The sequence below is a fragment of the Triturus cristatus genome, chromosome 2_1 (genome assembly GCF_964204655.1).
Source record: "Triturus cristatus chromosome 2_1, aTriCri1.1, whole genome shotgun sequence".
NCBI classification, from domain to species: Eukaryota; Metazoa; Chordata; class Amphibia; order Caudata; family Salamandridae; genus Triturus; species Triturus cristatus.
The window spans coordinates 1,146,381,200-1,146,453,288 of record NC_140581.1 but is presented as its reverse complement, the minus strand read 5'-3'; positions in this window follow the sequence as shown (position 1 = coordinate 1,146,453,288).

The following is a 72,089-nucleotide window of genomic DNA, read 5'->3' as shown; positions in this document are numbered from 1 at the left end:
CATTGAGGACATTTGGCTTTTTTCTGTATCGGCTTTCCCTTTTACTGACACTTTCCCAAACACTTTTTTCTTGTTTGTTATCTCCTTATCGAATAGGATTCTAAAACAATTTCACCCTTGATTACTTTATTGTATAAGATCCTATACTCTGAAAAGTGAAGTATTACAAAAAAGTGGTGAATTCAATGTTCCAGTCATTGTTAATTTATGGAATAGTGCAGGCTTAATAATATTTGCTAAATATGATTCTTATTCTCCTTTGAATATACAATTACAAAAATTCATGTTTTTCTCATTGTATATGGTAGGCTATGCCACTATGCAAGCATTTCTTACGGTTTAAATCGACAACAAGCCCTTCTATGGCTCTGAATCTGGCCAAAAACTTAGTGATTCTGCATCTCCCTCTCAAATTTATTATAGCCGCAATTCATGAGATTGAAGGTCACCCTACCTCCACTGTCACATATCACTGGGATTATCCTAGAGGTCCTGGAATATGACCCATGGGGCGTGCACCCCTGTGGTCGATCTTGGAGACGACAATGTTCTGACGAGCTTGATTTGCTTGTTTTTAGGCAGATATGGTGTGGTGACTGTCAGCAATGGAAATTCATAATGGCTTTATTACATATCCTGTATAACAGGAAGCCAAGGGAAATTGAGGCCCATAGCATCACTCCCAGCATTTTGAAGCAGGAGCTGGTGGGGCATAACACCCAAGGTGAAAACCCTAGTAAAGAGATCCTCCGGACATACAAAGCAGGACTACACCACCAGCTTCTCTCTTGTAGACCTTTTGAATTACATACATTTTTTTTTATTCAATCCTGGATTAAAATTCGAAAGTCATACTCATTCAGTAATTTAAATAGTTATGAAAGAGTGTTGACCCCAGAGACACATGACAAAGCTATTTATTATTGAAGCCATCGATTGGAATGGACAATACCGCCCATAAGGGGCAATTCCTGATGATGCTGGTGGCGGAGTCGCTTTTGTGTTCAGAGTTTCCGATTTATTGTTGAGGAACAATTAAAGAAAGCGCCTCACTTGGATGTGCCTGAAGACTTGGAGCTTGACTACCATCAGTTGCATCTGCAACTAGCTAATGAGACTTGTTTGGAGGTTCTTGAAGGGAGCGCAGCAATTATAATACCCTGGAGACAGACTGGAGCAAATACTTCTTTTCTAGAGAGCCACCCAAAAGATCAAGAACACAGCTTGATTAAGGGTGCACATGGAGCAATTACGGACAAAGAAGGCTTAAATGTGTTAAGCTTTATATCCAAAGGAATGATTTAACCCAATAGGGTGATATATGTTGCAGGTATATCACCTGCACGGCTATTCCAACTTCCATTGCTGACATACATCATGCCATTTCTATCTAATCTATGAGCTGCTGTCATGTTGAAAATTGAGTATTACATCGTTCTGTGCATCAGACTCTCACTTTTAGATTAATAAATTTCAAGGAGATAAAAACAGTGGAGGAAGGGAGAGCTCCAACCCCATTGTCACACTAACGTCAAAGAAGCACTGCAAAGTCTTAGTTAAACTGAGTACATATACCAATTAGGTTTCAGTGGTTTATACGCAGTATGCCACCTCAAAGGAATGAATGTCATATGTAATGAATAAGTCGTAGATTCTGTGATAAATGCAATATTTGAAAACACTTTATTAAAACAAGACCATTTCTCAATTTAAAATAAGCCACAGATGAACTCAACAGTTGACTATAGGACACTAATATGACAAAAGAACTAATTCAGCAGCAAAATCGGAAAGAATGGTTTTCTCATCAATATTCTGATTTACTTAATTATCATGCAGTGATAAAAGATATGAAAATCACATTCTACTTGAGATAAAAAAAAATAACACCCAATGCACTTATGATATAATTCTGCATGCATACCAGAGATCTATTAAAGTTATTAATGCTTTTAGGTGTATGTTATTATGAAATCTATTTAGGAAGCAATAACACGTGTGAGTAATGTTGGATATTTCAGAATACATGCAAGCAACATTCAAAGTATAAATGACACTTAATTATGACTTTCAAACCAAGTATCAGTGCCTAGTGCGCTACCAGTAGATCTAAATATTGATATTTCCCATATCAATCAGGTGGTCAAAAAGCCTTGTTTAATATCCCAATCTGGAAAACTGTTTCCTGAACGCATTCTCCTTACACAATATGCCTTTATTCACTGATACCCTCATCCCTTTACATTTGAAATAAACCAAAGATCTGCTTCTTTAAAATTCTGGAAAGCACTTTAGAAAAGAATGCAGGCCCACACAAACCCTCACCTTCTTATTTCACTACTATATTTTCCTATGCTCAGTGTACTTCATTGCTTGATTTAGTGGTATCTATGCACTGTGGCCAAACAGTTATAAAGGTAGGCAAAACCCATTGAGGACATTTGGCTTTTTTCTGTATCGGCTTTCCCTTTTACTGACACTTTCCCAAACACTTTTTTCTTGTTTGTTATCTCCTTATCGAATAGGATTCTAAAACAATTTCACCCTTGATTACTTTATTGTAAAAGATCCTATACTCTGAAAAGTGAAGTATTACAAAAAAGTGGTGAATTCAATGTTCCAGTCATTGTTAATTTATGGAATAGTGCAGGCTTAATAATATTTGCTAAATATGATTATTATTCTCCTTTGAATATACAATTACAAAAATTTATGTTTTTCTCATTGTATATGGTAGGCTATGCCACTATGCAAGCATTTCTTATGGTTGAAATCGACAACAAGCCCTTCTATGGCTCTGAATCTGGCCAAAAACTTAGTGATTCTGCATCTCCCCCTCAAATTTATTATAGCCGCAATTCATGAGATTGAAGGTCACCCTACCTCCACTGTCACATATCACTGGGATTATCCTAAAGGTCCTGGAAGATGACCCATGGGGCGTGTACCGCTGTGGTCGATCTTGGAGACGACACTGTTCTGACGAGCTTGATTTGCTTGTTTTTAGGCAGATATGGTGTGGTGACTGTCAGCAATGGAAATTCATAATGGCTTTATTACATATCCTGTTTAACAGGAAGCCAAGGGAAATTGAGGCCCAAAGCATCACTCTCAGCATTTTGAAGCAGGAGCTGGTGGGGCATAACACGCAAGGTGAAAACCCAAGTAAAGAGATCCTCCGGACATACAAAGCAGGACTACACCACCAGCTTCTCTCTTGTAGACCATTTGAAATACATAATTTTTTTTTTATTCAATCCTGGATTAAAATTCGAAAGTCATGCTCATTCAGTAATTTAAATAGTTATGAAAGAGTGTTGACCCCAGAGACACATGACAAAACTATTTATTATTGAAGCCATCGATTGGAATGGACAATACCGCCCATAAGGGGCAATTCCTGATGATGCTGGTGGCGGAGTCGCTTTTGTGTTCAGAGTTTCCGATTTATTGTTGAGGAACAATTAAAGAAAGCGTCTCACTTGGATGTGCCTGAAGACTTGGAGCTTGACTACCATCAGTTGCATCTGCAACTAGCTAATGAGACTTGTTTGGAGGTTCTTGAAGGGAGCGCAGCAATTATAATACCCTGGAGACAGACTGGAGCAAATACTTCTTTTCTAGAAGAGCCACCCAAAAGATCAAGAACACAGCTTGATTAAGGGTGCGCATGGAGCAATTACGGACAAAGAAGGCTTAAATGTGTTAAGCTTTATATCCAAAGGAATGATTTAACCCAATAGGGTGATATATGTTGCAGGTATATCACCTGCACGGCTATTCCAACTTCCATTGCTGACATACATCATGCCATTTCTATCTAATCTATGAGCTGCTGTCATGTTGAAAATTGAGTATTACATCGTTCTGTGCATCAGACTCTCACTTTTAGATTAATAAATTTCAAGGAGATAAAAACAGTGGAGGAAGGGAGAGCTCCAACCCCATTGTCACACTAACGTCACAGAAGCACTGCAAAGTCGTAGTTAAACTGAGTACATATACCAATTAGGTTTCAGTGGTTTATACGCAGTATGCCACCTCAAAGGAATGAATGTCATATGTAATGAATAAGTCGTAGATTCTGTGATATATGCAATATTTGAAAACACTTTATTAAAACAAGACCATTTCTCAATTTAAAATAAGCCGCAGATGAACTCAACAGTTGACTATAGGACACTAATATGACAAAAGAACTAATTCAGCAGCAAAATCGGAAAGAATGGTATTCTCATCAATATTCTGATTTACTTAATTATCATGCAGTGATAAAAGATATGAAAATCACATTCTACTTGAGATAAAAAAAAATAACACCCAATGCACTTATGATATAATTCTGCATGCATACCAGAGATCTATTAAAGTTATTAATGCTTTTAGGTGTATGTTATTATGAAATATATTTAGGAAGCAATAAAATGTGTGAGTAATGTTGGATATTTCAGAATACATGCAAGCAACATTCAAAGTATAAATGACACTTAATTATGACTTTCAAACCAAGTATCAGTGCCTAGTGTGCTACCAGTAGATCTAAATATTTATATTTCCCATATCAATCAGGTGGTCAAAAAGCCTTGTTTAATATCCCAATCTGGAAAACTGTTTCTTGAACGCATTCTCCTTACACAATATGCCTTTATTCACTGATACCCTCATCCCTTTACATTTGAAATGAACCAAAGATCTGCTTCTTTAAAATTCTGGAAAGCGCTTTAGAAAAGAATGCAGGCCCACACAAACCCTCACCTTCTTATTTCACTACTATATTTTCCTATGCTCAGTGTACTTCATTGCTTGATTTAGTGGTATCTATGCACTGTGGCCAAACAGTTATAAAGGTAGGCAAAACACATTGAGGACATTTGGCTTTTTTCTGTATCGGCTTTCCCTTTTACTGACACTTTCCCAAACACTTTTTTCTTGTTTGTTATCTCCTTATCGAATAGGATTCTAAAACAATTTCACCCTTGATTACTTTATTGTATAAGATCCTATACTCTGAAAAGTGAAGTATTACAAAAAAGTGGTGAATTCAATGTTCCAGTCATTGTTAATTTATGGAATAGTGCAGGCTTAATAATATTTGCTAAATATGATTCTTATTCTCCTTTGAATATACAATTACAAAAATTCATGTTTTTCTCATTGTATATGGTAGGCTATGCCACTATGCAAGCATTTCTTACGGTTTAAATCGACAACAAGCCCTTCTATGGCTCTGAATCTGGCCAAAAACTTAGTGATTCTGCATCTCCCTCTCAAATTTATTATAGCCGCAATTCATGAGATTGAAGGTCACCCTACCTCCACTGTCACATATCACTGGGATTATCCTAGAGGTCCTGGAATATGACCCATGGGGCGTGCACCCCTGTGGTCGATCTTGGAGACGACAATGTTCTGACGAGCTTGATTTGCTTGTTTTTAGGCAGATATGGTGTGGTGACTGTCAGCAATGGAAATTCATAATGGCTTTATTACATATCCTGTATAACAGGAAGCCAAGGGAAATTGAGGCCCATAGCATCACTCCCAGCATTTTGAAGCAGGAGCTGGTGGGGCATAACACCCAAGGTGAAAACCCTAGTAAAGAGATCCTCCGGACATACAAAGCAGGACTACACCACCAGCTTCTCTCTTGTAGACCTTTTGAATTACATACATTTTTTTTTATTCAATCCTGGATTAAAATTCGAAAGTCATACTCATTCAGTAATTTAAATAGTTATGAAAGAGTGTTGACCCCAGAGACACATGACAAAGCTATTTATTATTGAAGCCATCGATTGGAATGGACAATACCGCCCATAAGGGGCAATTCCTGATGATGCTGGTGGCGGAGTCGCTTTTGTGTTCAGAGTTTCCGATTTATTGTTGAGGAACAATTAAAGAAAGCGCCTCACTTGGATGTGCCTGCAGACTTGGAGCTTGACTACCATCAGTTGCATCTGCAACTAGCTAATGAGACTTGTTTGGAGGTTCTTGAAGGGAGCGCAGCAATTATAATACCCTGGAGACAGACTGGAGCAAATACTTCTTTTCTAGAGAGCCACCCAAAAGATCAAGAACACAGCTTGATTAAGGGTGCACATGGAGCAATTACGGACAAAGAAGGCTTAAATGTGTTAAGCTTTATATCCAAAGGAATGATTTAACCCAATAGGGTGATATATGTTGCAGGTATATCACCTGCACGGCTATTCCAACTTCCATTGCTGACATACATCATGCCATTTCTATCTAATCTATGAGCTGCTGTCATGTTGAAAATTGAGTATTACATCGTTCTGTGCATCAGACTCTCACTTTTAGATTAATAAATTTCAAGGAGATAAAAACAGTGGAGGAAGGGAGAGCTCCAACCCCATTGTCACACTAACGTCAAAGAAGCACTGCAAAGTCTTAGTTAAACTGAGTACATATACCAATTAGGTTTCAGTGGTTTATACGCAGTATGCCACCTCAAAGGAATGAATGTCATATGTAATGAATAAGTCGTAGATTCTGTGATAAATGTAATATTTGAAAACACTTTATTAAAACAAGACCATTTCTCAATTTAAAATAAGCCACAGATGAACTCAACAGTTGACTATAGGACACTAATATGACAAAAGAACTAATTCAGCAGCAAAATCGGAAAGAATGGTTTTCTCATCAATATTCTGATTTACTTAATTATCATGCAGTGATAAAAGATATGAAAATCACATTCTACTTGAGATTAAAAAAAATAACACCCAATGCACTTATGATATAATTCTGCATGCATACCAGAGATCTATTAAAGTTATTAATGCTTTTAGGTGTATGTTATTATGAAATCTATTTAGGAAGCAATAACACGTGTGAGTAATGTTGGATATTTCAGAATACATGCAAGCAACATTCAAAGTATAAATGACACTTAATTATGACTTTCAAACCAAGTATCAGTGCCTAGTGCGCTACCAGTAGATCTAAATATTGATATTTCCCATATCAATCAGGTGGTCAAAAAGCCTTGTTTAATATCCCAATCTGGAAAACTGTTTCTTGAACGCATTCTCCTTACACAATATGCCTTTATTCACTGATACCCTCATCCCTTTACATTTGAAATAAACCAAAGATCTGCTTCTTTAAAATTCTGGAAAGCACTTTAGAAAAGAATGCAGGCCCACACAAACCCTCACCTTCTTATTTCACTACTATATTTTCCTATGCTCAGTGTACTTCGTTGCTTGATTTAGTGGTATCTATGCACTGTGGCCACACAGTTATAAAGGTAGGCAAAACACATTGAGGACATTTGGCTTTTTTCTGTATCGGCTTTCCCTTTTACTGACACTTTCCCAAACACTTTTTTCTTGTTTGTTATCTCCTTATCGAATAGGATTCTAAAACAATTTCACCCTTGATTACTTTATTGTATAAGATCCTATACTCTGAAAAGTGAAGTATTACAAAAAAGTGGTGAATTCAATGTTCCAGTCATTGTTAATTTATGGAATAGTGCAGGCTTAATAATATTTGCTAAATATGATTCTTATTCTCCTTTGAATATACAATTACAAAAATTCATGTTTTTCTCATTGTATATGGTAGGCTATGCCACTATGCAAGCATTTCTTACGGTTTAAATCGACAACAAGCCCTTCTATGGCTCTGAATCTGGCCAAAAACTTAGTGATTCTGCATCTCCCTCTCAAATTTATTATAGCCGCAATTCATGAGATTGAAGGTCACCCTACCTCCACTGTCACATATCACTGGGATTATCCTAGAGGTCCTGGAATATGACCCATGGGGCGTGCACCCCTGTGGTCGATCTTGGAGACGACAATGTTCTGACGAGCTTGATTTGCTTGTTTTTAGGCAGATATGGTGTGGTGACTGTCAGCAATGGAAATTCATAATGGCTTTATTACATATCCTGTATAACAGGAAGCCAAGGGAAATTGAGGCCCATAGCATCACTCCCAGCATTTTGAAGCAGGAGCTGGTGGGGCATAACACCCAAGGTGAAAACCCTAGTAAAGAGATCCTCCGGACATACAAAGCAGGACTACACCACCAGCTTCTCTCTTGTAGACCTTTTGAATTACATACATTTTTTTTTATTCAATCCTGGATTAAAATTCGAAAGTCATACTCATTCAGTAATTTAAATAGTTATGAAAGAGTGTTGACCCCAGAGACACATGACAAAGCTATTTATTATTGAAGCCATCGATTGGAATGGACAATACCGCCCATAAGGGGCAATTCCTGATGATGCTGGTGGCGGAGTCGCTTTTGTGTTCAGAGTTTCCGATTTATTGTTGAGGAACAATTAAAGAAAGCGCCTCACTTGGATGTGCCTGAAGACTTGGAGCTTGACTACCATCAGTTGCATCTGCAACTAGCTAATGAGACTTGTTTGGAGGTTCTTGAAGGGAGCGCAGCAATTATAATACCCTGGAGACAGACTGGAGCAAATACTTCTTTTCTAGAGAGCCACCCAAAAGATCAAGAACACAGCTTGATTAAGGGTGCACATGGAGCAATTACGGACAAAGAAGGCTTAAATGTGTTAAGCTTTATATCCAAAGGAATGATTTAACCCAATAGGGTGATATATGTTGCAGGTATATCACCTGCACGGCTATTCCAACTTCCATTGCTGACATACATCATGCCATTTCTATCTAATCTATGAGCTGCTGTCATGTTGAAAATTGAGTATTACATCGTTCTGTGCATCAGACTCTCACTTTTAGATTAATAAATTTCAAGGAGATAAAAACAGTGGAGGAAGGGAGAGCTCCAACCCCATTGTCACACTAACGTCAAAGAAGCACTGCAAAGTCTTAGTTAAACTGAGTACATATACCAATTAGGTTTCAGTGGTTTATACGCAGTATGCCACCTCAAAGGAATGAATGTCATATGTAATGAATAAGTCGTAGATTCTGTGATAAATGCAATATTTGAAAACACTTTATTAAAACAAGACCATTTCTCAATTTAAAATAAGCCACAGATGAACTCAACAGTTGACTATAGGACACTAATATGACAAAAGAACTAATTCAGCAGCAAAATCGGAAAGAATGGTTTTCTCATCAATATTCTGATTTACTTAATTATCATGCAGTGATAAAAGATATGAAAATCACATTCTACTTGAGATAAAAAAAAATAACACCCAATGCACTTATGATATAATTCTGCATGCATACCAGAGATCTATTAAAGTTATTAATGCTTTTAGGTGTATGTTATTATGAAATCTATTTAGGAAGCAATAACACGTGTGAGTAATGTTGGATATTTCAGAATACATGCAAGCAACATTCAAAGTATAAATGACACTTAATTATGACTTTCAAACCAAGTATCAGTGCCTAGTGCGCTACCAGTAGATCTAAATATTGATATTTCCCATATCAATCAGGTGGTCAAAAAGCCTTGTTTAATATCCCAATCTGGAAAACTGTTTCCTGAACGCATTCTCCTTACACAATATGCCTTTATTCACTGATACCCTCATCCCTTTACATTTGAAATAAACCAAAGATCTGCTTCTTTAAAATTCTGGAAAGCACTTTAGAAAAGAATGCAGGCCCACACAAACCCTCACCTTCTTATTTCACTACTATATTTTCCTATGCTCAGTGTACTTCATTGCTTGATTTAGTGGTATCTATGCACTGTGGCCAAACAGTTATAAAGGTAGGCAAAACCCATTGAGGACATTTGGCTTTTTTCTGTATCGGCTTTCCCTTTTACTGACACTTTCCCAAACACTTTTTTCTTGTTTGTTATCTCCTTATCGAATAGGATTCTAAAACAATTTCACCCTTGATTACTTTATTGTAAAAGATCCTATACTCTGAAAAGTGAAGTATTACAAAAAAGTGGTGAATTCAATGTTCCAGTCATTGTTAATTTATGGAATAGTGCAGGCTTAATAATATTTGCTAAATATGATTATTATTCTCCTTTGAATATACAATTACAAAAATTTATGTTTTTCTCATTGTATATGGTAGGCTATGCCACTATGCAAGCATTTCTTATGGTTGAAATCGACAACAAGCCCTTCTATGGCTCTGAATCTGGCCAAAAACTTAGTGATTCTGCATCTCCCCCTCAAATTTATTATAGCCGCAATTCATGAGATTGAAGGTCACCCTACCTCCACTGTCACATATCACTGGGATTATCCTAAAGGTCCTGGAAGATGACCCATGGGGCGTGTACCGCTGTGGTCGATCTTGGAGACGACACTGTTCTGACGAGCTTGATTTGCTTGTTTTTAGGCAGATATGGTGTGGTGACTGTCAGCAATGGAAATTCATAATGGCTTTATTACATATCCTGTTTAACAGGAAGCCAAGGGAAATTGAGGCCCAAAGCATCACTCTCAGCATTTTGAAGCAGGAGCTGGTGGGGCATAACACGCAAGGTGAAAACCCAAGTAAAGAGATCCTCCGGACATACAAAGCAGGACTACACCACCAGCTTCTCTCTTGTAGACCATTTGAAATACATAATTTTTTTTTTATTCAATCCTGGATTAAAATTCGAAAGTCATGCTCATTCAGTAATTTAAATAGTTATGAAAGAGTGTTGACCCCAGAGACACATGACAAAACTATTTATTATTGAAGCCATCGATTGGAATGGACAATACCGCCCATAAGGGGCAATTCCTGATGATGCTGGTGGCGGAGTCGCTTTTGTGTTCAGAGTTTCCGATTTATTGTTGAGGAACAATTAAAGAAAGCGTCTCACTTGGATGTGCCTGAAGACTTGGAGCTTGACTACCATCAGTTGCATCTGCAACTAGCTAATGAGACTTGTTTGGAGGTTCTTGAAGGGAGCGCAGCAATTATAATACCCTGGAGACAGACTGGAGCAAATACTTCTTTTCTAGAAGAGCCACCCAAAAGATCAAGAACACAGCTTGATTAAGGGTGCGCATGGAGCAATTACGGACAAAGAAGGCTTAAATGTGTTAAGCTTTATATCCAAAGGAATGATTTAACCCAATAGGGTGATATATGTTGCAGGTATATCACCTGCACGGCTATTCCAACTTCCATTGCTGACATACATCATGCCATTTCTATCTAATCTATGAGCTGCTGTCATGTTGAAAATTGAGTATTACATCGTTCTGTGCATCAGACTCTCACTTTTAGATTAATAAATTTCAAGGAGATAAAAACAGTGGAGGAAGGGAGAGCTCCAACCCCATTGTCACACTAACGTCACAGAAGCACTGCAAAGTCGTAGTTAAACTGAGTACATATACCAATTAGGTTTCAGTGGTTTATACGCAGTATGCCACCTCAAAGGAATGAATGTCATATGTAATGAATAAGTCGTAGATTCTGTGATATATGCAATATTTGAAAACACTTTATTAAAACAAGACCATTTCTCAATTTAAAATAAGCCGCAGATGAACTCAACAGTTGACTATAGGACACTAATATGACAAAAGAACTAATTCAGCAGCAAAATCGGAAAGAATGGTATTCTCATCAATATTCTGATTTACTTAATTATCATGCAGTGATAAAAGATATGAAAATCACATTCTACTTGAGATAAAAAAAAATAACACCCAATGCACTTATGATATAATTCTGCATGCATACCAGAGATCTATTAAAGTTATTAATGCTTTTAGGTGTATGTTATTATGAAATATATTTAGGAAGCAATAAAATGTGTGAGTAATGTTGGATATTTCAGAATACATGCAAGCAACATTCAAAGTATAAATGACACTTAATTATGACTTTCAAACCAAGTATCAGTGCCTAGTGTGCTACCAGTAGATCTAAATATTTATATTTCCCATATCAATCAGGTGGTCAAAAAGCCTTGTTTAATATCCCAATCTGGAAAACTGTTTCTTGAACGCATTCTCCTTACACAATATGCCTTTATTCACTGATACCCTCATCCCTTTACATTTGAAATGAACCAAAGATCTGCTTCTTTAAAATTCTGGAAAGCGCTTTAGAAAAGAATGCAGGCCCACACAAACCCTCACCTTCTTATTTCACTACTATATTTTCCTATGCTCAGTGTACTTCATTGCTTGATTTAGTGGTATCTATGCACTGTGGCCAAACAGTTATAAAGGTAGGCAAAACACATTGAGGACATTTGGCTTTTTTCTGTATCGGCTTTCCCTTTTACTGACACTTTCCCAAACACTTTTTTCTTGTTTGTTATCTCCTTATCGAATAGGATTCTAAAACAATTTCACCCTTGATTACTTTATTGTATAAGATCCTATACTCTGAAAAGTGAAGTATTACAAAAAAGTGGTGAATTCAATGTTCCAGTCATTGTTAATTTATGGAATAGTGCAGGCTTAATAATATTTGCTAAATATGATTCTTATTCTCCTTTGAATATACAATTACAAAAATTCATGTTTTTCTCATTGTATATGGTAGGCTATGCCACTATGCAAGCATTTCTTACGGTTTAAATCGACAACAAGCCCTTCTATGGCTCTGAATCTGGCCAAAAACTTAGTGATTCTGCATCTCCCTCTCAAATTTATTATAGCCGCAATTCATGAGATTGAAGGTCACCCTACCTCCACTGTCACATATCACTGGGATTATCCTAGAGGTCCTGGAATATGACCCATGGGGCGTGCACCCCTGTGGTCGATCTTGGAGACGACAATGTTCTGACGAGCTTGATTTGCTTGTTTTTAGGCAGATATGGTGTGGTGACTGTCAGCAATGGAAATTCATAATGGCTTTATTACATATCCTGTATAACAGGAAGCCAAGGGAAATTGAGGCCCATAGCATCACTCCCAGCATTTTGAAGCAGGAGCTGGTGGGGCATAACACCCAAGGTGAAAACCCTAGTAAAGAGATCCTCCGGACATACAAAGCAGGACTACACCACCAGCTTCTCTCTTGTAGACCTTTTGAATTACATACATTTTTTTTTATTCAATCCTGGATTAAAATTCGAAAGTCATACTCATTCAGTAATTTAAATAGTTATGAAAGAGTGTTGACCCCAGAGACACATGACAAAGCTATTTATTATTGAAGCCATCGATTGGAATGGACAATACCGCCCATAAGGGGCAATTCCTGATGATGCTGGTGGCGGAGTCGCTTTTGTGTTCAGAGTTTCCGATTTATTGTTGAGGAACAATTAAAGAAAGCGCCTCACTTGGATGTGCCTGCAGACTTGGAGCTTGACTACCATCAGTTGCATCTGCAACTAGCTAATGAGACTTGTTTGGAGGTTCTTGAAGGGAGCGCAGCAATTATAATACCCTGGAGACAGACTGGAGCAAATACTTCTTTTCTAGAGAGCCACCCAAAAGATCAAGAACACAGCTTGATTAAGGGTGCACATGGAGCAATTACGGACAAAGAAGGCTTAAATGTGTTAAGCTTTATATCCAAAGGAATGATTTAACCCAATAGGGTGATATATGTTGCAGGTATATCACCTGCACGGCTATTCCAACTTCCATTGCTGACATACATCATGCCATTTCTATCTAATCTATGAGCTGCTGTCATGTTGAAAATTGAGTATTACATCGTTCTGTGCATCAGACTCTCACTTTTAGATTAATAAATTTCAAGGAGATAAAAACAGTGGAGGAAGGGAGAGCTCCAACCCCATTGTCACACTAACGTCAAAGAAGCACTGCAAAGTCTTAGTTAAACTGAGTACATATACCAATTAGGTTTCAGTGGTTTATACGCAGTATGCCACCTCAAAGGAATGAATGTCATATGTAATGAATAAGTCGTAGATTCTGTGATAAATGTAATATTTGAAAACACTTTATTAAAACAAGACCATTTCTCAATTTAAAATAAGCCACAGATGAACTCAACAGTTGACTATAGGACACTAATATGACAAAAGAACTAATTCAGCAGCAAAATCGGAAAGAATGGTTTTCTCATCAATATTCTGATTTACTTAATTATCATGCAGTGATAAAAGATATGAAAATCACATTCTACTTGAGATTAAAAAAAATAACACCCAATGCACTTATGATATAATTCTGCATGCATACCAGAGATCTATTAAAGTTATTAATGCTTTTAGGTGTATGTTATTATGAAATCTATTTAGGAAGCAATAACACGTGTGAGTAATGTTGGATATTTCAGAATACATGCAAGCAACATTCAAAGTATAAATGACACTTAATTATGACTTTCAAACCAAGTATCAGTGCCTAGTGCGCTACCAGTAGATCTAAATATTGATATTTCCCATATCAATCAGGTGGTCAAAAAGCCTTGTTTAATATCCCAATCTGGAAAACTGTTTCTTGAACGCATTCTCCTTACACAATATGCCTTTATTCACTGATACCCTCATCCCTTTACATTTGAAATAAACCAAAGATCTGCTTCTTTAAAATTCTGGAAAGCACTTTAAAAAAGAATGCAGGCCCACACAAACCCTCACCTTCTTATTTCACTACTATATTTTCCTATGCTCAGTGTACTTCATTGCTTGATTTAGTGGTATCTATGCACTGTGGCCAAACAGTTATAAAGGTAGGCAAAACACATTGAGGACATTTGGCTTTTTTCTGTATCGGCTTTCCCTTTTACTGACACTTTCCCAAACACTTTTTTCTTGTTTGTTATCTCCTTATCGAATAGGATTCTAAAACAATTTCACCCTTGATTACTTTATTGTAAAAGATCCTATACTCTGAAAAGTGAAGTATTACAAAAAAGTGGTGAATTCAATGTTCCAGTCATTGTTAATTTATGGAATAGTGCAGGCTTAATAATATTTGCTAAATATGATTATTATTCTCCTTTGAATATACAATTACAAAAATTTATGTTTTTCTCATTGTATATGGAAGGCTATGCCACTATGCAAGCATTTCTTATGGTTGAAATCGACAACAAGCCCTTCTATGGCTCTGAATCTGGCCAAAAACTTAGTGATTCTGCATCTCCCCCTCAAATTTATTATAGCCGCAATTGATGAGATTGAAGGTCACCCTACCTCCACTGTCACATATCACTGGGATTATCCTAAAGGTCCTGGAAGATGACCCATGGGGCGTGTACCGCTGTGGTCGATCTTGGAGCCGACACTGTTCTGACGAGCTTGATTTGCTTGTTTTTAGGCAGATATGGTGTGGTGACTGTCAGCAATGGAAATTCATAATGGCTTTATTACATATCCTGTTTAACAGGAAGCCAAGGGAAATTGAGGCCCAAAGCATCACTCTCAGCATTTTGAAGCAGGAGCTGGTGGGGCATAACACGCAAGGTGAAAACCCAAGTAAAGAGATCCTCCGGACATACAAAGCAGGACTACACCACCAGCTTCTCTCTTGTAGACCTTTTGAATTACATAAATTTTTTTTTATTCAATCCTGGATTAAAATTCGAAAGTCATACTCATTCAGTAATTTAAATAGTTATGAAAGAGTGTTGACCCCAGAGACACATGAAAAAGCTATTTATTATTGAAGCCATCGATTGGAATGGACAATACCGCCCATAAGGGGCAATTCCTGATGATGCTGGTGGCGGAGTCGCTTTTGTGTTCAGAGTTTCCGATTTATTGTTGAGGAACAATTAAAGAAAGCGTCTCACTTGGATGTGCCTGAAGACTTGGAGCTTGACTACCATCAGTTGCATCTGCAACTAGCTAATGAGACTTGTTTGGAGGTTCTTGAAGGGAGCACAGCAATTATAATACCCTGGAGACAGACTGGAGCAAATACTTCTTTTCTAGAAGAGCCACCCAAAAGATCAAGAACACAGCTTGATTAAGGGTGCACATGGAGCAATTACGGACAAAGAAGGCTTAAATGTTTTAAGCTTTATATCCAAAGGAATGATTTAACCCAATAGGGTGATATATGTTGCAGGTATATCACCTGCACGGCTATTCCAACTTCCATTGCTGACATACATCATGCCATTTCTATCTAATCTATGAGCTGCTGTCATGTTGAAAATTGAGTATTACATCATTCTGTGCATCAGATTCTCACTTTTAGATTAGTAAAATTCAAGGAGATAAAAACAGTGGAGGAAGGGAGAGCTCCAACCGCATTGTCACACTAACGTCACAGAAGCACTGCAAAGTCTTAGTTAAACTGAGTACATATACCAATTAGGTTTCAGTGGTTTATACGCAGTATGCCACCGCAAAGGAATGAATGTCATATGTAATGAATAAGTCATAGATTCTGTGATATATGCAATATTTAAAAACACTTTATTAAAACAAGACCATTTCTCAATGTAAAATAAGCCACAGATGAACTCAACAGTTGACTATAGGACACTAATATGACAAAAGAACTAATTCAGCAGCAAAATCGGAAAGAATGGTATTCTCATCAATATTCTGATTTACTTAATTATCATGCAGTGATAAAAGATATGAAAATCCCATTCTACTTGAGATAAAAAAAATAACACCCAATGCACTTATGATATAATTCTGCATGCATACCAGATATCTATTAAAGTTATTAATGCTTTTAGGTGTATGTTATTATGAAATCTATTTAGGAACCAATAAAACGTGTGAGTAATGTTGGATATTTCAGAATACATGCAAGCAACATTCAAAGTATAAATGACACTTAATTATGACTTTCAAACCAAGTATCAGTGCCTAGTGCGCTACCAGTAGATCTAAATATTAATATTTTCCATATCAATCAGGTGGTCAAAAAGCCTTCTTTAATTTCCCAATCTGGAAAACTGTTTCTTGAACGCATTCTCCTTACACAATATGCCTTTATTCACTGATACCCTCATCCCTTTACATTTGAAATAAACCAAAGATCTGCTTCTTTAAAATTCTGGAAAGCACTTTAAAAAAGAATGCAGGCCCAGACAAACCCTCACCTTCATATTTCACTACTATATTTTCCTATGCTCAGTGTACTTCATTGCTTGATTTAGTGGTATCTATGCACCGTGGCCAAACATTTATAAAGGTAGGCAAAACACATTGAGGACATTTGGCTTTTTTCTGTATCGGCTTTCCCTTTTACTGACACTTTCCCAAACACTTTTTTCTTGTTTGTTATCTCCTTATCGAATAGGATTCTAAAACAATTTCACCCTTGATTACTTTATTGTATAAGATCCTATACTCTGAAAAGTGAAGTATTACAAAAAAGTGGAGAATTCAATGTTCCAGTCATTGTTAATTTATGGAATAGTGCAGGCTTAATAATATTTGCTAAATATGATTCTTATTCTCCTTTGAATATACAATTACAAAAATTCATGTTTTAATCATTGTATATGGTAGGCTATGCCACTATGCAAGCATTTCTTACAGTTGTAATCGACAACAAGCCCTTCTATGGCTCAGAATCTGGCCAAAAACTTAGTGATTCTGCATCTCCCCCTCAAATTTATTATAGCCGCAATTCATGAGATTGAAGGTCACCCTACCTCCACTGTCACATATCACTGGGATTATCCTAGAGGTCCTGGAAGATGACCCATGGGGCGTGCACCGCTGTGGTCGATCTTTGAGACGACAATGTTCTGACAAGCTTGATTTGCTTGTTTTTAGGCAGATATGGTGTGGTGACTGTCAGCAATGGAAATTCATAATGGCTTTATTACATATCCTGTTTAACAGGAAGCCAAGGGAAATTGAGGCCCAAAGCATCACTCTCAACATTTTGAAGCAGGAGCTGGTGGGGCATAACACGCAAGGTGAAAACCCAAGTAAAGAGATCCTCCGGACATACAAAGCAGGACTACACCACCAGCTTCTCTCTTGTAGACCTTTTGAATTACATCAATTTTTTTTTATTCAATCCTGGATGAAAATTCGAAAGTCATGCTCATTCAGTAATTTAAATAGTTATGAAAGAGTGTTGACCCCAGAGACACATGACAAAACTATTTATTATTGAAGCCATCGATTGGAATGGACAATACCGCCCATAAGGGGCAATTCCTGATGATGCTGGTGGCGGAGTCGCTTTTGTGTTCAGAGTTTCCGATTTATTGTTGAGGAGCAATTAAAGAAAGCGCCTCACTTGGATGTGCCTGAAGACTTGGAGCTTGACTACCATCAGTTGCATCTGCAACTAGCTAATGAGACTTGTTTGGAGGTTCTAGAAGGGAGCGCAGCAATTATAATACCCTGGAGACAGACTGGAGCAAATACTTCTTTTCTAGAAGAGCCACCCAAAAGATCAAGAACACAGCTTGATTAAGGGTGCACATGGAGCAATTAGGGACAAAGAAGGCTTAAATGTGTTAAGCTTTATATCCAAAGGAATGATTTAACCCAATAGGGTGATATATGTTGCAGGTATATCACCTGCACGGCTATTCCAACTTCCATTGCTGACATACATCATGCCATTTCTATCTAATCTATGAGCTGCTGTCATGTTGAAAATTGAGTATTACATCGCTCTGTGCATCAGACTCTCACATTTAGATTAATAAATTTCAAGGAGATAAAAACAGTGGAGGAAGGGAGAGCTCCAACCCCATTGTCACACTAACGTCACAGAAGCACTGCAAAGTCTTAGTTAAACTCAGTACATATACCAATTAGGTTTCAGTGGTTTATACGCAGTATGCCACCTCAAAGGAATGAATGTCATATGTAATGAATAAGTCGTAGATTCTGTGATAAATGCAATATTTGAAAACACTTTATTAAAACAAGACCATTTCTCAATTTAAAATAAGCCACAGATGAACTCAACAGTTGACTATAGGACACTAATATGACAAAAGAACTAATTCAGCAGCAAAATCGGAAAGAATGGTATTCTCATCAATATTCTGATTTACTTAATTATCATGCAGTGATAAAAGATATGAAAATCACATTCTACTTGAGATAAAAAAAAATAACACCCAATGCACTTATGATATAATTCTGCATGCATACCAGAGATCTATTAAAGTTATTAATGCTTTTAGGTGTATGTTATTATGAAATCTATTTAGGAAGCAATAAAACGTGTGAGTAATGTTGGATATTTCAGAATACATGCAAGCAACATTCAAAGTATAAATGACACTTAATTATGACTTTCAAACCAAGTATCAGTGCCTAGTGCGCTACCAGTAGATCTAAATATTGATATTTCCCATATCAATCAGGTGGTCAAAAAGCCTTGTTTAATATCCCAATCTGGAAAACTGTTTCTTGAAGGCATTCTCCTTACACTATATGCCTTTATTCACTGATACCCTCATCCCTTTACATTTGAAATAAACCAAAGATCTGCTTCTTTAAAATTCTGGAAAGCACTTTAGAAAAGAATGCAGGCCCACACAAACCCTCACCTTCTTATTTCACTACTATATTTTCCTATGCTCAGTGTACTTCGTTGCTTGATTTAGTGGTATCCATGCACCGTGGCCAAACAGTTATAAAGGTAGGCAAAACACATTGAGGACATTTGGCTTTTTTCTGTATCGGCTTTCCCTTTTACTGACACTTTCCCAAACACTTTTTTCTTGTTTGTTATCTCCTTATCGAATAGGATTCTAAAACAATTTCACCCTTGATTACTTTATTGTATAAGATTCTATACTCTGAAAAGTGAAGTACTACAAAAAAGTGGTGACTTCAATGTTCCATTCATTGTTAGTTAATTTATGGAATAGTGCAGGCTTAATAATATTTGCTAAATATGAATCTTATTCTCCTTTGAATATACAATTACAAAAATTCATGTTTTTCTCATTGTATATGGTAGGCTATGCCACTATGCAAGCATTTCTTACGGTTATAATCGACAACAAGCCCTTCTATGGCTCTGAATCTGGCCAAAAACTTAGTGATTCTGCATCTCCCCCTCAAATTTATTATAGCCGCAATTCATGAGATTGAAGGTCACCCTACCTCCACTGTCACATATCACTGGGATTATCCTAGAAGTCCTGGAAGATGACCCATGGGGCGTGCACTGCTGTGGTCGACCTTGGAGACAACACTGTTCTGACAAGCTTGATTTGCTTGTTTTTAGGCAGATATGTTGTGGTGACTGTCAGCAATGGAAATTCATAATGGCTTTATTACATATCCTGTTTAACAGGAAGCCAAGGGAAATTAAGGCCCAAAGCATCACTCTCAGCAATTTGAAGCAGGAGCTGGTGGGGCATAACACGCAAGGTGAAAACCCAAGTAAAGAGATCCTCCGGACATACAAAGCAGAACTACACCACCAGCTTCTCTCTTGTAGACCTTTTGAATTACATAATTTTTTTTTTATTCAATCCTGGATTAAAATTCGAAAGTCATGCTCATTCAGTAATTTAAATAGTTATGAAAGAGTGTTGACCCCAGAGACACATGACAAAACTATTTATTATTGAAGCCATCGATTGGAATGGACAATACCGCCCATAAGGGGCAATTCCTGATGATGCTGGTGGCGGAGTCGCTTTTGTGTTCAGAGTTTCCGATTTATTGTTGAGGAACAATTAAAGAAAGCGCCTCACTTGGATGTGCCTGAAGACTTGGAGCTTGACTACCATCAGTTGCATCTGCAACTAGCTAATGAGACTTGTTTGGAGGTTCTAGAAGGGAGCGCAGCAATTATAATACCCTGGAGACAGACTGGAGCAAATACTTCTTTTCTAGAAGAGCCACCCAAAAGATCAAGAACACAGCTTGATTAAGGGTGCACATGGAGCAATTAGGGACTAAGAAGGCTTAAATGTGTTAAGCTTTATATCCAAAGGAATGATTTAACCCAATAGGGTGATATATGTTGCAGGTATATCACCTGCACGGCTATTCCAACTTCCATTGCTGACATACATCATGCCATTTCTATCTAATCTATGAGCTGCTGTCATGTTGAAAATTGAGTATTACATCGTTCTGTGCATCAGACTCTCACTTTTAGATTAATAAATTTCAAGGAGATAAAAACAGTGGAGGAAGGGAGAGCTCCAACCCCATTGTCACACTAACGTCACAGAAGCACTGCAAAGTCTTAGTTAAACTGAGTACATATACCAATTAGGTTTCAGTGGTTTATACGCAGTATGCCACCTCAAAGGAATGAATGTCATATGTAATGAATAAGTCGTAGATTCTGTGATAAATGCAATATTTGAAAACACTTTATTAAAACAAGACCATTTCTCAATTTAAAATAAGCCACAGATGAACTCAACAGTTGACTATAGGACACTAATATGACAAAAAAACTAATTCAGCAGCAAGATCGGAAAGAATGGTATTCTCATCAATATTCTGATTTACTTAATTATCATGCAGTGATAAAAGATATGAAAATCACATTCTACTTGAGATTAAAAAAAATAACACCCAATGCACTTATGATATAATTCTTCATGCATACCAGAGATCTATTAAAGTTATTAATGCTTTTGGGTGTATGTTATTATGAAATCTATTTAGGAAGCAATAAAACGTGTGAGTAATGTTGGATATTTCAGAATACATGCAAGCAACATTCAAAGTATAAATGACACTTAATTATGACTTTCAAACCAAGTATCAATGCCTAGTGCGCTACCAGTAGATCTAAATATTGATATTTCCCATATCAATCAGGTGGTCAAAAAGCCTTGTTTAATATCCCAATCTGGAAAACTGTTTCTTGAACGCATTCTCCTTACACAATATGCCTTTATTCACTGATACCCTCATCCCTTTACATTTGAAATAAACCAAAGATCTGCTTCTTTAAAATTCTGGAAAGCACTTTAGAAAAGAATGCAGGCCCACACAAACCCTCACCTTCTTATTTCACTACTATATTTTCCTATGCTCAGTGTACTTCATTGCTTGATTTAGTGGTATCTATGCACTGTGGCCAAACAGTTATAAAGGTAGGCAAAACACATTGAGGACATTTGGCTTTTTTCTGTATCGGCTTTCCCTTTTACTGACACTTTCCCAAACACTTTTTTCTTGTTTGTTATCTCCTTATCGAATAGGATTCTAAAACAATTTCACCCTTGATTACTTTATTGTATAAGATCCTATACTCTGAAAAGTGAAGTATTACAAAAAAGTGGTGAATTCAATGTTCCAGTCATTGTTAATTTATGGAATAGTGCAGGCCTAATAATATTTGCTAAATATGATTCTCATTCTCCTTTGAATATACAATTACAAAAATTCATGTTTTAATCATTTTATATGGTAGGCTATGCCACTATGCAAGCATTTCTTACGGTTGTAATCGACAACAAGCCCTTCTATGGCTCAGAATCTGGCCAAAAACTTAGTGATTCTGCATCTCCCCCTCAAATTTATTATAGCCGCAATTCATGAGATTGAAGGTCACCCTACCTCCACTGTCACATATCACTGGGATTATCCTAGAGGTCCTGGAAGATGACCCATGGGGCGTGCACCGCTGTGGTCGATCTTGGAGACGACAATGTTCTGACAAGCTTGATTTGCTTGTTTTTAGGCAGATATGGTGTGGTGACTGTCAGCAATGGAAATTCATAATGGCTTTATTACATATCCTGTTTAACGGGAAGCCAAGGGAAATTGAGGCCCAAAGCATCACTCTCAGCATTTTGAAGCAGGAGCTGGTGGGGCATAACACGCAAGGTGAAAACCCAAGTAAAGAGATCCTCCAGACATACAAAGCCGGACTACACCACCAGCTTCTCTCTTGTAGACCTTTTGAATTACATCAATTTTTTTTTATTCAATCCTGGATGAAAATTCGAAAGTCATGCTCATTCAGTAATTTAAATAGTTATGAAAGAGTGTTGACCCCAGAGACACATGACAAAACTATTTATTATTGAAGCCATCGATTGGAATGGACAATACCGCCCATAAGGGGCAATTCCTGATGATGCTGGTGGCGGAGTCGCTTTTGTGTTCAGAGTTTCCGATTTATTGTTGAGGAACAATTAAAGAAAGCGCCTCACTTGGATGTGCCTGAAGACTTGGAGCTTGACTACCATCAGTTGCATCTGCAACTAGCTAATGAGACTTGTTTGGAGGTTCTAGAAGGAAGCGCAGCAATTATAATACCCTGGAGACAGACTGGAGCAAATACTTCTTTTCTAGAAGAGCCACCCAAAAGACCAAGAACACAGCTTGATTAAGGGTGCACATGGAGCAATAAGGGACAAAGAAGGCTTAAATGTGTTAAGCTTTATATCCAAAGGAATGATTTAACCCAATAGGGGGATATATGTTGCAGGTATATCACCTGCACGGCTATTCCAACTTCCATTGCTGACATACATCATGCCATTTCTATCTAATCTATGAGCTGCAGTCATGTTGAAAATTGAGTATTACATCGTTCTGTGCATCAGACTCTCACTTTTAGATTAATAAATTTCAAGGAGATAAAAACAGTGGAGGAAGGGAGAGCTCCAACCCCATTGTCACACTAACGTCACAGAAGCACTGCAAAGTCTTAGTTAAACTGAGTACATATACCAATTAGGTTTCAGTGGTTTATACGCAGTATGCCACCTCAAAGGAATGAATGTCATATGTAATGAATAAGTCGTAGATTCTGTGATAAATGCAATATTTGAAAACACTTTATTAAAACAAGACCATTTCTCAATTTAAAATGAGCCACAGATGAACTCAACAGTTGACTATAGGACACTAATATGACAAAAGAACTAATTCAGCAGCAAAATCGGAAAGAATGGTATTCTCATCAATATTCTGATTTACTTAATTATCATGCAGTGATAAAAGATATGAAAATCACATTCTACTTGAGATAAAAAAATATAACACCCAATGCACTTATGATATAATTCTGCATGCATACCAGAGATCTATTAAAGTTATTAATGCTTTTAGGTGTATGTTATTATGAAATCTATTTAGGAAGCAATAAAACGTGTGAGTAATGTTGGATATTTCAGAATACATGCAAGCAACATTCAAAGTATAAATGACACTTAATTATGACTTTCAAACCAAGTATCAGTGCCTAGTGCGCTACCAGTAGATCTAAATATTGATATTTCCCATATCAATCAGGTGGTCAAAAAGCCTTGTTTAATATCCCAATCTGGAAAACTGTTTCTTGAACGCATTCTCCTTACACAATATGCCTTTATTCACTGATACCCTCATCCCTTTACATTTGAAATAAACCAAAGATCTGCTTCTTTAAAATTCTGGAAAGCACTTTAGAAAAGAATGCAGGCCCACACAAACCCTTACCTTCTTATTTCACTACTATATTTTCCTATGCTCAGTGTACTTCGTTGCTTGATTTAGTGGTATCTATGCACTGTGGCCAAACAGTTATAAAGGTAGGCAAAACACATTGAGGACATTTGGCTTTTTTCTGTATCGGCTTTCCCTTTTACTGACACTTTCCCAAACACTTTTTTCTTGTTTTTTATCTCCTTATCGAATAGGATTCTAAAACAATTTCACCCTTGATTACTTTATTGTATAAGATTCTATACTCTGAAAAGTGAAGTACTACAAAAAAGTGGTGACTTCAATGTTCCACTCATTGTTAGTTAATTTATGGAATAGTGCAGGCTTAATAATATTTGCTAAATATGAATCTTATTCTCCTTTGAATATACAATTACAAAAATTCATGTTTTTCTCATTGTATATGGTAGGCTATGCCACTATGCAAGCATTTCTTACGGTTGTAATCGACAACAAGCCCTTCTATGGCTCTGAATCTGGCCAAAAACTTAGTGATTCTGCATCTCCCCCTCAAATTTATTATAGCCGCAATTCATGAGATTGAAGGTCACCCTACCTCCACTGTCACATATCACTGGGATTATCCTAGAGGTCCCGGAAGATGACCCATGGGGCGTGCACCGCTGTGGTCGATCTTGGAGACGACACTGTTCTGACGAGCTTGATTTGCTTGTTTTTAGGCAGATATGGTGTGGTGACTGTCAGCAATGGAAATTCATAATGGCTTTATTACATATCCTGTTTAACAGGAAGCCAAAGGAAATTGAGGCCCAAAGCATCACTCTGAGCATTTTGAAGCAGGAGCTGGAGGGGCATAACACGCAAGGTGAAAACTCAAGTAAAGAGATCCTTTGGACATACAAAGCAGGACTACACCACCAGCTTCTCTCTTGTAGACCATTTGAATTACATAATTTTTTTTTTATTCAATCCTGGATTAAAATTCGAAAGTCATGCTCATTCAGTAATTTAAATAGTTATGAAAGAGTGTTGACCCCAGAGACACATGACAAAACTATTTATTATTGAAGCCATCGATTGGAATGGACAATACCGCCCATAAGGGGCAATTCCTGATGATGCTGGTGGCGGAGTCGCTTTTGTGTTCAGAGTTTCCGATTTATTGTTGAGGAACAATTAAAGAAAGCGCCTCACTTGGATGTGCCTGAAGACTTGGAGCTTGACTACCATCAGTTGCATCTGCAACTAGCTAATGAGACTTGTTTGGAGGTTCTTGAAGGGAGCGCAGCAATTATAATACCCTGGAGACAGACTGGAGCAAATACTTCTTTTCTAGAAGAGCCACCCAAAAGATCAAGAACACAGCTTGATTAAGGGTGCACATGGAGAAATTAGGGACAAAGAAGGCTTAAATGTGTTAAGCTTTATATCCAAAGGAATGATTTAACCCAATAGGGTGATATATGTTGCAGGTATATCACCTGCACGGCTATTCCAACTTCCATTGCTGACATATATCATGCCATTTCTATCTAATCTATGAGCTGCTGTCATGTTGAAAATTGAGTATTACATCGTTCTGTGCAGCAGACTCTCACTTTTAGATTAATAAATTTCAAGGAGATAAAAACAGTGGAGGAAGGGAGAGCTCCAACCCCATTGTCACACTAACATCACAGAAGCACTGCAAAGTCTTAGTTAAACTGAGTACATATACCAATTAGGTTTCAGTGGTTTATACGCAGTATGCCACCTCAAAGGAATGAATGTCATATGTAATGAATAAGTCGTAGATTCTGTGATAAATGCAATATTTGAAAACACTTTATTAAAACAAGACCATTTCTCAATTTAAAATAAGCCACAGATGAACTCAACAGTTGACTATAGGACACTAATATGACAAAAGAACTAATTCAGCAGCAAAATCGGAAAGAATGGTATTCTCATCAATATTCTGATATACTTAATTATCATGCAGTGATAAAAGATATGAAAATCACATTCTACTTGAGATAAAAAAAAATAACACCCAATGCACTTATGATATAATTCTGCATGCATACCAGAGATCTATTAAAGTTATTAATGCTTTTAGGTGTATGTTATTATGAAATCTATTTAGGAAGCAATAAAACGTGTGAGTAATGTTGGATATTTCAGAATACATGCAAGCAACATTCAAAGTATAAATGACACTTAATTATGACTTTCAAACCAAGTATCAGTGCCTAGTGCGCTACCAGTAGATCTAAATATTGATATTTCCCATATCAATCAGGTGGTCAAAAAGCCTTGTTTAATATCCCAATCTGGAAAACTGTTTCTTGAACGCATTCTCCTTACAAAATATGCCTTTATTCACTGATACCCTCATCCCTTTACATTTGAAATAAACCAAAGATCTGCTTCTTTAAAATTCTGGAAAGCACTTTAGAAAAGAATGCAGGCCCACACAAACCCTCACCTTCTTATTTCACTACTATATTTTCCTATGCTCAGTGTACTTCATTGCTTGATTTAGTGGTATCTATGCACTGTGGCCAAACAGTTATAAAGGTAGGCAAAACACATTGAGGACATTTGGCTTTTTTCTGTATCGGCTTTCCCTTTTACTGACACTTTCCCAAACACTTTTTTCTTGTTTGTTATCTCCTTATCGAATAGGATTCTAAAACAATTTCACCCTTGATTACTTTATTGTATAAGATCCTATACTCTGAAAAGTGAAGTATTACAAAAAAGTGGTGAATTCAATGTTCCAGTCATTGTTAATTTATGGAATAGTGCAGGCTTAATAATATTTGCTAAATATGATTCTTATTCTCCTTTGAATATACAATTACAAAAATTCATGTTTTAATCATTTTATATGGTAGGCTATGCCACTATGCAAGCATTTCTTACGGTTGTAATCGACAACAAGCCCTTCTATGGCTCAGAATCTGGCCAAAAACTTAGTGATTCTGCATCTCCCCCTCAAATTTATTATAGCCGCAATTCATGAGATTGAAGGTCACCCTACCTCCACTGTCACATATCACTGGGATTATCCTAGAGGTCCTGGAAGATGACCCATGGGGCGTGCACCGCTGTGGTCGATCTTGGAGACGACAATGTTCTGACAAGCTTGATTTGCTTGTTTTTAGGCAGATATGGTGTGGTGACTGTCAGCAATGGAAATTCATAATGGCTTTATTACATATCCTGTTTAACAGGAAGCCAAGGGAAATTGAGGCCCAAAGCATCACTCTCAGCATTTTGAAGCAGGAGCTGGTGGGGCATAACACGCAAGGTGAAAACCCAAGTAAAGAGATCCTCCGGACATACAAAGCAGGACTACACCACCAGCTTCTCTCTTGTAGACCTTTTGAATTACATCAATTTTTTTTTATTCAATCCTGGATGAAAATTCGAAAGTCATGCTCATTCAGTAATTTAAATAGTTATGAAAGAGTGTTGACCCCAGAGACACATGACAAAACTATTTATTATTGAAGCCATCGATTGGAATGGACAATACCGCCCATAAGGGGCAATTCCTGATGATGCTGGTGGCGGAGTCGCTTTTGTGTTCAGAGTTTCCGATTTATTGTTGAGGAACAATTAAAGAAAGCGCCTCACTTGGATGTGCCTGAAGACTTGGAGCTTGACTACCTTCAGTTGCATCTGCAACTAGCTAATGAGACTTGTTTGGAGGTTCTAGAAGGAAGCGCAGCAATTATAATACCCTGGAGACAGACTGGAGCAAATACTTCTTTTCTAGAAGAGCCACCCAAAAGATCAAGAACACAGCTTGATTAAGGGTGCACATGGAGCAATTAGGGACAAAGAAGGCTTAAATGTGTTAAGCTTTATATCCAAAGGAATGATTTAACCCAATAGGGGGATATATGTTGCAGGTATATCATCTGCACGGCTATTCCAATTTCCATTGCTGACATACATCATGCCATTTCTATCTAATCTATGAGCTGCTGTCATGTTGAAAATTGAGTATTACATCGTTCTGTGCATCAGACTCTCACTTTTAGATTAATAAATTTCAAGGAGATAAAAACAGTGGAGGAAGGGAGAGCTCCAACCCCATTGTCACACTAACGTCACAGAAGCACTGCAAAGTCTTAGTTAAACTGAGAACATATACCAATTAGGTTTCAGTGGTTTATACGCAGTATGCCACCTCAAAGGAATGAATGTCATATGTAATGAATAAGTCGTAGATTCTGTGATAAATGCAATATTTGAAAACACTTTATTAAAACAAGACCATTTCTCAATTTAAAATAAGCCACAGATGAACTCAACAGTTGACTATAGGACACTAATATGACAAAAGAACTAATTCAGCAGCAAAATCGGAAAGAATGGTATTCTCATCAATATTCTGATTTACTTAATTATCATGCAGTGATAAAAGATATGAAAATCACATTCTACTTGAGATAAAAAAATATAACACCCAATGCACTTATGATATAATTCTGCATGCATACCAGAGATCTATTAAAGTTATTAATGCTTTTAGGTGTATGTTATTATGAAATCTATTTAGGAAGCAATAAAACGTGTGAGTAATGTTGGATATTTCAGAATACATGCAAGCAACATTCAAAGTATAAATGACACTTAATTATGACTTTCAAACCAAGTATCAGTGCCTAGTGCGCTACCAGTAGATCTAAATATTGATATTTCCCATATCAATCAGGTGGTCAAAAAGCCTTGTTTAATATCCCAATCTGGAAAACTGTTTCTTGAACGCATTCTCCTTACACAATATGCCTTTATTCACTGATACCCTCATCCCTTTACATTTGAAATAAACCAAAGATCTGCTTCTTTAAAATTCTGGAAAGCACTTTAGAAAAGAATGCAGGCCCACACAAACCCTTACCTTCTTATTTCACTACTATATTTTCCTATGCTCAGTGTACTTCGTTGCTTGATTTAGTGGTATCTATGCACTGTGGCCAAACAGTTATAAAGGTAGGCAAAACACATTGAGGACATTTGGCTTTTTTCTGTATCGGCTTTCCCTTTTACTGACACTTTCCCAAACACTTTTTTCTTGTTTTTTATCTCCTTATCGAATAGGATTCTAAAACAATTTCACCCTTGATTACTTTATTGTATAAGATTCTATACTCTGAAAAGTGAAGTACTACAAAAAAGTGGTGACTTCAATGTTCCACTCATTGTTAGTTAATTTATGGAATAGTGCAGGCTTAATAATATTTGCTAAATATGATTCTTATTCTCCTTTGAATATACAATTACAAAAATTCATGTTTTTCTCATTGTATATGGTAGGCTATGCCACTATGCAAGCATTTCTTACGGTTTAAATCGACAACAAGCCCTTCTATGGCTCTGAATCTGGCCAAAAACTTAGTGATTCTGCATCTCCCTCTCAAATTTATTATAGCCGCAATTCATGAGATTGAAGGTCACCCTACCTCCACTGTCACATATCACTGGGATTATCCTAGAGGTCCTGGAATATGACCCATGGGGCGTGCACCCCTGTGGTCGATCTTGGAGACGACAATGTTCTGACGAGCTTGATTTGCTTGTTTTTAGGCAGATATGGTGTGGTGACTGTCAGCAATGGAAATTCATAATGGCTTTATTACATATCCTGTATAACAGGAAGCCAAGGGAAATTGAGGCCCATAGCATCACTCCCAGCATTTTGAAGCAGGAGCTGGTGGGGCATAACACCCAAGGTGAAAACCCTAGTAAAGAGATCCTCCGGACATACAAAGCAGGACTACACCACCAGCTTCTCTCTTGTAGACCTTTTGAATTACATACATTTTTTTTTATTCAATCCTGGATTAAAATTCGAAAGTCATACTCATTCAGTAATTTAAATAGTTATGAAAGAGTGTTGACCCCAGAGACACATGACAAAGCTATTTATTATTGAAGCCATCGATTGGAATGGACAATACCGCCCATAAGGGGCAATTCCTGATGATGCTGGTGGCGGAGTCGCTTTTGTGTTCAGAGTTTCCGATTTATTGTTGAGGAACAATTAAAGAAAGCGCCTCACTTGGATGTGCCTGCAGACTTGGAGCTTGACTACCATCAGTTGCATCTGCAACTAGCTAATGAGACTTGTTTGGAGGTTCTTGAAGGGAGCGCAGCAATTATAATACCCTGGAGACAGACTGGAGCAAATACTTCTTTTCTAGAGAGCCACCCAAAAGATCAAGAACACAGCTTGATTAAGGGTGCACATGGAGCAATTACGGACAAAGAAGGCTTAAATGTGTTAAGCTTTATATCCAAAGGAATGATTTAACCCAATAGGGTGATATATGTTGCAGGTATATCACCTGCACGGCTATTCCAACTTCCATTGCTGACATACATCATGCCATTTCTATCTAATCTATGAGCTGCTGTCATGTTGAAAATTGAGTATTACATCGTTCTGTGCATCAGACTCTCACTTTTAGATTAATAAATTTCAAGGAGATAAAAACAGTGGAGGAAGGGAGAGCTCCAACCCCATTGTCACACTAACGTCAAAGAAGCACTGCAAAGTCTTAGTTAAACTGAGTACATATACCAATTAGGTTTCAGTGGTTTATACGCAGTATGCCACCTCAAAGGAATGAATGTCATATGTAATGAATAAGTCGTAGATTCTGTGATAAATGCAATATTTGAAAACACTTTATTAAAACAAGACCATTTCTCAATTTAAAATAAGCCACAGATGAACTCAACAGTTGACTATAGGACACTAATATGACAAAAGAACTAATTCAGCAGCAAAATCGGAAAGAATGGTTTTCTCATCAATATTCTGATTTACTTAATTATCATGCAGTGATAAAAGATATGAAAATCACATTCTACTTGAGATCAAAAAAAATAACACCCAATGCACTTATGATATAATTCTGCATGCATACCAGAGATCTATTAAAGTTATTAATGCTTTTAGGTGTATGTTATTATGAAATCTATTTAGGAAGCAATAACACGTGTGAGTAATGTTGGATATTTCAGAATACATGCAAGCAACATTCAAAGTATAAATGACACTTAATTATGACTTTCAAACCAAGTATCAGTGCCTAGTGCGCTACCAGTAGATCTAAATATTGATATTTCCCATATCAATCAGGTGGTCAAAAAGCCTTGTTTAATATCCCAATCTGGAAAACTGTTTCTTGAACGCATTCTCCTTACACAATATGCCTTTATTCACTGATACCCTCATCCCTTTACATTTGAAATAAACCAAAGATCTGCTTCTTTAAAATTCTGGAAAGCACTTTAAAAAAGAATGCAGGCCCACACAAACCCTCACCTTCTTATTTCACTACTATATTTTCCTATGCTCAGTGTACTTCATTGCTTGATTTAGTGGTATCTATGCACTGTGGCCAAACAGTTATAAAGGTAGGCAAAACACATTGAGGACATTTGGCTTTTTTCTGTATCGGCTTTCCCTTTTACTGACACTTTCCCAAACACTTTTTTCTTGTTTGTTATCTCCTTATCGAATAGGATTCTAAAACAATTTCACCCTTGATTACTTTATTGTAAAAGATCCTATACTCTGAAAAGTGAAGTATTACAAAAAAGTGGTGAATTCAATGTTCCAGTCATTGTTAATTTATGGAATAGTGCAGGCTTAATAATATTTGCTAAATATGATTATTATTCTCCTTTGAATATACAATTACAAAAATTTATGTTTTTCTCATTGTATATGGAAGGCTATGCCACTATGCAAGCATTTCTTATGGTTGAAATCGACAACAAGCCCTTCTATGGCTCTGAATCTGGCCAAAAACTTAGTGATTCTGCATCTCCCCCTCAAATTTATTATAGCCGCAATTGATGAGATTGAAGGTCACCCTACCTCCACTGTCACATATCACTGGGATTATCCTAAAGGTCCTGGAAGATGACCCATGGGGCGTGTACCGCTGTGGTCGATCTTGGAGCCGACACTGTTCTGACGAGCTTGATTTGCTTGTTTTTAGGCAGATATGGTGTGGTGACTGTCAGCAATGGAAATTCATAATGGCTTTATTACATATCCTGTTTAACAGGAAGCCAAGGGAAATTGAGGCCCAAAGCATCACTCTCAGCATTTTGAAGCAGGAGCTGGTGGGGCATAACACGCAAGGTGAAAACCCAAGTAAAGAGATCCTCCGGACATACAAAGCAGGACTACACCACCAGCTTCTCTCTTGTAGACCTTTTGAATTACATAAATTTTTTTTTATTCAATCCTGGATTAAAATTCGAAAGTCATACTCATTCAGTAATTTAAATAGTTATGAAAGAGTGTTGACCCCAGAGACACATGAAAAAGCTATTTATTATTGAAGCCATCGATTGGAATGGACAATACCGCCCATAAGGGGCAATTCCTGATGATGCTGGTGGCGGAGTCGCTTTTGTGTTCAGAGTTTCCGATTTATTGTTGAGGAACAATTAAAGAAAGCGTCTCACTTGGATGTGCCTGAAGACTTGGAGCTTGACTACCATCAGTTGCATCTGCAACTAGCTAATGAGACTTGTTTGGAGGTTCTTGAAGGGAGCACAGCAATTATAATACCCTGGAGACAGACTGGAGCAAATACTTCTTTTCTAGAAGAGCCACCCAAAAGATCAAGAACACAGCTTGATTAAGGGTGCACATGGAGCAATTACGGACAAAGAAGGCTTAAATGTTTTAAGCTTTATATCCAAAGGAATGATTTAACCCAATAGGGTGATATATGTTGCAGGTATATCACCTGCACGGCTATTCCAACTTCCATTGCTGACATACATCATGCCATTTCTATCTAATCTATGAGCTGCTGTCATGTTGAAAATTGAGTATTACATCATTCTGTGCATCAGATTCTCACTTTTAGATTAGTAAAATTCAAGGAGATAAAAACAGTGGAGGAAGGGATAGCTCCAACCGCATTGTCACACTAACGTCACAGAAGCACTGCAAAGTCTTAGTTAAACTGAGTACATATACCAATTAGGTTTCAGTGGTTTATACGCAGTATGCCACCGCAAAGGAATGAATGTCATATGTAATGAATAAGTCATAGATTCTGTGATATATGCAATATTTAAAAACACTTTATTAAAACAAGACCATTTCTCAATGTAAAATAAGCCACAGATGAACTCAACAGTTGACTATAGGACACTAATATGACAAAAGAACTAATTCAGCAGCAAAATCGGAAAGAATGGTATTCTCATCAATATTCTGATTTACTTAATTATCATGCAGTGATAAAAGATATGAAAATCCCATTCTACTTGAGATAAAAAAAATAACACCCAATGCACTTATGATATAATTCTGCATGCATACCAGATATCTATTAAAGTTATTAATGCTTTTAGGTGTATGTTATTATGAAATCTATTTAGGAACCAATAAAACGTGTGAGTAATGTTGGATATTTCAGAATACATGCAAGCAACATTCAAAGTATAAATGACACTTAATTATGACTTTCAAACCAAGTATCAGTGCCTAGTGCGCTACCAGTAGATCTAAATATTAATATTTTCCATATCAATCAGGTGGTCAAAAAGCCTTCTTTAATTTCCCAATCTGGAAAACTGTTTCTTGAACGCATTCTCCTTACACAATATGCCTTTATTCACTGATACCCTCATCCCTTTACATTTGAAATAAACCAAAGATCTGCTTCTTTAAAATTCTGGAAAGCACTTTAAAAAAGAATGCAGGCCCAGACAAACCCTCACCTTCATATTTCACTACTATATTTTCCTATGCTCAGTGTACTTCATTGCTTGATTTAGTGGTATCTATGCACCGTGGCCAAACATTTATAAAGGTAGGCAAAACACATTGAGGACATTTGGCTTTTTTCTGTATCGGCTTTCCCTTTTACTGACACTTTCCCAAACACTTTTTTCTTGTTTGTTATCTCCTTATCGAATAGGATTCTAAAACAATTTCACCCTTGATTACTTTATTGTATAAGATCCTATACTCTGAAAAGTGAAGTATTACAAAAAAGTGGAGAATTCAATGTTCCAGTCATTGTTAATTTATGGAATAGTGCAGGCTTAATAATATTTGCTAAATATGATTCTTATTCTCCTTTGAATATACAATTACAAAAATTCATGTTTTAATCATTGTATATGGTAGGCTATGCCACTATGCAAGCATTTCTTACAGTTGTAATCGACAACAAGCCCTTCTATGGCTCAGAATCTGGCCAAAAACTTAGTGATTCTGCATCTCCCCCTCAAATTTATTATAGCCGCAATTCATGAGATTGAAGGTCACCCTACCTCCACTGTCACATATCACTGGGATTATCCTAGAGGTCCTGGAAGATGACCCATGGGGCGTGCACCGCTGTGGTCGATCTTTGAGACGACAATGTTCTGACAAGCTTGATTTGCTTGTTTTTAGGCAGATATGGTGTGGTGACTGTCAGCAATGGAAATTCATAATGGCTTTATTACATATCCTGTTTAACAGGAAGCCAAGGGAAATTGAGGCCCAAAGCATCACTCTCAACATTTTGAAGCAGGAGCTGGTGGGGCATAACACGCAAGGTGAAAACCCAAGTAAAGAGATCCTCCGGACATACAAAGCAGGACTACACCACCAGCTTCTCTCTTGTAGACCTTTTGAATTACATCAATTTTTTTTTATTCAATCCTGGATGAAAATTCGAAAGTCATGCTCATTCAGTAATTTAAATAGTTATGAAAGAGTGTTGACCCCAGAGACACATGACAAAACTATTTATTATTGAAGCCATCGATTGGAATGGACAATACCGCCCATAAGGGGCAATTCCTGATGATGCTGGTGGCGGAGTCGCTTTTGTGTTCAGAGTTTCCGATTTATTGTTGAGGAGCAATTAAAGAAAGCGCCTCACTTGGATGTGCCTGAAGACTTGGAGCTTGACTACCATCAGTTGCATCTGCAACTAGCTAATGAGACTTGTTTGGAGGTTCTAGAAGGGAGCGCAGCAATTATAATACCCTGGAGACAGACTGGAGCAAATACTTCTTTTCTAGAAGAGCCACCCAAAAGATCAAGAACACAGCTTGATTAAGGGTGCACATGGAGCAATTAGGGACAAAGAAGGCTTAAATGTGTTAAGCTTTATATCCAAAGGAATGATTTAACCCAATAGGGTGATATATGTTGCAGGTATATCACCTGCACGGCTATTCCAACTTCCATTGCTGACATACATCATGCCATTTCTATCTAATCTATGAGCTGCTGTCATGTTGAAAATTGAGTATTACATCGCTCTGTGCATCAGACTCTCACATTTAGATTAATAAATTTCAAGGAGATAAAAACAGTGGAGGAAGGGAGAGCTCCAACCCCATTGTCACACTAACGTCACAGAAGCACTGCAAAGTCTTAGTTAAACTGAGTACATATACCAATTAGGTTTCAGTGGTTTATACGCAGTATGCCACCTCAAAGGAATGAATGTCATATGTAATGAATAAGTCGTAGATTCTGTGATAAATGCAATATTTGAAAACACTTTATTAAAACAAGACCATTTCTCAATTTAAAATAAGCCACAGATGAACTCAACAGTTGACTATAGGACACTAATATGACAAAAGAACTAATTCAGCAGCAAAATCGGAAAGAATGGTATTCTCATCAATATTCTGATTTACTTAATTATCATGCAGTGATAAAAGATATGAAAATCACATTCTACTTGAGATAAAAAAAAATAACACCCAATGCACTTATGATATAATTCTGCATGCATACCAGAGATCTATTAAAGTTATTAATGCTTTTAGGTGTATGTTATTATGAAATCTATTTAGGAAGCAATAAAACGTGTGAGTAATGTTGGATATTTCAGAATACATGCAAGCAACATTCAAAGTATAAATGACACTTAATTATGACTTTCAAACCAAGTATCAGTGCCTAGTGCGCTACCAGTAGATCTAAATATTGATATTTCCCATATCAATCAGGTGGTCAAAAAGCCTTGTTTAATATCCCAATCTGGAAAACTGTTTCTTGAAGGCATTCTCCTTACACTATATGCCTTTATTCACTGATACCCTCATCCCTTTACATTTGAAATAAACCAAAGATCTGCTTCTTTAAAATTCTGGAAAGCACTTTAGAAAAGAATGCAGGCCCACACAAACCCTCACCTTCTTATTTCACTACTATATTTTCCTATGCTCAGTGTACTTCGTTGCTTGATTTAGTGGTATCCATGCACCGTGGCCAAACAGTTATAAAGGTAGGCAAAACACATTGAGGACATTTGGCTTTTTTCTGTATCGGCTTTCCCTTTTACTGACACTTTCCCAAACACTTTTTTCTTGTTTGTTATCTCCTTATCGAATAGGATTCTAAAACAATTTCACCCTTGATTACTTTATTGTATAAGATTCTATACTCTGAAAAGTGAAGTACTACAAAAAAGTGGTGACTTCAATGTTCCATTCATTGTTAGTTAATTTATGGAATAGTGCAGGCTTAATAATATTTGCTAAATATGAATCTTATTCTCCTTTGAATATACAATTACAAAAATTCATGTTTTTCTCATTGTATATGGTAGGCTATGCCACTATGCAAGCATTTCTTACGGTTATAATCGACAACAAGCCCTTCTATGGCTCTGAATCTGGCCAAAAACTTAGTGATTCTGCATCTCCCCCTCAAATTTATTATAGCCGCAATTCATGAGATTGAAGGTCACCCTACCTCCACTGTCACATATCACTGGGATTATCCTAGAAGTCCTGGAAGATGACCCATGGGGCGTGCACTGCTGTGGTCGACCTTGGAGACAACATGTTCTGACGAGCTTGATTTGCTTGTTTTTAGGCAGATATGTTGTGGTGACTGTCAGCAATGGAAATTCATAATGGCTTTATTACATATCCTGTTTAACAGGAAGCCAAGGGAAATTAAGGCCCAAAGCATCACTCTCAGCAATTTGAAGCAGGAGCTGGTGGGGCATAACACGCAAGGTGAAAACCCAAGTAAAGAGATCCTCCGGACATACAAAGCAGAACTACACCACCAGCTTCTCTCTTGTAGACCTTTTGAATTACATAATTTTTTTTTTATTCAATCCTGGATTAAAATTCGAAAGTCATGCTCATTCAGTAATTTAAATAGTTATGAAAGAGTGTTGACCCCAGAGACACATGACAAAACTATTTATTATTGAAGCCATCGATTGGAATGGACAATACCGCCCATAAGGGGCAATTCCTGATGATGCTGGTGGCGGAGTCGCTTTTGTGTTCAGAGTTTCCGATTTATTGTTGAGGAACAATTAAAGAAAGCGCCTCACTTGGATGTGCCTGAAGACTTGGAGCTTGACTACCATCAGTTGCATCTGCAACTAGCTAATGAGACTTGTTTGGAGGTTCTAGAAGGGAGCGCAGCAATTATAATACCCTGGAGACAGACTGGAGCAAATACTTCTTTTCTAGAAGAGCCACCCAAAAGATCAAGAACACAGCTTGATTAAGGGTGCACATGGAGCAATTAGGGACTAAGAAGGCTTAAATGTGTTAAGCTTTATATCCAAAGGAATGATTTAACCCAATAGGGTGATATATGTTGCAGGTATATCACCTGCACGGCTATTCCAACTTCCATTGCTGACATACATCATGCCATTTCTATCTAATCTATGAGCTGCTGTCATGTTGAAAATTGAGTATTACATCGTTCTGTGCATCAGACTCTCACTTTTAGATTAATAAATTTCAAGGAGATAAAAACAGTGGAGGAAGGGAGAGCTCCAACCCCATTGTCACACTAACGTCACAGAAGCACTGCAAAGTCTTAGTTAAACTGAGTACATATACCAATTAGGTTTCAGTGGTTTATACGCAGTATGCCACCTCAAAGGAATGAATGTCATATGTAATGAATAAGTCGTAGATTCTGTGATAAATGCAATATTTGAAAACACTTTATTAAAACAAGACCATTTCTCAATTTAAAATAAGCCACAGATGAACTCAACAGTTGACTATAGGACACTAATATGACAAAAAAACTAATTCAGCAGCAAGATCGGAAAGAATGGTATTCTCATCAATATTCTGATTTACTTAATTATCATGCAGTGATAAAAGATATGAAAATCACATTCTACTTGAGATTAAAAAAAATAACACCCAATGCACTTATGATATAATTCTTCATGCATACCAGAGATCTATTAAAGTTATTAATGCTTTTGGGTGTATGTTATTATGAAATCTATTTAGGAAGCAATAAAACGTGTGAGTAATGTTGGATATTTCAGAATACATGCAAGCAACATTCAAAGTATAAATGACACTTAATTATGACTTTCAAACCAAGTATCAATGCCTAGTGCGCTACCAGTAGATCTAAATATTGATATTTCCCATATCAATCAGGTGGTCAAAAAGCCTTGTTTAATATCCCAATCTGGAAAACTGTTTCTTGAACGCATTCTCCTTACACAATATGCCTTTATTCACTGATACCCTCATCCCTTTACATTTGAAATAAACCAAAGATCTGCTTCTTTAAAATTCTGGAAAGCACTTTAGAAAAGAATGCAGGCCCACACAAACCCTCACCTTCTTATTTCACTACTATATTTTCCTATGCTCAGTGTACTTCATTGCTTGATTTAGTGGTATCTATGCACTGTGGCCAAACAGTTATAAAGGTAGGCAAAACACATTGAGGACATTTGGCTTTTTTCTGTATCGGCTTTCCCTTTTACTGACACTTTCCCAAACACTTTTTTCTTGTTTGTTATCTCCTTATCGAATAGGATTCTAAAACAATTTCACCCTTGATTACTTTATTGTATAAGATCCTATACTCTGAAAAGTGAAGTATTACAAAAAAGTGGTGAATTCAATGTTCCAGTCATTGTTAATTTATGGAATAGTGCAGGCCTAATAATATTTGCTAAATATGATTCTCATTCTCCTTTGAATATACAATTACAAAAATTCATGTTTTAATCATTTTATATGGTAGGCTATGCCACTATGCAAGCATTTCTTACGGTTGTAATCGACAACAAGCCCTTCTATGGCTCAGAATCTGGCCAAAAACTTAGTGATTCTGCATCTCCCCCTCAAATTTATTATAGCCGCAATTCATGAGATTGAAGGTCACCCTACCTCCACTGTCACATATCACTGGGATTATCCTAGAGGTCCTGGAAGATGACCCATGGGGCGTGCACCGCTGTGGTCGATCTTGGAGACGACAATGTTCTGACAAGCTTGATTTGCTTGTTTTTAGGCAGATATGGTGTGGTGACTGTCAGCAATGGAAATTCATAATGGCTTTATTACATATCCTGTTTAACGGGAAGCCAAGGGAAATTGAGGCCCAAAGCATCACTCTCAGCATTTTGAAGCAGGAGCTGGTGGGGCATAACACGCAAGGTGAAAACCCAAGTAAAGAGATCCTCCAGACATACAAAGCCGGACTACACCACCAGCTTCTCTCTTGTAGACCTTTTGAATTACATCAATTTTTTTTTATTCAATCCTGGATGAAAATTCGAAAGTCATGCTCATTCAGTAATTTAAATAGTTATGAAAGAGTGTTGACCCCAGAGACACATGACAAAACTATTTATTATTGAAGCCATCGATTGGAATGGACAATACCGCCCATAAGGGGCAATTCCTGATGATGCTGGTGGCGGAGTCGCTTTTGTGTTCAGAGTTTCCGATTTATTGTTGAGGAACAATTAAAGAAAGCGCCTCACTTGGATGTGCCTGAAGACTTGGAGCTTGACTACCATCAGTTGCATCTGCAACTAGCTAATGAGACTTGTTTGGAGGTTCTAGAAGGAAGCGCAGCAATTATAATACCCTGGAGACAGACTGGAGCAAATACTTCTTTTCTAGAAGAGCCACCCAAAAGACCAAGAACACAGCTTGATTAAGGGTGCACATGGAGCAATAAGGGACAAAGAAGGCTTAAATGTGTTAAGCTTTATATCCAAAGGAATGATTTAACCCAATAGGGGGATATATGTTGCAGATATATCACCTGCACGGCTATTCCAACTTCCATTGCTGACATACATCATGCCATTTCTATCTAATCTATGAGCTGCAGTCATGTTGAAAATTGAGTATTACATCGTTCTGTGCATCAGACTCTCACTTTTAGATTAATAAATTTCAAGGAGATAAAAACAGTGGAGGAAGGGAGAGCTCCAACCCCATTGTCACACTAACGTCACAGAAGCACTGCAAAGTCTTAGTTGAACTGAGTACATATACCAATTAGGTTTCAGTGGTTTATACGCAGTATGCCACCTCAAAGGAATGAATGTCATATGTAATGAATAAGTCGTAGATTCTGTGATAAATGCAATATTTGAAAACACTTTATTAAAACAAGACCATTTCTCAATTTAAAATGAGCCACAGATGAACTCAACAGTTGACTATAGGACACTAATATGACAAAAGAACTAATTCAGCAGCAAAATCGGAAAGAATGGTATTCTCATCAATATTCTGATTTACTTAATTATCATGCAGTGATAAAAGATATGAAAATCACATTCTACTTGAGATAAAAAAATATAACACCCAATGCACTTATGATATAATTCTGCATGCATACCAGAGATCTATTAAAGTTATTAATGCTTTTAGGTGTATGTTATTATGAAATCTATTTAGGAAGCAATAAAACGTGTGAGTAATGTTGGATATTTCAGAATACATGCAAGCAACATTCAAAGTATAAATGACACTTAATTATGACTTTCAAACCAAGTATCAGTGCCTAGTGCGCTACCAGTAGATCTAAATATTGATATTTCCCATATCAATCAGGTGGTCAAAAAGCCTTGTTTAATATCCCAATCTGGAAAACTGTTTCTTGAACGCATTCTCCTTACACAATATGCCTTTATTCACTGATACCCTCATCCCTTTACATTTGAAATAAACCAAAGATCTGCTTCTTTAAAATTCTGGAAAGCACTTTAGAAAAGAATGCAGGCCCACACAAACCCTTACCTTCTTATTTCACTACTATATTTTCCTATGCTCAGTGTACTTCGTTGCTTGATTTAGTGGTATCTATGCACTGTGGCCAAACAGTTATAAAGGTAGGCAAAACACATTGAGGACATTTGGCTTTTTTCTGTATCGGCTTTCCCTTTTACTGACACTTTCCCAAACACTTTTTTCTTGTTTTTTATCTCCTTATCGAATAGGATTCTAAAACAATTTCACCCTTGATTACTTTATTGTATAAGATTCTATACTCTGAAAAGTGAAGTACTACAAAAAAGTGGTGACTTCAATGTTCCACTCATTGTTAGTTAATTTATGGAATAGTGCAGGCTTAATAATATTTGCTAAATATGAATCTTATTCTCCTTTGAATATACAATTACAAAAGTTCATGTTTTTCTCATTGTATATGGTAGGCTATGCCACTATGCAAGCATTTCTTACGGTTGTAATCGACAACAAGCCCTTCTATGGCTCTGAATCTGGCCAAAAACTTAGTGATTCTGCATCTCCCCCTCAAATTTATTATAGCCGCAATTCATGAGATTGAAGGTCACCCTACCTCCACTGTCACATATCACTGGGATTATCCTAGAGGTCCCGGAAGATGACCCATGGGGCGTGCACCGCTGTGGTCGATCTTGGAGACGACACTGTTCTGACGAGCTTGATTTGCTTGTTTTTAGGCAGATATGGTGTGGTGACTGTCAGCAATGGAAATTCATAATGGCTTTATTACATATCCTGTTTAACAGGAAGCCAAAGGAAATTGAGGCCCAAAGCATCACTCTGAGCATTTTGAAGCAGGAGCTGGAGGGGCATAACACGCAAGGTGAAAACTCAAGTAAAGAGATCCTTTGGACATACAAAGCAGGACTACACCACCAGCTTCTCTCTTGTAGACCATTTGAATTACATAATTTTTTTTTTTATTCAATCCTGGATTAAAATTCGAAAGTCATGCTCATTCAGTAATTTAAATAGTTATGAAAGAGTGTTGACCCCAGAGACACATGACAAAACTATTTATTATTGAAGCCATCGATTGGAATGGACAATACCGCCCATAAGGGGCAATTCCTGATGATGCTGGTGGCGGAGTCGCTTTTGTGTTCAGAGTTTCCGATTTATTGTTGAGGAACAATTAAAGAAAGCGCCTCACTTGGATGTGCCTGAAGACTTGGAGCTTGACTACCATCAGTTGCATCTGCAACTAGCTAATGAGACTTGTTTGGAGGTTCTTGAAGGGAGCGCAGCAATTATAATACCCTGGAGACAGACTGGAGCAAATACTTCTTTTCTAGAAGAGCCACCCAAAAGATCAAGAACACAGCTTGATTAAGGGTGCACATGGAGAAATTAGGGACAAAGAAGGCTTAAATGTGTTAAGCTTTATATCCAAAGGAATGATTTAACCCAATAGGGTGATATATGTTGCAGGTATATCACCTGCACGGCTATTCCAACTTCCATTGCTGACATATATCATGCCATTTCTATCTAATCTATGAGCTGCTGTCATGTTGAAAATTGAGTATTACATCGTTCTGTGCAGCAGACTCTCACTTTTAGATTAATAAATTTCAAGGAGATAAAAACAGTGGAGGAAGGGAGAGCTCCAACCCCATTGTCACACTAACATCACAGAAGCACTGCAAAGTCTTAGTTAAACTGAGTACATATACCAATTAGGTTTCAGTGGTTTATACGCAGTATGCCACCTCAAAGGAATGAATGTCATATGTAATGAATAAGTCGTAGATTCTGTGATAAATGCAATATTTGAAAACACTTTATTAAAACAAGACCATTTCTCAATTTAAAATAAGCCACAGATGAACTCAACAGTTGACTATAGGACACTAATATGACAAAAGAACTAATTCAGCAGCAAAATCGGAAAGAATGGTATTCTCATCAATATTCTGATATACTTAATTATCATGCAGTGATAAAAGATATGAAAATCACATTCTACTTGAGATAAAAAAAAATAACACCCAATGCACTTATGATATAATTCTGCATGCATACCAGAGATCTATTAAAGTTATTAATGCTTTTAGGTGTATGTTATTATGAAATCTATTTAGGAAGCAATAAAACGTGTGAGTAATGTTGGATATTTCAGAATACATGCAAGCAACATTCAAAGTATAAATGACACTTAATTATGACTTTCAAACCAAGTATCAGTGCCTAGTGCGCTACCAGTAGATCTAAATATTGATATTTCCCATATCAATCAGGTGGTCAAAAAGCCTTGTTTAATATCCCAATCTGGAAAACTGTTTCTTGAACGCATTCTCCTTACAAAATATGCCTTTATTCACTGATACCCTCATCCCTTTACATTTGAAATAAACCAAAGATCTGCTTCTTTAAAATTCTGGAAAGCACTTTAGAAAAGAATGCAGGCCCACACAAACCCTCACCTTCTTATTTCACTACTATATTTTCCTATGCTCAGTGTACTTCATTGCTTGATTTAGTGGTATCTATGCACTGTGGCCAAACAGTTATAAAGGTAGGCAAAACACATTGAGGACATTTGGCTTTTTTCTGTATCGGCTTTCCCTTTTACTGACACTTTCCCAAACACTTTTTTCTTGTTTGTTATCTCCTTATCGAATAGGATTCTAAAATAATTTCACCCTTGATTACTTTATTGTATAAGATCCTATACTCTGAAAAGTGAAGTATTACAAAAAAGTGGTGAATTCAATGTTCCAGTCATTGTTAATTTATGGAATAGTGCAGGCTTAATAATATTTGCTAAATATGATTCTTATTCTCCTTTGAATATACAATTACAAAAATTCATGTTTCAATCATTTTATATGGTAGGCTATGCCACTATGCAAGCATTTCTTACGGTTGTAATCGACAACAAGCCCTTCTATGGCTCAGAATCTGGCCAAAAACTTAGTGATTCTGCATCTCCCCCTCAAATTTATTATAGCCGCAATTCATGAGATTGAAGGTCACCCTACCTCCACTGTCACATATCACTGGGATTATCCTAGAGGTCCTGGAAGATGACCCATGGGGCGTGCACCGCTGTGGTCGATCTTGGAGACGACAATGTTCTGACAAGCTTGATTTGCTTGTTTTTAGGCAGATATGGTGTGGTGACTGTCAGCAATGGAAATTCATAATGGCTTTATTACATATCCTGTTTAACAGGAAGCCAAGGGAAATTGAGGCCCAAAGCATCACTCTCAGCATTTTGAAGCAGGAGCTGGTGGGGCATAACACGCAAGGTGAAAACCCAAGTAAAGAGATCCTCCGGACATACAAAGCAGGACTACACCACCAGCTTCTCTCTTGTAGACCTTTTGAATTACATCAATTTTTTTTTATTCAATCCTGGATGAAAATTCGAAAGTCATGCTCATTCAGTAATTTAAATAGTTATGAAAGAGTGTTGACCCCAGAGACACATGACAAAACTATTTATTATTGAAGCCATCGATTGGAATGGACAATACCGCCCATAAGGGGCAATTCCTGATGATGCTGGTGGCGGAGTCGCTTTTGTGTTCAGAGTTTCCGATTTATTGTTGAGGAACAATTAAAGAAAGCGCCTCACTTGGATGTGCCTGAAGACTTGGAGCTTGACTACCTTCAGTTGCATCTGCAACTAGCTAATGAGACTTGTTTGGAGGTTCTAGAAGGAAGCGCAGCAATTATAATACCCTGGAGACAGACTGGAGCAAATACTTCTTTTCTAGAAGAGCCACCCAAAAGATCAAGAACACAGCTTGATTAAGGGTGCACATGGAGCAATTAGGGACAAAGAAGGCTTAAATGTGTTAAGCTTTATATCCAAAGGAATGATTTAACCCAATAGGGGGATATATGTTGCAGGTATATCACCTGCACGGCTATTCCAATTTCCATTGCTGACATACATCATGCCATTTCTATCTAATCTATGAGCTGCTGTCATGTTGAAAATTGAGTATTACATCGTTCTGTGCATCAGACTCTCACTTTTAGATTAATAAATTTCAAGGAGATAAAAACAGTGGAGGAAGGGAGAGCTCCAACCCCATTGTCACACTAACGTCACAGAAGCACTGCAAAGTCTTAGTTAAACTGAGTACATATACCAATTAGGTTTCAGTGGTTTATACGCAGTATGCCACCTCAAAGGAATGAATGTCATATGTAATGAATAAGTCGTAGATTCTGTGATAAATGCAATATTTGAAAACACTTTATTAAAACAAGACCATTTCTCAATTTAAAATAAGCCACAGATGAACTCAACAGTTGACTATAGGACACTAATATGACAAAAGAACTAATTAAGCAGCAAAATCGGAAAGAATGGTATTCTCATCAATATTCTGATTTACTTAATTATCATGCAGTGATAAAAGATATGAAAATCACATTCTACTTGAGATAAAAAAATATAACACCCAATGCACTTATGATATAATTCTGCATGCATACCAGAGATCTATTAAAGTTATTAATGCTTTTAGGTGTATGTTATTATGAAATCTATTTAGGAAGCAATAAAACGTGTGAGTAATGTTGGATATTTCAGAATACATGCAAGCAACATTCAAAGTATAAATGACACTTAATTATGACTTTCAAACCAAGTATCAGTGCCTAGTGCGCTACCAGTAGATCTAAATATTGATATTTCCCATATCAATCAGGTGGTCAAAAAGCCTTGTTTAATATCCCAATCTGGAAAACTGTTTCTTGAACGCATTCTCCTTACACAATATGCCTTTATTCACTGATACCCTCATCCCTTTACATTTGAAATAAACCAAAGATCTGCTTCTTTAAAATTCTGGAAAGCACTTTAGAAAAGAATGCAGGCCCACACAAACCCTTACCTTCTTATTTCACTACTATATTTTCCTATGCTCAGTGTACTTCGTTGCTTGATTTAGTGGTATCTATGCACTGTGGCCAAACAGTTATAAAGGTAGGCAAAACACATTGAGGACATTTGGCTTTTTTCTGTATCGGCTTTCCCTTTTACTGACACTTTCCCAAACACTTTTTTCTTGTTTTTTATCTCCTTATCGAATAGGATTCTAAAACAATTTCACCCTTGATTACTTTATTGTATAAGATTCTATACTCTGAAAAGTGAAGTACTACAAAAAAGTGGTGACTTCAATGTTCCACTCATTGTTAGTTAATTTATGGAATAGTGCAGGCTTAATAATATTTGCTAAATATGAATCTTATTCTCCTTTGAATATACAATTACAAAAATTCATGTTTTTCTCATTGTATATGGTAGGCTATGCCACTATGCAAGCATTTCTTACGGTTGTAATCGACAACAAGCCCTTCTATGGCTCTGAATCTGGCCAAAAACTTAGTGATTCTGCATCTCCCCCTCAAATTTATTATAGCCGCAATTCATGAGATTGAAGGTCACCCTACCTCCACTGTCACATATCACTGGGATTATCCTAGAGGTCCCGGAAGATGACCCATGGGGCGTGCACCGCTGTGGTCGATCTTGGAGACGACACTGTTCTGACGAGCTTGATTTGCTTGTTTTTAGGCAGATATGGTGTGGTGACTGTCAGCAATGGAAATTCATAATGGCTTTATTACATATCCTGTTTAACAGGAAGCCAAAGGAAATTGAGGCCCAAAGCATCACTCTGAGCATTTTGAAGCAGGAGCTGGAGGGGCATAACACGCAAGGTGAAAACTCAAGTAAAGAGATCCTTTGGACATACAAAGCAGGACTACACCACCAGCTTCTCTCTTGTAGACCATTTGAATTACATAATTTTTTTTTATTCAATCCTGGATTAAAATTCGAAAGTCATGCTCATTCAGTAATTTAAATAGTTATGAAAGAGTGTTGACCCCAGAGACACATGACAAAGCTATTTATTATTGAAGCCATCGATTGGAATGGACAATACCGCCCATAAGGGGCAATTCCTGATGATGCTGGTGGCGGAGTCGCTTTTGTGTTCAGAGTTTCCGATTTATTGTTGAGGAACAATTAAAGAAAGCGCCTCACTTGGATGTGCCTGAAGACTTGGAGCTTGACTACCATCAGTTGCATCTGCAACTAGCTAATGAGACTTGTTTGGAGGTTCTTGAAGGGAGCGCAGCAATTATAATACCCTGGAGACAGACTGGAGCAAATACTTCTTTTCTAGAAGAGCCACCCAAAAGATCAAGAACACAGCTTGATTAAGGGTGCACATGGAGCAATTATGGACAAAGAAGGCTTAAATGTGTTAAGCTTTATATCCAAAGGGATGATTTAACCCAATAGGGTGATATATGTTGCAGGTATATCACCTGCACGGCTATTCCAACTTCCATTGCTGACATATATCATGCCATTTCTATCTAATCTATGAGCTGCTGTCATGTTGAAAATTGAGTATTACATCGTTCTGTGCAGCAGACTCTCACTTTTAGATTAATAAATTTCAAGGAGATAAAAACAGTGGAGGAAGGGAGAGCTCCAACCCCATTGTCACACTAACGTCAAAGAAGCACTGCAAAGTCTTAGTTAAACTGAGTACATATACCAATTAGGTTTCAGTGGTTTATACGCAGTATGCCACCTCAAAGGAATGAATGTCATATGTAATGAATAAGTCGTAGATTCTGTGATAAATGCAATATTTGAAAACACTTTATTAAAACAAGACCATTTCTCAATTTAAAATAAGCCACAGATGAACTCAACAGTTGACTATAGGACACTAATATGACAAAAGAACTAATTCAGCAGCAAAATCGGAAAGAATGGTATTCTCATCAATATTCTGATTTACTTAATTATCATGCAGTGATAAAAGATATGAAAATCACATTCTACTTGAGATAAAAAAAAATAACACCCAATGCACTTATGATATAATTCTGCATGCATACCAGAGATCTATTAAAGTTATTAATGCTTTTAGGTGTATGTTATTATGAAATCTATTTAGGAAGCAATAACACGTGTGAGTAATGTTGGATATTTCAGAATACATGCAAGCAACATTCAAAGTATAAATGACACTTAATTATGACTTTCAAACCAAGTATCAGTGCCTAGTGCGCTACCAGTAGATCTAAATATTGATATTTCCCATATCAATCAGGTGGTCAAAAAGCCTTGTTTAATATCCCAATCTGGAAAACTGTTTCCTGAACGCATTCTCCTTACACAATATGCCTTTATTCACTGATACCCTCATCCCTTTACATTTGAAATAAACCAAAGATCTGCTTCTTTAAAATTCTGGAAAGCACTTTAGAAAAGAATGCAGGCCCACACAAACCCTCACCTTCTTATTTCACTACTATATTTTCCTATGCTCAGTGTACTTCATTGCTTGATTTAGTGGTATCTATGCACTGTGGCCAAACAGTTATAAAGGTAGGCAAAACCCATTGAGGACATTTGGCTTTTTTCTGTATCGGCTTTCCCTTTTACTGACACTTTCCCAAACACTTTTTTCTTGTTTGTTATCTCCTTATCGAATAGGATTCTAAAACAATTTCACCCTTGATTACTTTATTGTAAAAGATCCTATACTCTGAAAAGTGAAGTATTACAAAAAAGTGGTGAATTCAATGTTCCAGTCATTGTTAATTTATGGAATAGTGCAGGCTTAATAATATTTGCTAAATATGATTATTATTCTCCTTTGAATATACAATTACAAAAATTTATGTTTTTCTCATTGTATATGGTAGGCTATGCCACTATGCAAGCATTTCTTATGGTTGAAATCGACAACAAGCCCTTCTATGGCTCTGAATCTGGCCAAAAACTTAGTGATTCTGCATCTCCCCCTCAAATTTATTATAGCCGCAATTCATGAGATTGAAGGTCACCCTACCTCCACTGTCACATATCACTGGGATTATCCTAAAGGTCCTGGAAGATGACCCATGGGGCGTGTACCGCTGTGGTCGATCTTGGAGACGACACTGTTCTGACGAGCTTGATTTGCTTGTTTTTAGGCAGATATGGTGTGGTGACTGTCAGCAATGGAAATTCATAATGGCTTTATTACATATCCTGTTTAACAGGAAGCCAAGGGAAATTGAGGCCCAAAGCATCACTCTCAGCATTTTGAAGCAGGAGCTGGTGGGGCATAACACGCAAGGTGAAAACCCAAGTAAAGAGATCCTCCGGACATACAAAGCAGGACTACACCACCAGCTTCTCTCTTGTAGACCATTTGAAATACATAATTTTTTTTTTATTCAATCCTGGATTAAAATTCGAAAGTCATGCTCATTCAGTAATTTAAATAGTTATGAAAGAGTGTTGACCCCAGAGACACATGACAAAACTATTTATTATTGAAGCCATCGATTGGAATGGACAATACCGCCCATAAGGGGCAATTCCTGATGATGCTGGTGGCGGAGTCGCTTTTGTGTTCAGAGTTTCCGATTTATTGTTGAGGAACAATTAAAGAAAGCGTCTCACTTGGATGTGCCTGAAGACTTGGAGCTTGACTACCATCAGTTGCATCTGCAACTAGCTAATGAGACTTGTTTGGAGGTTCTTGAAGGGAGCGCAGCAATTATAATACCCTGGAGACAGACTGGAGCAAATACTTCTTTTCTAGAAGAGCCACCCAAAAGATCAAGAACACAGCTTGATTAAGGGTGCGCATGGAGCAATTACGGACAAAGAAGGCTTAAATGTGTTAAGCTTTATATCCAAAGGAATGATTTAACCCAATAGGGTGATATATGTTGCAGGTATATCACCTGCACGGCTATTCCAACTTCCATTGCTGACATACATCATGCCATTTCTATCTAATCTATGAGCTGCTGTCATGTTGAAAATTGAGTATTACATCGTTCTGTGCATCAGACTCTCACTTTTAGATTAATAAATTTCAAGGAGATAAAAACAGTGGAGGAAGGGAGAGCTCCAACCCCATTGTCACACTAACGTCACAGAAGCACTGCAAAGTCGTAGTTAAACTGAGTACATATACCAATTAGGTTTCAGTGGTTTATACGCAGTATGCCACCTCAAAGGAATGAATGTCATATGTAATGAATAAGTCGTAGATTCTGTGATATATGCAATATTTGAAAACACTTTATTAAAACAAGACCATTTCTCAATTTAAAATAAGCCGCAGATGAACTCAACAGTTGACTATAGGACACTAATATGACAAAAGAACTAATTCAGCAGCAAAATCGGAAAGAATGGTATTCTCATCAATATTCTGATTTACTTAATTATCATGCAGTGATAAAAGATATGAAAATCACATTCTACTTGAGATAAAAAAAAATAACACCCAATGCACTTATGATATAATTCTGCATGCATACCAGAGATCTATTAAAGTTATTAATGCTTTTAGGTGTATGTTATTATGAAATCTATTTAGGAAGCAATAAAATGTGTGAGTAATGTTGGATATTTCAGAATACATGCAAGCAACATTCAAAGTATAAATGACACTTAATTATGACTTTCAAACCAAGTATCAGTGCCTAGTGTGCTACCAGTAGATCTAAATATTTATATTTCCCATATCAATCAGGTGGTCAAAAAGCCTTGTTTAATATCCCAATCTGGAAAACTGTTTCTTGAACGCATTCTCCTTACACAATATGCCTTTATTCACTGATACCCTCATCCCTTTACATTTGAAATGAACCAAAGATCTGCTTCTTTAAAATTCTGGAAAGCGCTTTAGAAAAGAATGCAGGCCCACACAAACCCTCACCTTCTTATTTCACTACTATATTTTCCTATGCTCAGTGTACTTCATTGCTTGATTTAGTGGTATCTATGCACTGTGGCCAAACAGTTATAAAGGTAGGCAAAACACATTGAGGACATTTGGCTTTTTTCTGTATCGGCTTTCCCTTTTACTGACACTTTCCCAAACACTTTTTTCTTGTTTGTTATCTCCTTATCGAATAGGATTCTAAAACAATTTCACCCTTGATTACTTTATTGTATAAGATCCTATACTCTGAAAAGTGAAGTATTACAAAAAAGTGGTGAATTCAATGTTCCAGTCATTGTTAATTTATGGAATAGTGCAGGCTTAATAATATTTGCTAAATATGATTCTTATTCTCCTTTGAATATACAATTACAAAAATTCATGTTTTTCTCATTGTATATGGTAGGCTATGCCACTATGCAAGCATTTCTTACGGTTTAAATCGACAACAAGCCCTTCTATGGCTCTGAATCTGGCCAAAAACTTAGTGATTCTGCATCTCCCTCTCAAATTTATTATAGCCGCAATTCATGAGATTGAAGGTCACCCTACCTCCACTGTCACATATCACTGGGATTATCCTAGAGGTCCTGGAATATGACCCATGGGGCGTGCACCCCTGTGGTCGATCTTGGAGACGACAATGTTCTGACGAGCTTGATTTGCTTGTTTTTAGGCAGATATGGTGTGGTGACTGTCAGCAATGGAAATTCATAATGGCTTTATTACATATCCTGTATAACAGGAAGCCAAGGGAAATTGAGGCCCATAGCATCACTCCCAGCATTTTGAAGCAGGAGCTGGTGGGGCATAACACCCAAGGTGAAAACCCTAGTAAAGAGATCCTCCGGACATACAAAGCAGGACTACACCACCAGCTTCTCTCTTGTAGACCTTTTGAATTACATACATTTTTTTTTATTCAATCCTGGATTAAAATTCGAAAGTCATACTCATTCAGTAATTTAAATAGTTATGAAAGAGTGTTGACCCCAGAGACACATGACAAAGCTATTTATTATTGAAGCCATCGATTGGAATGGACAATACCGCCCATAAGGGGCAATTCCTGATGATGCTGGTGGCGGAGTCGCTTTTGTGTTCAGAGTTTCCGATTTATTGTTGAGGAACAATTAAAGAAAGCGCCTCACTTGGATGTGCCTGCAGACTTGGAGCTTGACTACCATCAGTTGCATCTGCAACTAGCTAATGAGACTTGTTTGGAGGTTCTTGAAGGGAGCGCAGCAATTATAATACCCTGGAGACAGACTGGAGCAAATACTTCTTTTCTAGAGAGCCACCCAAAAGATCAAGAACACAGCTTGATTAAGGGTGCACATGGAGCAATTACGGACAAAGAAGGCTTAAATGTGTTAAGCTTTATATCCAAAGGAATGATTTAACCCAATAGGGTGATATATGTTGCAGGTATATCACCTGCACGGCTATTCCAACTTCCATTGCTGACATACATCATGCCATTTCTATCTAATCTATGAGCTGCTGTCATGTTGAAAATTGAGTATTACATCGTTCTGTGCATCAGACTCTCACTTTTAGATTAATAAATTTCAAGGAGATAAAAACAGTGGAGGAAGGGAGAGCTCCAACCCCATTGTCACACTAACGTCAAAGAAGCACTGCAAAGTCTTAGTTAAACTGAGTACATATACCAATTAGGTTTCAGTGGTTTATACGCAGTATGCCACCTCAAAGGAATGAATGTCATATGTAATGAATAAGTCGTAGATTCTGTGATAAATGCAATATTTGAAAACACTTTATTAAAACAAGACCATTTCTCAATTTAAAATAAGCCACAGATGAACTCAACAGTTGACTATAGGACACTAATATGACAAAAGAACTAATTCAGCAGCAAAATCGGAAAGAATGGTTTTCTCATCAATATTCTGATTTACTTAATTATCATGCAGTGATAAAAGATATGAAAATCACATTCTACTTGAGATTAAAAAAAATAACACCCAATGCACTTATGATATAATTCTGCATGCATACCAGAGATCTATTAAAGTTATTAATGCTTTTAGGTGTATGTTATTATGAAATCTATTTAGGAAGCAATAACACGTGTGAGTAATGTTGGATATTTCAGAATACATGCAAGCAACATTCAAAGTATAAATGACACTTAATTATGACTTTCAAACCAAGTATCAGTGCCTAGTGCGCTACCAGTAGATCTAAATATTGATATTTCCCATATCAATCAGGTGGTCAAAAAGCCTTGTTTAATATCCCAATCTGGAAAACTGTTTCTTGAACGCATTCTCCTTACACAATATGCCTTTATTCACTGATACCCTCATCCCTTTACATTTGAAATAAACCAAAGATCTGCTTCTTTAAAATTCTGGAAAGCACTTTAGAAAAGAATGCAGGCCCACACAAACCCTCACCTTCTTATTTCACTACTATATTTTCCTATGCTCAGTGTACTTCATTGCTTGATTTAGTGGTATCTATGCACTGTGGCCAAACAGTTATAAAGGTAGGCAAAACACATTGAGGACATTTGGCTTTTTTCTGTATCGGCTTTCCCTTTTACTGACACTTTCCCAAACACTTTTTTCTTGTTTGTTATCTCCTTATCGAATAGGATTCTAAAACAATTTCACCCTTGATTACTTTATTGTAAAAGATCCTATACTCTGAAAAGTGAAGTATTACAAAAAAGTGGTGAATTCAATGTTCCAGTCATTGTTAATTTATGGAATAGTGCAGGCTTAATAATATTTGCTAAATATGATTATTATTCTCCTTTGAATATACAATTACAAAAATTTATGTTTTTCTCATTGTATATGGAAGGCTATGCCACTATGCAAGCATTTCTTATGGTTGAAATCGACAACAAGCCCTTCTATGGCTCTGAATCTGGCCAAAAACTTAGTGATTCTGCATCTCCCCCTCAAATTTATTATAGCCGCAATTGATGAGATTGAAGGTCACCCTACCTCCACTGTCACATATCACTGGGATTATCCTAAAGGTCCTGGAAGATGACCCATGGGGCGTGTACCGCTGTGGTCGATCTTGGAGCCGACACTGTTCTGACGAGCTTGATTTGCTTGTTTTTAGGCAGATATGGTGTGGTGACTGTCAGCAATGGAAATTCATAATGGCTTTATTACATATCCTGTTTAACAGGAAGCCAAGGGAAATTGAGGCCCAAAGCATCACTCTCAGCATTTTGAAGCAGGAGCTGGTGGGGCATAACACGCAAGGTGAAAACCCAAGTAAAGAGATCCTCCGGACATACAAAGCAGGACTACACCACCAGCTTCTCTCTTGTAGACCTTTTGAATTACATAAATTTTTTTTTATTCAATCCTGGATTAAAATTCGAAAGTCATACTCATTCAGTAATTTAATAGTTATGAAAGAGTGTTGACCCCAGAGACACATGAAAAAGCTATTTATTATTGAAGCCATCGATTGGAATGGACAATACCGCCCATAAGGGGCAATTCCTGATGATGCTGGTGGCGGAGTCGCTTTTGTGTTCAGAGTTTCCGATTTATTGTTGAGGAACAATTAAAGAAAGCGTCTCACTTGGATGTGCCTGAAGACTTGGAGCTTGACTACCATCAGTTGCATCTGCAACTAGCTAATGAGACTTGTTTGGAGGTTCTTGAAGGGAGCACAGCAATTATAATACCCTGGAGACAGACTGGAGCAAATACTTCTTTTCTAGAAGAGCCACCCAAAAGATCAAGAACACAGCTTGATTAAGGGTGCACATGGAGCAATTACGGACAAAGAAGGCTTAAATGTTTTAAGCTTTATATCCAAAGGAATGATTTAACCCAATAGGGTGATATATGTTGCAGGTATATCACCTGCACGGCTATTCCAACTTCCATTGCTGACATACATCATGCCATTTCTATCTAATCTATGAGCTGCTGTCATGTTGAAAATTGAGTATTACATCATTCTGTGCATCAGATTCTCACTTTTAGATTAGTAAAATTCAAGGAGATAAAAACAGTGGAGGAAGGGAGAGCTCCAACCGCATTGTCACACTAACGTCACAGAAGCACTGCAAAGTCTTAGTTAAACTGAGTACATATACCAATTAGGTTTCAGTGGTTTATACGCAGTATGCCACCGCAAAGGAATGAATGTCATATGTAATGAATAAGTCATAGATTCTGTGATATATGCAATATTTAAAAACACTTTATTAAAACAAGACCATTTCTCAATGTAAAATAAGCCACAGATGAACTCAACAGTTGACTATAGGACACTAATATGACAAAAGAACTAATTCAGCAGCAAAATCGGAAAGAATGGTATTCTCATCAATATTCTGATTTACTTAATTATCATGCAGTGATAAAAGATATGAAAATCCCATTCTACTTGAGATAAAAAAAATAACACCCAATGCACTTATGATATAATTCTGCATGCATACCAGATATCTATTAAAGTTATTAATGCTTTTAGGTGTATGTTATTATGAAATCTATTTAGGAACCAATAAAACGTGTGAGTAATGTTGGATATTTCAGAATACATGCAAGCAACATTCAAAGTATAAATGACACTTAATTATGACTTTCAAACCAAGTATCAGTGCCTAGTGCGCTACCAGTAGATCTAAATATTAATATTTTCCATATCAATCAGGTGGTCAAAAAGCCTTCTTTAATTTCCCAATCTGGAAAACTGTTTCTTGAACGCATTCTCCTTACACAATATGCCTTTATTCACTGATACCCTCATCCCTTTACATTTGAAATAAACCAAAGATCTGCTTCTTTAAAATTCTGGAAAGCACTTTAAAAAAGAATGCAGGCCCAGACAAACCCTCACCTTCATATTTCACTACTATATTTTCCTATGCTCAGTGTACTTCATTGCTTGATTTAGTGGTATCTATGCACCGTGGCCAAACATTTATAAAGGTAGGCAAAACACATTGAGGACATTTGGCTTTTTTCTGTATCGGCTTTCCCTTTTACTGACACTTTCCCAAACACTTTTTTCTTGTTTGTTATCTCCTTATCGAATAGGATTCTAAAACAATTTCACCCTTGATTACTTTATTGTATAAGATCCTATACTCTGAAAAGTGAAGTATTACAAAAAAGTGGAGAATTCAATGTTCCAGTCATTGTTAATTTATGGAATAGTGCAGGCTTAATAATATTTGCTAAATATGATTCTTATTCTCCTTTGAATATACAATTACAAAAATTCATGTTTTAATCATTGTATATGGTAGGCTATGCCACTATGCAAGCATTTCTTACAGTTGTAATCGACAACAAGCCCTTCTATGGCTCAGAATCTGGCCAAAAACTTAGTGATTCTGCATCTCCCCCTCAAATTTATTATAGCCGCAATTCATGAGATTGAAGGTCACCCTACCTCCACTGTCACATATCACTGGGATTATCCTAGAGGTCCTGGAAGATGACCCATGGGGCGTGCACCGCTGTGGTCGATCTTTGAGACGACAATGTTCTGACAAGCTTGATTTGCTTGTTTTTAGGCAGATATGGTGTGGTGACTGTCAGCAATGGAAATTCATAATGGCTTTATTACATATCCTGTTTAACAGGAAGCCAAGGGAAATTGAGGCCCAAAGCATCACTCTCAACATTTTGAAGCAGGAGCTGGTGGGGCATAACACGCAAGGTGAAAACCCAAGTAAAGAGATCCTCCGGACATACAAAGCAGGACTACACCACCAGCTTCTCTCTTGTAGACCTTTTGAATTACATCAATTTTTTTTTATTCAATCCTGGATGAAAATTCGAAAGTCATGCTCATTCAGTAATTTAAATAGTTATGAAAGAGTGTTGACCCCAGAGACACATGACAAAACTATTTATTATTGAAGCCATCGATTGGAATGGACAATACCGCCCATAAGGGGCAATTCCTGATGATGCTGGTGGCGGAGTCGCTTTTGTGTTCAGAGTTTCCGATTTATTGTTGAGGAGCAATTAAAGAAAGCGCCTCACTTGGATGTGCCTGAAGACTTGGAGCTTGACTACCATCAGTTGCATCTGCAACTAGCTAATGAGACTTGTTTGGAGGTTCTAGAAGGGAGCGCAGCAATTATAATACCCTGGAGACAGACTGGAGCAAATACTTCTTTTCTAGAAGAGCCACCCAAAAGATCAAGAACACAGCTTGATTAAGGGTGCACATGGAGCAATTACGGACAAAGAAGGCTTAAATGTGTTAAGCTTTATATCCAAAGGAATGATTTAACCCAATAGGGTGATATATGTTGCAGGTATATCACCTGCACGGCTATTCCAACTTCCATTGCTGACATACATCATGCCATTTCTATCTAATCTATGAGCTGCTGTCATGTTGAAAATTGAGTATTACATCGTTCTGTGCATCAGACTCTCACTTTTAGATTAATAAATTTCAAGGAGATAAAAACAGTGGAGTTAGGGAGAGCTCCAACCCCATTGTCACACTAACGTGAAAGAAGCACTGCAAAGTCTTAGTTAAACTGAGTACATATACCAATTAGGTTTCAGTGGTTTATACGCAGTATGCCACCTCAAAGGAATGAATGTCATATGTAATGAATAAGTCGTAGATTCTGTGATAAATGCAATATTTGAAAACACTTTATTAAAACAAGACCATTTCTCAATTTAAAATAAGCCACAGATGAACTCAACAGTTGACTATAGGACACTAATATGACAAAAGAACTAATTCAGCAGCAAAATCGGAAAGAATGGTTTTCTCATCAATATTCTGATTTACTTAATTATCATGCAGTGATAAAAGATATGAAAATCACATTCTACTTGAGATTAAAAAAAATAACAACCAATGCACTTATGATATAATTCTGCATGCATACCAGAGATCTATTAAAGTTATTAATGCTTTTAGGTGTATGTTATTATGAAATCTATTTAGGAAGCAATAACACGTGTGAGTAATGTTGGATATTTCAGAATACATGCAAGCAACATTCAAAGTATAAATGACACTTAATTATGACTTTCAAACCAAGTATCAGTGCCTAGTGCGCTACCAGTAGATCTAAATATTGATATTTCCCATATCAATCAGGTGGTCAAAAAGCCTTGTTTAATATCCCAATCTGGAAAACTGTTTCTTGAACGCATTCTCCTTACACAATATGCCTTTATTCACTGATACCCTCATCCCTTTACATTTGAAATAAACCAAAGATCTGCTTCTTTAAAATTCTGGAAAGCACTTTAGAAAAGAATGCAGGCCCACACAAACCCTCACCTTCTTATTTCACTACTATATTTTCCTATGCTCAGTGTACTTCATTGCTTGATTTAGTGGTATCTATGCACTGTGGCCAAACAGTTATAAAGGTAGGCAAAACACATTGAGGACATTTGGCTTTTTTCTGTATCGGCTTTCCCTTTTACTGACACTTTCCCAAACACTTTTTTCTTGTTTGTTATCTCCTTATCGAATAGGATTCTAAAACAATTTCACCCTTGATTACTTTATTGTATAAGATCCTATACTCTGAAAAGTGAAGTATTACAAATAAGTGGTGAATTCAATGTTACAGTCATTGTTAATCTATGGAATAGTGCAGGCTTAATAATATTTGCTAAATATGATTATTATTCTCCTTTGAATATACAATTACAAAAATTCATGTTTTTCTCATTGTATATGGTAGGCTATGCCACTATGCAAGCATTTCTTACGGTTGTAATCGACAACAAGCCCTTCTATGGCTCAGAATCTGGCCAAAAACTTAGTGATTCTGCATCTCCCCCTCAAATGTATTATAGCCGCAATTCATGAGATTGAAGGTCACCCTACCTCCACTGTCACATATCACTGGGATTATCCTAGAGGTCCTGGAAGATGACCCATGGGGCGTGCACCGCTGTGGTCGATCTTGGAGACGACAATGTTCTGACAAGCTTGATTTGCTTGTTTTTAGGCAGATATGGTGTGGTGACTGTCAGCAATGGAAATTCATAATGGCTTTATTACATATCCTGTTTAACAGGAAGCCAAGGGAAATTGAGGCCCAAAGCATCACTCTCAGCATTTTGAAGCAGGAGCTGGTGGGGCATAACACGCAAGGTGAAAACCCAAGTAAAGAGATCCTCCGGACATACAAAGCAGGACTACACCACCAGCTTCTCTCTTGTAGACCTTTTGAATTACATCAATTTTTTTTTATTCAATCCTGGATTAAAATTCGAAAGTCATGCTCATTCAGTAATTTAAATAGTTATGAAAGAGTGTTGACCCCAGAGACACATGACAAAACTATTTATTATTGAAGCCATCGATTGGAATGGACAATACCGCCCATAAGGGGCAATTCCTGATGATGCTGGTGGCGGAGTCGCTTTTGTGTTCAGAGTTTCCGATTTATTGTTGAGGAACAATTAAAGAAAGCGCCTCACTTGGATGTGCCTGAAGACTTGGAGCTTGACTACCATCAGTTGCATCTGCAACTAGCTAATGAGACTTGTTTGGAGGTTCTTGAAGGGAGCGCAGCAATTATAATACCCTGGAGACAGACTGGAGCAAATACTTCTTTTCTAGAAGAGCCACCCAAAATGATCAAGAACACAGCTTGATTAAGGGTGCACATGGAGCAATTAGAGACAAAGAAGGCTTAAATGTGTTAAGCTTTATATCAAAAGGAATGATTTAACCCAATAGGGTGATATATGTTGCAGGTATATCACCTGCACGGCTATTCCAACTTCCATTGCTGACATACATCATGCCATTTCTATCTAATCTATGAGCTGCTGTCATGTTGAAAATTGAGTATTACATCATTCTGTGCATCAGACTCTCACTTTTATATTAGTAAAATTCAAGGAGATAAAAACAGTGGAGGAAGGGAGAGCTCCAACCCCATTGTCACACTAACGTCACAGAAGCACTGCAAAGTCTTAGTTAAACTGAGTACATATACCAATTAGGTTTCAGTGGTTTATACGCAGTATGCCACCTCAAAGGAATGAATGTCATATGTAATGAATAAACCGTAGATTCTGTGATAAATGGAATATTTGAAAACACTTTATTAAAACAAGACCATTTCTCAATTTAAAATAAGCCACAGATGAACTCAACAGTTGACTATAGGACACTAATATGACAAAAGAACTAACTCAGCAGGAAAATCGGAAAGAATGGTATTCTCATCAATATTCTGATTTACTTAATTATCATGCAGTGATAAAAGATATGAAAATCACATTCTACTTGAGATAAAAAAAATAACACCCAATGCACTTATGATATAATTCTGCATGCATACCAGAGATCTATTAAAGTTATTAATGCTTTTAGGTGTATGTTATTATGAAATCTATTTAGGAAGCAATAAAACGTGTGAGTAATGTTGGATATTTCAGAATACATGCAAGCAACATTCAAAGTATAAATGACACTTAATTATGACTTTCGAACCAAGTATCAGTGCCTAGTGCGCTACCAGTAGATCTAAATATTAATATTTTCCATATCAATCAGGTGGTCAAAAAGCCTTCTTTAATTTACCAATCTGGAAAACTGTTTCTTGAACGCATTCTCCTTACACAATATGCCTTTATTCACTGATACCCTCATCCCTTTACATTTGAAATAAACCAATGATCTGCTTCTTTAAAATTCTGGAAAGCACTTTAAAAAAGAATGCAGGCCCACACAAACCCTCACCTTCATATTTCACTACTATATTTTCCTATGCTCAGTGTACTTCATTGCTTGATTTAGTGGTATCTATGCACCGTGGCCAAACAGTTATAAAGGTAGGCAAAACACATTGAGGACATTTGGCTTTTTTCTGTATCGGCTTTCCCTTTTACTGACACTTTCCCAAACACTTTTTTCTTGTTTGTTATCTCCTTATCGAATAGGATTCTAAAACAATTTCACCCTTGATTACTTTATTGTATAAGATCCTATACTCTGAAAAGTGAAGTATTACAAAAAAGTGGTGAATTTAATGTTCCAGTCCTTGTTAATTTATGGAATAGTGCAGGCTTAATAATATTTGCTAAATATGATTCTTATTCTCCTTTGAATATACAATTACAAAAATTCATGTTTTTCTCATTGTATATGGTAGGCTATGCCACTATGCAAGCATTTCTTACGGTTGTAATCGACAACAAGCCCTTCTATGGCTCAGAATCTGGCCAAAAACTTAGTGATTCTGCATCTCCCCCTCAAATGTATTATAGCCGCAATTCATGAGATTGAAGGTCACCCTACCTCCACTGTCACATATCACTGGGATTATCCTAGAGGTCCTGGAAGATGACCCATGGGGCGTGCACCGCTGTGGTCGATCTTGGAGACGACAATGTTCTGACAAGCTTGATTTGCTTGTTTTTAGGCAGATATGGTGTGGTGACTGTCAGCAATGGAAATTCATAATGGCTTTATTACATATCCTGTTTAACAGGAAGCCAAGGGAAATTGAGGCCCAAAGCATCACTTTCAGCATTTTGAAGCAGGAGCTGGTGGGGCATAACACGCAAGGTGAAAACCCAAGTAAAGAGATCCTCCGGACATACAAAGCAGGACTACACCACCAGCTTCTCTCTTGTAGACCTTTTGAATTACATCAATTTTTTTTTATTCAATCCTGGATTAAAATTCGAAAGTCATGCTCATTCAGTAATTTAAATAGTTATGAAAGAGTGTTGACCCCAGAGACACATGACAAAACTATTTATTATTGAAGCCATCGATTGGAATGGACAATACCGCCCATAAGGGGCAATTCCTGATGATGCTGGTGGCGGAGTCGCTTTTGTGTTCAGAGTTTCCGATTTATTGTTGAGGAACAATTAAAGAAAGCGCCTCACTTGGATGTGCCTGAAGACTTGGAGCTTGCCTACCATCAGTTGCATCTGCAACTAGCTAATGAGACTTGTTTGGAGGTTCTTGAAGGGAGCCCAGCAATTATAATACCCTGGAGACAGACTGGAGCAAATACTTCTTTTCTAGAAGAGCCACCCAAAATGATCAAGAACACAGCTTGATTAAGGGTGCACATGGAGCAATTAGAGACAAAGAAGGCTTAAATGTGTTAAGCTTTATATCAAAAGGAATGATTTAACCCAATAGGGTGATATATGTTGCAGGTATATCACCTGCACGGCTATTCCAACTTCCATTGCTGACATACATCATGCCATTTCTATCTAATCTATGAGCTGCTGTCATGTTGAAAATTGAGTATTACATCATTCTGTGCATCAGACTCTCATTTTTAGATTAGTAAAATTCAAGGAGATAAAAACAGTGGAGGAAGGGAGAGCTCCAACCCCATTGTCACACTAACGTCACAGAAGCACTGCAAAGTCTTAGTTAAACTGAGTACATATACCAATTAGGTTTCAGTGGTTTATACGCAGTATGCCACCTCAAAGGAATGAATGTCATATGTAATGAATAAGTCATAGATTCTGTGATATATGCAATATTTGAAAACACTTTATTAAAACAAGACCATTTCTCAATTTAAAATAAGCCACAGATGAACTCAACAGTTGACTATAGGACACTAATATGACAAAATAACTAATTCAGCAGCAAAATCGGAAAGAATGGTATTCTCATCAATATTCTGATTTACTTAATTATCATGCAGTGATAAAAGATATCAAAATCACATTCTACTTGAGATAAAAATAAATAACACCCAATGCACTTATGATATAATTCTGCATGCATACCAGAGATCTATTAAAGTTATTAATGCTTTTAGGTGTATGTTATTATGAAATATATTTAGGAAGCAATAAAACGTGTGAGTAATGTTGGATATTTCAGAATACATGCAAGCAACATTCAAAGTATAAATGACACTTAATTATGACTTTCAAACCAAGTATCAGTGCCTAGTGCGCTACCAGTAGATCTAAATATTAATATTTCCCATATCAATCAGGTGGTCAAAAAGCCTTCTTTAATTTCCCAATCTGGAAAACTGTTTCTTGAACGCATTCTCCTTACACAATATGCCTTTATTCACTGATACCCTCATCCCTTTACATTTGAAATAAACCAAAGATCTGCTTCTTTAAAATTCTGGAAAGCACTTTAGAAAAGAATGCAGGCCCACACAAACCCTCACCTTCATATTTCACTACTATATTTTCCTATGCTCAGTGTACTTCATTGCTTGATTTAGTGGTATCTATGCACTGTGGCCAAACAGTTATAAAGGTAGGCAAAACACATTGAGGACATTTGGCTTTTTTCTGTATCGGCTTTCCCTTTTACTGACACTTTCCCAAACACTTTTTTCTTGTTTGTTATCTCCTTATCGAATAGGATTCTAAAACAATTTCACCCTTGATTACTTTATTGTATAAGATCCTATACTCTGAAAAGTGAAGTATTACAAATAAGTGGTGAATTCAATGTTACAGTCATTGTTAATCTATGGAATAGTGCAGGCTTAATAATATTTGCTAAATATGATTATTATTCTCCTTTGAATATACAATTACAAAAATTCATGTTTTTCTCATTGTATATGGTAGGCTATGCCACTATGCAAGCATTTCTTACGGTTGTAATCGACAACAAGCCCTTCTATGGCTCTGAATCTGGCCAAAAACTTAGTGATTCTGCATCTCCCCCTCAAATTTATTATAGCCACAATTCATGAGATTGAAGGTCACCCTACCTCCACTGTCACATATCACTGGGATTATCCTAGAGGTCCTGGAATATGACCCATGGGGCGTGCACCGCTGTGGTCGATCTTGGAGACGACAATGTTCTGACGAGCTTGATTTGCTTGTTTTTAGGCAGATATGGTGTGGTGACTGTTAGCAATGGAAATTCATAATGGCTTTATTACATATCCTGTATAACAGGAAGCCAAGGGAAATTGAGGCCCATAGCATCACTCCCAGCATTTTGAAGCAGGAGCTGGTGGGGCATAACACCCAAGGTGAAAACCCTAGTAAAGAGATCCTCCGGACATACAAAGCAGGACTACACCACCAGCTTCTCTCTTGTAGACCTTTTGAATTACATCAATTTTTTTTTATTCAATCCTGGATTAAAATTCGAAAGTCATGCTCATTCAGTAATTTAAATAGTTATGAAAGAGTGTTGACCCCAGAGACACATGACAAAACTATTTATTATTGAAGCCATCAATTGGAATGGACAATACCGCCCATAAGGGGCAATTCCTGATGATGCTGGTGGCGGAGTCGCTTTTGTGTTCAGAGTTTCCGATTTATTGTTGAGGAACAATTAAAGAAAGCGCCTCACTTGGATGTGCCTGAAGACTTGGAGCTTGACTACCATCAGTTGCATCTGCAACTAGCTAATGAGACTTGTTTGGAGGTTCTAGAAGGGAGCGCAGCAATTATAATACCCTGGAGACAGACTGGAGCAAATACTTCTTTTCTAGAAGAGCCACCCAAAATGATCAAGAACACAGCTTGATTAAGGGTGCACATGGAGCAATTAGGGACAAAGAAGGCTTAAATGTGTTAAGCTTTATATCCAAAGGAATGATTTAACCCAATAGGGTGATATATGTTGCAGGTATATCACCTGCACGGCTATTCCAACTTCCATTGCTGACATACATCATCCCATTTCTATCTAATCTATGAGCTGCTGTCATGTTGAAAATTGAGTATTACATCATTCTGTGCATCAGACTCTCACTTTTAGATTAGTAAAATTCAAGGAGATAAAAACAGTGGAGGAAGGGAGAGCTCCAACCCCATTGTCACACTAACGTCACAGAAGCACTGCAAAGTCTTAGTTAAACTGAGTATATATACCAATTAGGTTTCAGTGGTTTATACGCAGTATGCCACCTCAAAGGAATGAATGTCATATGTAATGAATAAGTCATAGATTCTGTGATATATGCAATATTTGAAAACACTTTATTAAAACAAGACCATTTCTCAATTTAAAATAAGCCACAGATGAACTCAACAGTTGACTATAGGACACTAATATGACAAAAGAACTAATTCAGCAGCAAAATCGGAAAGAATGGTATTCTCATCAATATTCTGATTTACTTAATTATCATGCAGTGATAAAAGATATGAAAATCACATTCTACTTGAGATAAAAAAAATAACACCCAATGCACTTATGATATAATTCTGCATGCATACCAGAGATCTATTAAAGTTATTAATGCTTTTAGGTGTATGTTATTATGAAATCTATTTAGGAAGCAATAAAACGTGTGAGTAAAGTTGGATATTTCAGAATACATGCAAGCAACATTCAAAGTATAAATGACACTTAATTATGACTTTCAAACCAAGTATCAGTGCCTAGTGCGCTACCAGTAGATCTAAATATTAATATTTTCCATATCAATCAGGTGGTCAAAAAGCCTTCTTTAATTTCCCAATCTGGAAAACTGTTTCTTGAACGCATTCTCCTTACACAATATGCCTTTATTCACTGATACCCTCATCCCTTTACATTTGAAATAAACCAAAGATCTGCTTCTTTAAAATTCTGGAAAGCACTTTAATAAAGAATGCAGGCCCACACAAACCCTCACCTTCATATTTCACTACTATATTTTCCTATGCTCAGTGTACTTCATTGCTTGATTTAGTGGTATCTATGCACCGTGGCCAAACAGTTATAAAGGTAGGCAAAACACATTGAGGACATTTGGCTTTTTTCTGTATCGGCTTTCCCTTTTACTGACACTTTCCCAAACACTTTTTTCTTGTTTGTTATCTCCTTATCGAATAGGATTCTAAAACAATTTCACCCTTGATTACTTTATTGTATAAGATCCTATACTCTGAAAAGTGAAGTATTACAAAAAAGTGGTGAATTTAATGTTCCAGTCATTGTTAATTTATGGAATAGTGCAGGCTTAATAATATTTGCTAAATATGATTCTTATTCTCCTTTGAATATACAATTACAAAAATTCATGTTTTTCTCATTGTATATGGTAGGCTATGCCACTATGCAAGCATTTCTTACGGTTGTAATCGACAACAAGCCCTTCTATGGCTCAGAATCTGGCCAAAAACTTAGTGATTCTGCATCTCCCCCTCAAATGTATTATAGCCGCAATTCATGAGATTGAAGGTCACCCTACCTCCACTGTCACATATCACTGGGATTATCCTAGAGGTCCTGGAAGATGACCCATGGGGCGTGCACCGCTGTGGTCGATCTTGGAGACGACAATGTTCTGACAAGCTTGATTTGCTTGTTTTTAGGCAGATATGGTGTGGTGACTGTCAGCAATGGAAATTCATAATGGCTTTATTACATATCCTGTTTAACAGGAAGCCAAGGGAAATTGAGGCCCAAAGCATCACTCTCAGCATTTTGAAGCAGGAGCTGGTGGGGCATAACACGCAAGGTGAAAACCCAAGTAAAGAGATCCTCCGGACATACAAAGCAGGACTACACCACCAGCTTCTCTCTTGTAGACCTTTTGAATTACATCAATTTTTTTTTATTCAATCCTGGATTAAAATTCGAAAGTCATGCTCATTCAGTAATTTAAATAGTTATGAAAGAGTGTTGACCCCAGAGACACATGACAAAACTATTTATTATTGAAGCCATCGATTGGAATGGACAATACCGCCCATAAGGGGCAATTCCTGATGATGCTGGTGGCGGAGTCGCTTTTGTGTTCAGAGTTTCCGATTTATTGTTGAGGAACAATTAAAGAAAGCGCCTCACTTGGATGTGCCTGAAGACTTGGAGCTTGACTACCATCAGTTGCATCTGCAACTAGCTAATGAGACTTGTTTGGAGGTTCTTGAAGGGAGCGCAGCAATTATAATACCCTGGAGACAGACTGGAGCAAATACTTCTTTTCTAGAAGAGCCACCCAAAATGATCAAGAACACAGCTTGATTAAGGGTGCACATGGAGCAATTAGAGACAAAGAAGGCTTAAATGTGTTAAGCTTTATATCAAAAGGAATGATTTAACCCAATAGGGTGATATATGTTGCAGGTATATCACCTGCACGGCTATTCCAACTTCCATTGCTGACATACATCATGCCATTTCTATCTAATCTATGAGCTGCTGTCATGTTGAAAATTGAGTATTACATCATTCTGTGCATCAGACTCTCACTTTTATATTAGTAAAATTCAAGGAGATAAAAACAGTGGAGGAAGGGAGAGCTCCAACCCCATTGTCACACTAACGTCACAGAAGCACTGCAAAGTCTTAGTTAAACTGAGTACATATACCAATTAGGTTTCAGTGGTTTATACGCAGTATGCCACCTCAAAGGAATGAATGTCATATGTAATGAATAAACCGTAGATTCTGTGATAAATGGAATATTTGAAAACACTTTATTAAAACAAGACCATTTCTCAATTTAAAATAAGCCACAGATGAACTCAACAGTTGACTATAGGACACTAATATGACAAAAGAACTAACTCAGCAGGAAAATCGGAAAGAATGGTATTCTCATCAATATTCTGATTTACTTAATTATCATGCAGTGATAAAAGATATGAAAATCACATTCTACTTGAGATAAAAAAAATAACACCCAATGCACTTATGATATAATTCTGCATGCATACCAGAGATCTATTAAAGTTATTAATGCTTTTAGGTGTATGTTATTATGAAATCTATTTAGGAAGCAATAAAACGTGTGAGTAATGTTGGATATTTCAGAATACATGCAAGCAACATTCAAAGTATAAATGACACTTAATTATGACTTTCGAACCAAGTATCAGTGCCTAGTGCGCTACCAGTAGATCTAAATATTAATATTTTCCATATCAATCAGGTGGTCAAAAAGCCTTCTTTAATTTACCAATCTGGAAAACTGTTTCTTGAACGCATTCTCCTTACACAATATGCCTTTATTCACTGATACCCTCATCCCTTTACATTTGAAATAAACCAATGATCTGCTTCTTTAAAATTCTGGAAAGCACTTTAAAAAAGAATGCAGGCCCACACAAACCCTCACCTTCATATTTCACTACTATATTTTCCTATGCTCAGTGTACTTCATTGCTTGATTTAGTGGTATCTATGCACCGTGGCCAAACAGTTATAAAGGTAGGCAAAACACATTGAGGACATTTGGCTTTTTTCTGTATCGGCTTTCCCTTTTACTGACACTTTCCCAAACACTTTTTTCTTGTTTGTTATCTCCTTATCGAATAGGATTCTAAAACAATTTCACCCTTGATTACTTTATTGTATAAGATCCTATACTCTGAAAAGTGAAGTATTACAAAAAAGTGGTGAATTTAATGTTCCAGTCCTTGTTAATTTATGGAATAGTGCAGGCTTAATAATATTTGCTAAATAGGATTCTTATTCTCCTTTGAATATACAATTACAAAAATTCATGTTTTTCTCATTGTATATGGTAGGCTATGCCACTATGCAAGCATTTCTTACGGTTGTAATCGACAACAAGCCCTTCTATGGCTCAGAATCTGGCCAAAAACTTAGTGATTCTGCATCTCCCCCTCAAATGTATTATAGCCGCAATTCATGAGATTGAAGGTCACCCTACCTCCACTGTCACATATCACTGGGATTATCCTAGAGGTCCTGGAAGATGACCCATGGGGCGTGCACCGCTGTGGTCGATCTTGGAGACGACAATGTTCTGACAAGCTTGATTTGCTTGTTTTTAGGCAGATATGGTGTGGTGACTGTCAGCAATGGAAATTCATAATGGCTTTATTACATATCCTGTTTAACAGGAAGCCAAGGGAAATTGAGGCCCAAAGCATCACTCTCAGCATTTTGAAGCAGGAGCTGGTGGGGCATAACACGCAAGGTGAAAACCCAAGTAAAGAGATCCTCCGGACATACAAAGCAGGACTACACCACCAGCTTCTCTCTTGTAGACCTTTTGAATTACATCAATTTTTTTTTATTCAATCCTGGATTAAAATTCGAAAGTCATGCTCATTCAGTAATTTAAATAGTTATGAAAGAGTGTTGACCCCAGAGACACATGACAAAACTATTTATTATTGAAGCCATCGATTGGAATGGACAATACCGCCCATAAGGGGCAATTCCTGATGATGCTGGTGGCGGAGTCGCTTTTGTGTTCAGAGTTTCCGATTTATTGTTGAGGAACAATTAAAGAAAGCGCCTCACTTGGATGTGCCTGAAGACTTGGAGCTTGCCTACCATCAGTTGCATCTGCAACTAGCTAATGAGACTTGTTTGGAGGTTCTTGAAGGGAGCCCAGCAATTATAATACCCTGGAGACAGACTGGAGCAAATACTTCTTTTCTAGAAGAGCCACCCAAAATGATCAAGAACACAGCTTGATTAAGGGTGCACATGGAGCAATTAGAGACAAAGAAGGCTTAAATGTGTTAAGCTTTATATCAAAAGGAATGATTTAACCCAATAGGGTGATATATGTTGCAGGTATATCACCTGCACGGCTATTCCAACTTCCATTGCTGACATACATCATGCCATTTCTATCTAATCTATGAGCTGCTGTCATGTTGAAAATTGAGTATTACATCATTCTGTGCATCAGACTCTCATTTTTAGATTAGTAAAATTCAAGGAGATAAAAACAGTGGAGGAAGAAAGAGCTCCAACCCCATTGTCACACTAACGTCACAGAAGCACTGCAAAGTCTTAGTTAAACTGAGTACATATACCAATTAGGTTTCAGTGGTTTATACGCAGTATGCCACCTCAAAGGAATGAATGTCATATGTAATGAATAAGTCATAGATTCTGTGATATATGCAATATTTGAAAACACTTTATTAAAACAAGACCATTTCTCAATTTAAAATAAGCCACAGATGAACTCAACAGTTGACTATAGGACACTAATATGACAAAATAACTAATTCAGCAGCAAAATCGGAAAGAATGGTATTCTCATCAATATTCTGATTTACTTAATTATCATGCAGTGATAAAAGATATCAAAATCACATTCTACTTGAGATAAAAATAAATAACACCCAATGCACTTATGATATAATTCTGCATGCATACCAGAGATCTATTAAAGTTATTAATGCTTTTAGGTGTATGTTATTATGAAATATATTTAGGAAGCAATAAAACGTGTGAGTAATGTTGGATATTTCAGAATACATGCAAGCAACATTCAAAGTATAAATGACACTTAATTATGACTTTCAAACCAAGTATCAGTGCCTAGTGCGCTACCAGTAGATCTAAATATTAATATTTCCCATATCAATCAGGTGGTCAAAAAGCCTTCTTTAATTTCCCAATCTGGAAAACTGTTTCTTGAACGCATTCTCCTTACACAATATGCCTTTATTCACTGATACCCTCATCCCTTTACATTTGAAATAAACCAAAGATCTGCTTCTTTAAAATTCTGGAAAGCACTTTAATAAAGAATGCAGGCCCACACAAACCCTCACCTTCATATTTCACTACTATATTTTCCTATGCTCAGTGTACTTCATTGCTTGATTTAGTGGTATCTATGCACCGTGGCCAAACAGTTATAAAGGTAGGCAAAACACATTGAGGACATTTGGCTTTTTTCTGTATCGGCTTTCCCTTTTACTGACACTTTCCCAAACACTTTTTTCTTGTTTGTTATCTCCTTATCGAATAGGATTCTAAAACAATTTCACCCTTGATTACTTTATTGTATAAGATCCTATACTCTGAAAAGTGAAGTATTACAAAAAAGTGGTGAATTTAATGTTCCAGTCATTGTTAATTTATGGAATAGTGCAGGCTTAATAATATTTGCTAAATATGATTCTTATTCTCCTTTGAATATACAATTACAAAAATTCATGTTTTTCTCATTGTATATGGTAGGCTATGCCACTATGCAAGCATTTCTTACGGTTGTAATCGACAACAAGCCCTTCTATGGCTCAGAATCTGGCCAAAAACTTAGTGATTCTGCATCTCCCCCTCAAATGTATTATAGCCGCAATTCATGAGATTGAAGGTCACCCTACCTCCACTGTCACATATCACTGGGATTATCCTAGAGGTCCTGGAAGATGACCCATGGGGCGTGCACCGCTGTGGTCGATCTTGGAGACGACAATGTTCTGACAAGCTTGATTTGCTTGTTTTTAGGCAGATATGGTGTGGTGACTGTCAGCAATGGAAATTCATAATGGCTTTATTACATATCCTGTTTAACAGGAAGCCAAGGGAAATTGAGGCCCAAAGCATCACTCTCAGCATTTTGAAGCAGGAGCTGGTGGGGCATAACACGCAAGGTGAAAACCCAAGTAAAGAGATCCTCCGGACATACAAAGCAGGACTACACCACCAGCTTCTCTCTTGTAGACCTTTTGAATTACATCAATTTTTTTTTATTCAATCCTGGATTAAAATTCGAAAGTCATGCTCATTCAGTAATTTAAATAGTTATGAAAGAGTGTTGACCCCAGAGACACATGACAAAACTATTTATTATTGAAGCCATCGATTGGAATGGACAATACCGCCCATAAGGGGCAATTCCTGATGATGCTGGTGGCGGAGTCGCTTTTGTGTTCAGAGTTTCCGATTTATTGTTGAGGAACAATTAAAGAAAGCGCCTCACTTGGATGTGCCTGAAGACTTGGAGCTTGACTACCATCAGTTGCATCTGCAACTAGCTAATGAGACTTGTTTGGAGGTTCTTGAAGGGAGCGCAGCAATTATAATACCCTGGAGACAGACTGGAGCAAATACTTCTTTTCTAGAAGAGCCACCCAAAATGATCAAGAACACAGCTTGATTAAGGGTGCACATGGAGCAATTAGAGACAAAGAAGGCTTAAATGTGTTAAGCTTTATATCAAAAGGAATGATTTAACCCAATAGGGTGATATATGTTGCAGGTATATCACCTGCACGGCTATTCCAACTTCCATTGCTGACATACATCATGCCATTTCTATCTAATCTATGAGCTGCTGTCATGTTGAAAATTGAGTATTACATCATTCTGTGCATCAGACTCTCACTTTTATATTAGTAAAATTCAAGGAGATAAAAACAGTGGAGGAAGGGAGAGCTCCAACCCCATTGTCACACTAACGTCACAGAAGCACTGCAAAGTCTTAGTTAAACTGAGTACATATACCAATTAGGTTTCAGTGGTTTATACGCA